A 72089-nucleotide genomic window follows, 5' to 3' on the forward strand; every position below is an offset into this window, starting at 1 on the left:
CCAGCCCTGCCTAAATACAATTCTCTGCCTGCTCCATACTGTACCCACACAGCTGAACAGAGCTGAAGAAAAACACAACCATACTGGCTGTACTGGCTGGTTTCACATTATTATTATTATTATTATTATTATTACTACTACTATGGAGTTTTGCTCTTGTCGCCCAGGATGGAGTGCGATGGCACAATCTCAGCTCACTGCTAACTCCTCTTTCTCGGTTCAAGTGATTGTCCTGCCTCAGACTCTGCCTCTAATCCCAAGTCGCTGGGATTAGAGGCACCCATCACTATGCCTGGCTAATTTTTGTATTTTTAGTAAAGATGAGGTTTTGCCATGTTGGCCAGGCTGGTCTTAAACTCCTGACCTCAAGTGATCCGTGTGCCTCAGCCTCCCAAAGTGCTGGGATTACAGGTGTAAGCCATCATGCCTTCCAGTTTAAATTCATATCTCCTACCCTCTGGTGGCTATAGTGCTGCCTGGTCACCCCACATTCACTCATTCTCTTAGATTAACATTACATGTCACCTCTTCTGCCCTACAAGATCTAATAACTTCTTGTTCCCAGCTAATGAATGTGCTACCTATTTCACTGAATAAAGAAATCAGAAGATATAATTCCCAAAAGTTCACACCGCTATATCTATCCACCCACGTACATCTATGTTGAGAGAGTTTCCCTTCTCTCCTGGGCATGCTCTGTCCATGTTCCTTCCTAAACCTAACTTGGGCATTAAATCTCTTCCACACTGCTTATTCAAGAACATTGCTGCAGAAATTCTTCTTCTCTCTCTCTCTGCTACCTCATCAACTTTTTCTCTTTACTGGGTCATTCTCATAAATGTACAAGACTGCTGTAATTTCTGTTAGCTTGAAAAAGATCTCTTAATACCACATGTGCTTAAACTACTTCCTCATTTCTCCATTTCTTATTGATTAATATAGATACTTTTGGACACTTATTGGTTCCTATTTTCTCTCTTCCTATTCTGCCTTCAATCTATTTAAATCAGGCTTTGCTCCCTATACGCCACCAAAACTGCTTTAGTCAAGGTCACTTGCTTTCAGTTATTGAAGCTAATTAACTACACATTTCAGTTTCTCATCTTAGTTAAACTTTCAGTAGCATTTGACATGGTTAGTTATTCTGTTCATCTTGAAACTTTCTGTACTTACCTTCCAAGAGACCACACCCTTATAGTTTTCTCCCACCTTACTAATGTCTCTTTCTTAAACTTCAAAGGTTCCTCATCTCCCCACCCTCTAAACCCTTCAGTGCCCAAGAGTCCTTACACTACTTCTTCATCTGTATTCATTCTTTTGGGGACCTCATCCAGGCTTATCACTTTAAACAGTATCTCCACATCAACATTTAATTTCTATCTCTAGTCCAGATTCCTTCTTTGACTACAGACTCCTAGAACCAATTTTCTGTTCAGTGTCTCTTCTTGGGTTTCTAAAAAGTATTTCAAACTTGAGATGTTCAGGAGAATTTTATTTTTGATAATAAGAATACCTCGGTACTTGGATCAATTCTTTTGCTGAAAAATAAAATTCCTAGGTTAAATTTTTTCTTAAAAATATCAATAATCAGGTAATAGAGTAACTCCTAGCACTTAAAGGAAGCAGAGATTTTGTAACCTCTTTTCTTCCAATGATCTTATGCTCACCCAACCTCAGATACTCACTCCCATGATTATGTGTTAGCCCTGCCAAAAACTGCAACCACTCCGCATAAATCCAATTGTAAGTTCTCTCTCTCTTATACTACCTCCCATCTTTCTGGAGCATTCCCTTTAGTGCTTCAATGATTAGGAGAATATTGAAGCTTACTTTCACACCCAGGTATATTGAATGATTAGGAGAGTATTGAAGCTTACTTTCACACCCAGGTACATTGCTCCATAGAGTAACTATGAAGTTCAGTTTCCATGGTTTATATGGTACATGGAGAAGTTGGGGGAAAAAACCCAGCCTGCCCAAGATCAGAAATCCAATGGGCAATGCTCTTCTTATAACGCTGGGACACCAAAATGACTACACCACCTATTTATAAGTGATGTAGGAAAAAAAACCCTCCCAGCCACTGGACAACTAGTATTGAATGGAAGAGGAAAAATAATCTCTTAAAAATTTGTATCAACAAATCAGTGATTTTGTGATTTTCAGCCTGAATACATACTATCTGTATGGGCTGAGAATTTAATTTGGGATGACTGTTTACTGGTAGTACCTCTAGGCATCTAGCAGAAACAAATGCAAATCTTCTCTGGAGGAACCCACACTTATCCTAGGCTTTAAAGAATTCTCACAAATAAAATGACAAGGTAAAAGAAAATATTACAGTTAGAAACAAACAAAAAACAGAACAACAAAAACCTCTAAATGCATAAAGAAACAAGTTACCATGAACAGGAATCAGCAGACATAGCAGTCGCTAGAAATTTTATTTCCATTCAGAAAATGGAATTTATTAGACACACTATAAACTGACTGTGTTAGTTACTTTTAAATAACATTTTTAAAAAGATAACCTTGAAAATATATGTCAAGAACAAGAAATTGTGAAGGATATTGAAGGGGTTTTAAAAAAGAGACAGGACTAGAAATAGATATTGAAGTTGAAAACGTAATGGATTTATTTTGAGAAGATTAGACAGAGTGTTTTGAAGAGAATCTAAATAAACTGAAAGATATATTTAAATAAATTATGAAAAATACAACACAAAAGACAAGGAGAAGAAAAATACAAGAGAATATTAATCTATATGAAGAATTGAGTAAATAGTGTAACATTTATTCAAAGTAACAAAAGGATAAAAGAAAGAGAATGAAGACATAGCTGATATTTAAAGAATAATAGCTCTCTTTCAGAACTTATGAAGGATTCCAGTTCAGAGTCCAATAAATTCCAAGCAGGATAAATGAAAATAAGTTCACACTTAATCATATTATATGGTATATACCCAAGACAGATCTTAAAGGCAGAGAGACAAGACAGATTTCCTTAAAAGGAGCAACAGCTGGTTTTACAACCGAGTTCTCAATTGCAGCAATAGAAGTCAGAAGACAAAGAGTGATATCCTCAGTGTCCTGAAATAAACTTACAATATCCTAAGCTGAACTCCTGATCTTGCCCCTTCCACAAACCTGAAGCCAAATCCACATTTATCACCCTGCTTTAAGTCAATAGAGAGGAGGCTGTAATCACCATGATCTCCTAAGTGGTATCCCTGCTTCAGCCCTTGCTTACCCACAGCTATTCTCAACACAGCATTGGAGTGAATCTTTAAAATATGCAAATTATAATATCTTGGTACAAAACCCATCTCTCTCAAAGCAAAGGCTAATGTGCTCCTAATCACCTAAGTGCTATGATCTATGATTTCCTTGTTAGCATCTGGCCTCAAACTCTACTCCTGGCTCACTGGCCTCTTTGTCATTCAGCAAACCATCCAGACATTCCCCCATATGATTCTATGCAGCTACGTCACCTCTCCCTGTAATGTTCGTTCCCCTATATCGACATGGCTCACTCCCTCACCTCTTACAAGCTTCAAATCTCTGCTCAAATATTATCTTCTCACTGGAGACTTCTTTAACTACTATCTAAAATTACACTCTCCTCCCCTTTTAGAACATTCTCTATCCTCCTTACATGCTTATTTTGTAAGTAGCAGAATAGCCATCTCACAGACTTTAATTTTACTTTTACAAATATATATCTGTCTCTACCATTACCACCACTATCCTGCAACCCAAATAAAACCTTTACAAAGTGCAATAATTTTTACCTATTTTGTTCACTACTGTATCCTCAACACTGAGAACAGTAACCAGCACATGGTAAGTGCTTAATAAATATTTTTATTTAGATAAATGAATGGATCACTCCATTTGTCTTTTTATATTTTTTATAGAAGCTTGTATTTGCACACAAATCTCAGGTACCCAGCTTGATGAAGTTTTAGACAAATATATGTCCACATAACCACCACCATGATAAAATATAGAATATTTTCATTGCTTCAGAAAGTTTCCCTATGCTCCTTTGTAGTCAGTACCTTGCCCAGAGGTGTTCTATCACCACAGATAAGTTTTACCTGTTCTTAAACTTCAAATAAATGGCATCTACCTCATGTCTTTCATTCAATGTAAGGTTTTTCTTTTATTAAATGGACATCCAATTTACATACCATAACATTTGCCTTTTTAAAATAAATAATTCAGTGCTTTTTAGTGTGTTCAAAGTTATGCAACCTTTTGTGCCTAATTTCATTAGCTGAGCACAATGTATTCAAGTCTCATACATGTTTTAGCATGTATCAGTACTTTAGTTCTTTTAATAGCTGAATTAGGACACCACATTTGTTTATACATTCATCTGTTGGTGGGCATTTGGATTTTTCTGCTTTTGGCTATTGTAAATAACATTGCTTTAATTTTGTAGAAGTTTTTGTGTGACCATATATTTTTATTTCTCTCAAGTATAAACATAAAAGGGAAATTACTGGTGTTTAGAGTAATTCTATGTTAAACATTTTTGGAAATTACCAAACTGTTTTCCAAAGTGGCTATATCATTTTACATTCCCAGTAGCCATGTCTGAAGATTCTAATTTCTCCATATCTTTTCCAAGGTTTATTATGTCTGTCTTTTTGATTGTCCTCCTAGTGAGTATAAAGTGGCATCTCATTGTTGTTTGTTTTGCATTTCCCTAATGACTAATGATTTTAAATGAAAATAACATCATTATTGATGTTCATGTGTTTCATGTGCTTATTGACCATTTTAATATCTTCTTTGGAGACATGTCTTTTCAAATCCTTCACCTGTTTTAAAAATTGGATCATTTTCTTATTATTGTTAAGTTATATAAGAATTCTTTATATATTATGGATAGTAGTTCCTTATCAGATATATGATTTGCTAATATTTTCTTCCATTCTGTAGATGTCTTTTCATTTTCTTGATAGCATCTTTTGAAGCACAAGTATTTTTAGTTTTAATGAAGTCACATTTCTCTATTTTTCTTTCTTTGCTTGTGCCTTTGCTGTTATGTTTTTAAAATGGGCCAAGCACCATGACTTATGCCTAGAATCCCAGTCCTTTGGGAGGACTGCTTGAGACTAGGAGTTCAAGACCAGCTTGGGCAACACAGCAAGACCACATTTCTATAAAACATTTTTTAAAAATTAGCTGAGTGTGATGGCACATGCCTGTCATCCCAATTACTCAGCAGGCCAAGGCAAGAGGATGTCTTGAGCCCAGCAGCTCAAGATTACAGTGAGCTGTAATTATGCCACTGCCCTCCACCCTGGGCAAGAGAGTGAGACTTTATCTCTTAGAAAAAATAAAAAATAAACACATTAACATTTAAAAATTAGAAACCATTGTCTCATTCACAGTCATGAAGATTTACAAGTATGTTTTCTTTTAAGTTTTGTAGTTTTGGCACTTACAGTTAGGTACTTTATATGTTTGGAATTAATTTTTGCACATAGTATAAGGTTGTATATAATAAAGTTTCACGACTTTATTATTGTGAATAAAGCTGCTGTAAAAGTTCTTAAACAGGTCTTTTCTAGATATATATACTAATTTCTTTTCCTATATATCTAGCCGTGAAATTGCTGGGTTATGAATAGGTATATGTTTAACCTTAGTAGAAACTGCCAGACACTTTTCCCTAATGATTAATGATATTGAGTGCATTTTTACATATTTAAAGGGCATTTTGATAACTTCTTTTATCAAGTGACAAAAGTCATTGCCCATTTTTATTCAGTCTTTTGATTTTTGATTTGTAGTAGTTCTTTATTCTGAATACAAGATCTTTGTCAGATAAATTCATTGTGAACATTTTATCTCAGTCTGTGGCAAGTTTTTTATGTTTTTAATGTTATGTTTTTTGAGCTGAAGTTTTTTTTAATTTGATAAAGTCCAATGTTTCTTTATTGTTAATGCTCTTTGTGTTCTAAGAAATATTTTCCTAATATTAGACCATGAAAATATTATTTTCCATGTCATTCTAAATGCTTTATGCACTTTGCTTTCATATTTAGATTCATGATCCATTTCTAATTAATTTTTGTGTGTGGTACTTCATAAGATGTACTTTTTTCCCATAGAAATGTCCAGTAATCTCAACACCATTTACTGAAGTGGTTCTATTTTCCTATTGAAATACATTACAGTTTTTGTCAAAAAATTTATTGGTTGTCTAAGTTTCTATTTCTAGACTTTCTTCAGTTCTGTTGCCCTCTTTGTCTAGCTTTACACCAATACTACAGTGCCTTTGTTACTGTAATTTTATTATAAGTCTTGATTCTGGAAGCATAAGTAGTCTAACTTTTGTTCTTGGCTATCTTAGGTTCTTTCATTTCCATATAAATTTTAGGATCAGCTTGTGAATTTCTACAAAAACAAACAAACAAAACAACCTGCTGGGTTTTAATTGAGAATCAATGGAATCTAAAGATCGATTTGAGGATAGCTGATATTTTAACAATATAATCCATAATGATCTGTGTTGATTTACGACAGCTTTAATTTCTGTCAGCTATATGGTGGTTTTCAAGTTTTTACTGTGGAAGTTTTACACTTCCTTTGGTGAAAGTATTCTTATATATTTGATGCTTTCAAAAACTAATGTAAATGATAATTTTTAGGCTAATTTTTAATGCATTTATTGCCCTAAGATAAAAATGTAATGGATTTTTTATGTTAATCTTCTATCTAGTAACTTTGCTAAATGTAGTAGTTATAGTAATTTGTTTGAACATTCCTTTAGATTCTCGGATTACATTTTCTTTTAACTTTGCTAGTAGTAGTCCTACTGATTTGACATTATGTCTATGAGTCAATCTTTGTTTCTTACTTTTAATTTGCTGGAAGGAATTGGAATAACATGAGAAAGTAATCTAAATTAAGACACACAGGACCCAAAGATAAAAATAGACAAAAGATTATTCTTGTTGAGGTTTCTTTTTCTCATCTTATCTTTCTTGTTTTTCGTTGTGAATATACTTCCAGGCTGGAAAATCTCTGGCATTTTCTAGAGGAAAGCAAGAATTTCCCAATGATATCTCTGGAAATTATTCTAAAATTCTCTTTTACCCATCTGTTCCTTGATTGTCTATTATGCCTGAATTCTGAGGACTAGCAGACTATACCATAATTTCAAACTTTTCTGTCCTTACCAAAATTAGGAATTACCACCAATAGAGATATAATAAAGGCTAAATCTATAAAATGATGTTAAGGTCTTATTGAAAGATAACATAAAGAAGTTCAAAGAGTTCAGGTTTGGCAAGAACTTAGATTCAAATCTCCTCACATCCACTTGCTAGATGAATAACTTTGAATATATTACTTTTGTAAATTTCATTTTCTGCAACTCTGTAATGGAGATATTAGTTGTCTTCACTCAGGGACGCTGTGAGGGCTCGATAAGATGACACTCAAAAAGCACCTGGCCCTGAGTCAGGTGTGCCACAGACAATCAGTACTAGTTCCTCCAGCCCTGTTTAGAGACATATCACATAAACCTTTCCTACAAAACTTGGAATGTGAGTCACTGGCAAATAATCTGGTATTTTATTTTATTTCTATTTTTAAACTGCAACCGCATCTCCAAATATTTTATTTTATTTCAGAAGAATTTAAAATGCGAATTTTGCTATCATCTTATATAATAGTGGTGATGGGGGCCACTACAAATTCACAACATTCAAGTTTTGTTAGACCCTGATGGTTTGCTCCTTTCCTAAATACCCCTTTTTAATTTCTTTTAGCAGCTTTCAAATATTCTCCATTCTTTTCAAGACCTCAAGGAATTCTCAGTTCCATAACTATCAACAAGAGATTTTTTAAAAATAAAAACTATGAACTATAAACCTAGAGCTCCCCCTCCCCCACCTCTTTATCTCTTTAGCTCTTCACTTCTTATTGATTTGCCTTTTCATTTCAAAGGTATTTTCCACATTCTTTCTATGGAAAATCCCTTTGGTTGTATGCTTTACTTCATAGTCTTCGATTTCCCCACAACCTCACTCAATTATGCATTCCGTCTGTATTTCTTCACATCCTTGATTCCTCAGTCCAGACAACCCCTGCTCCCTGGTTTCAAATAGGCTGAGAATTTGGGTCTAGCCTCTCTGCCCGTCTTATGCTAGGTTTTTGAAATTCTCTTGTACCCCATCCACTCTTCTTTGCTAGTAACTCTCAAATTCTCAGCTCTGGCTCTGACTTCATGCTTGAGTTCAAGACCAATGTCTCCTACGGCTGCCTGCTTGACATTCTCACTGGGATGTTCCATAATTCAAAGTTAGTGAGGTCAGAATGGAATGTTATACTCTTCTATGTACCCATCCTCCTTTAGGCTTCACCCTTAGGAATGCCAGGCCCTCTGTGCTAGGCTAGCAGGGAAAGGGAGGAATTGGAACTAGCAGTCTAGAGCTACAGAAAAAAAAAAACTCAATGATCAAGACTATTCAAATTAATAAGGCAAATTGGCACAGGAATGACATATGCAAGAGAAACTAACATACTGGAAGCAGAGATCAGGAGGCTAGCACAATGTGGAAGTGAGGCAGATGAGAATGTATGAGTCATCCCCTGGTTAGGAATATGGTTCCATTCAATGGTTGAGGATCCAAAAGGAGAGTTTCCAGGAATACAGACAGAGCTGACAAATGTTTGTCACAGTTTGAGGGCCCAGCTCAGTGAAAGGGGTGGAACAAAATGTAGCTTTCCTTGCCTCAATGATGGAATTTAGTACATATTGATAGAATTTAATACAAGGCTAAGTCACAATAGGGCAAATACAGAAAGTATGAGATGACGCTTCCTTGGATACCAGCTTTATGAAGATCAGATTAATTGGGCCAAATATATTCTGTCAATAGATCTTTACTGGGCACTTACTGTGTGCAGAATGATGCTAAGCTGGGAACTGGGAATACAATTGGGAATTTTAAAAAATTCAGACAGGCACGGGGCTCACTCCTATAATCCCAGCACTTTGGGAGGCCGAGGCAGGCAGATTACCTGAAGTCAGGAGTTTGAGACCAGCCTAACCAACATGGTAAAACCCTGCTTCTACTAAACATACAAAATTAGTTGGGTGTGGTGGTGCATGTCTATAATCCCAGCTACTCAGGAGGTTGAGTCAGGAGAATCACTTGAACCTGGGAGATGGAGGTTGATGATCTGAGATCACACCACTGCACTCCAGCATGGACAACAAGAGCAAAACTCCATCTTATAAAAATAAAATCACACTACACTGTTCTTTTCCTTATAAGCAATATGGGGAAACCTATAAAACAGTAAGCAGACAATTACAGTATGGGGAGTGGGGTATGACACCCAGATGGGGAAACACAGTGGGTCAAGGGAGCAGCTAACTCAAAGTTATAATAAAATATTTTATATAGGAAAAGATTTTAGGAATCTAGGAAAAGGTGGTGAGCATTTGTTGTGTTATATGGTGGTCCAGCATGTTTGAGCCTTATTTGAATCCAGGGGAAATGTCAAGCCTGATACATTCTACCTCCCCAGTTTAGAACCCAGAAAACTTGCCACCTCAGCCTCCTTTACAGCTGAGGCACAGGTGTATTCCCTAAATTACACCATTTAGATTCACCTATGAGAGGCTTTGATTTAGAATTAAGAGAGTCAAATACAAAGGCCCTGCATGGAACAGTTTGGCCTTCAAGGTACCCAGCTTATAGGTCTATGCTAGTGAGAAAGCCAAGTTCTCGGCTTAGGCTTCCCATCGATGCTGATGGCAGTGGAAATTCCAGTCAAGTCAGGATCTTGGCTATGGCCCACATCTATGATCCAAGGCTAGGTGATATTAGTGGTGACAGTTTCCTCATTAGGTAAGTCTTGCAGTATGGCTTGGGGCGCTATCCATGTAAGTGAGGCTTGAGCTTGATTAGCCAGCATGCTCCAAAATTTGATGAGCCATGTAAGATCCTTTTCTGCTTACTAAGCTAGGTTTTGTTTCTACCAGCTGAAACTAAAAAAATCTCAACAGACACAAAAGGCTTCCCACAGGATTTGATGTCTAAACTGAGATGCAAAAGAGGAGTAGAGTTTAGCTAGGGAAAGGGGAAAGGGAAAGTGTTCGGAGCAGAAAAAATAATAGGAGTCAAATAATAATAATGGGGTAAGAAGAAGAGCATTGTGTATTTAAGGGACCAAATCTCACAGATCGCTTTAAGAAGCCCTTCAACAAAACTGAATCAGCAAATGAGCAGGATTGAGGTTGTGGGTAGAGATCTCAGTGCCAAAACTAAGAGACTGGGACAGGCTTAGATCAACTTCATCATTATCCTAGTCCTGTTTGCTGCCTCCAGGAATGTTTTCCCAAAACCCTTTAGCCACAGCTGAATCTTATCACCTTCACCTCCAATGAGTCATGGGCCAAGAGAACATGGAGAGCAAGTTGTCAGTCAGGGAATACTTTCCAACATGGACCAGAAAATGACCTATGGGAGGTTTATGCAACAGAAGTGTTCAGTGGATGGACCTTCGACACAGCACAAATGTGTAAGAAAAACCTTTGACCATGTCATTGGCTCAATTTCTCTCTCTTCATGCTTTTGCCCAGCTGTCCTATTTCATATTCCATCCATTCCAACCACCAACTTGAAGACCCACTGTTCATTCCAGACATAGTGAGCACCAGCCACCCAAGTGTCAACTTGTGAGACAGATATAAAAGATTTTATTATAAATTCAGCAACACTGGTCTCAATGGACCGATGACTATTTGGTACCTGAAGACCTTAGAGACCATGCTCCCAGGATATTAATACATATTGTTATAAAAGTGGTTCTAAAATAAAATAAAATTGAGAAATGCTTATTAAAGCATAGCTTATGTGTTGAGGGACTTCTTTGAATTTTTAATGTTCACTGAAACCTCCTAGATGAGGAGAAAGTATGCAGCATGTTTCAAATGTGTTTAACGACTATCTTGCAGGGCGAGTGTCTGGGCAGGTGACCCACAGAACCCATCTCAAGTCATTATTTTTCCTTGACATGACCCCGAGTCATGTTAAACTGGGTCTCAGGTCAGTATGTACCAGACAAAGAAAGTAGCTAACCAACGGAAACATAACTCAGAACATGTCACTAGTCCAATGACTTTCTCTTTCACTGAGATGTTGCTTTCCTCTTTATGAGAAAAACCTAGTTCCACCTATCTAATATTTTCCTGTTTCACTAGGGCCTTTTACTTCCTTTGTTTTTATTACTAACTTCTTCCCTGTGGTGTTGGTTTTCCTCTGTCTTATGGAGAAAGTTTTTCATTAAGTTTACCAGGGAAGTCTATACTTCCCCGGATCTCATCAGATGTTCACATTCTAACTGTAGGTCTGACACATTTTTCAATAAAGATACATACACTCTAATATAAATAAAACCAGTACTTTGAGGGGGGTAGGATACGTTTCTTAATGAGATCATCTGTTCTTAAAAAGGCGGAGGAATACACATCAAAAATAAAAGCTCAGGAACCAAAGATCAGTTATAAATCAACATGGAGTAGGCAGTAGAGAGAGAAATCCCAGCCCCTCAAAATGCTATGAATCTGCAGCGTGGATGGAGAATTTACTTCCTGATTTGCTGTCTCAACATAGCAAAATGAATCAGATTTGCCTTGTCATCTGAGACTAGCACATACCAAAACAACAGAGCCTTCCATATTTGCCTGTAACAGCTGTGTTCCAACTTTTACCAGCATCGTAATCACCGCAAAAGCTTGGTAAAACTGATTGCTGGGTCTTGCCCCAAGAATTTCAGATTCCATAATGAAGACATTTCTATCAAGTGCCCAGGTGATGATAATGGTGTTATGCTGGGAACCACACTTGGAGAATCAGGTCTATACAGTAGCAAACTAGACCCTGGGGCCAATCTCATAGTGACAGGCATATTTTATTTCTTTTTATTCTTCCTTTTAAGAACATGTGAAAGGCGTTACAGCAAAATACTAGGCAGCAGACATTTGTGTGGTCAGAGAGATACTGGGCTCAATACAAAATGTTCCATGGTCTGAGGTCCTAAAACAATTTACTTATCCTATCTAAACTTCAAGCATCCTATCTGCAAAATTAGGTAAGAATATGATCTGTTGTAAGGATTAAGTAGGGAAAAACCTATGAAGCTCTCAACAGAGATAGATCTTGGCACTCAATAAATGATGATCAAGGTGAGTGTTGTTTTGTCAATTTTCAAAAAACCCTAGTGATATCCTGCCCCCAAACTTCAAGTTCTGAGCAAAGAGAGCCTGGGTGTTTTGAATATCATTTATCAAAAATCCATTAAGCAAAATGTATTAAATCTTCAGCCTTCCAGGAAACATACAAGAATTATATAGAATTCATCTCTAAATCACTGAAATTTTTTTTAAAGTTTCCACTTTAATTGAAGAATATTTTCTCCAATAGCTTTTGCCTTTAGACAGTTCCCATCAGCAGCAGCAGGAGTTAAAATATGGGGCCAGCAGAAAAAAAAAAAAAAAAAAAAAAAAAAAAATGCAGAAGGGCTTCTTTACTAATTATTAATTGAGCTTACTTAATCTGAAAATCTGAAATCTGAAATGCACCAACAAGCATTTCCTTTGAGTGTTGGGTCAGTGCTCTAAAATCTTCAGATTTTTGAGCATTTCAGATTTGGGGTGTTCAGATTAGGGATACTCGAACTATATTAATGTTAAAATACATGTCAAATAAGTAGGTCTCTGGCTGAGGAGAGTCCTGTATTTCTTGGACATCCTTGGGTCTCAGTGTAAATAAAATTCTTCGGGATCTTGCCCCCGATCTGGCCTTCTCTCTCTCATTAGGCTACATGCATGCATGGTACTTCCTAACATTTTGCACAGTTGTAATCATTTCACAAATTATTTGTAAAAATTTGTTTAATGTCTGTTTTATTTTATTTTGGCCACAAATGGAACTCCAAGTATATAATTTGTGGTGAAGTGGAGAGGTAATTTAAAATAAGAAAAGTAAAGCAAAGGCCCAGAAATACATTTAAATTTATATCCATGTTGGAGGGTTACTCTGCTTTTCCTAACAGGACCATGTCTACTAAGCTTTCCACTGTACCTGTTGGAATGAAACCCAGAATGTAGATAGCACATAGTAAATATTTGATCGATGTTAGACCAAATGCCCAAATTCCCAGGAATTTTACAGAATGAGAAAAGCAATTTATTTTTCTTGTGCATATTTCAAGAATACATGTATTCAGCAAGAAAAAAATAAGATATAACTCCTCCAACATGTTTTTGACTATTGGATTTTGGAATTTTCCACCAACTTCAGGACTTTGTTAATCCAATTTAAGAGCCAAAACAAGAACTCCTAATACAGAAGTTTTTACTTAATAAGAAGGAACGAGCCTTTTGGAAATGTTTTATACACATTGGAAAGTCAAACAGTGGTAAAACATCCACAGATTATTTGGCAAGATTCATTCAACTCAGTTGTATTATTTTCTCTTGAAAACACTGACCTTTTTTCTTATTACTTTGTTTATGCCCTCCAATATAGATATAAATGTAAATGTATTTCTGGGCCTTTGCTTTTCTTTTCTTAGTTTAAATTGCCTCTCCACTCCACCACAAATTGTATACTTGGAGTTTCATTTGTGGCCAAAATGCAATTGTTTAATTGTGCAATATGCAATTTGTAATATAATTATGCTGGTCAAATTATTTCCTGGGCTGCTCAATTACTGTGATTACATTTGTTAAGTTTACAAGCCACATGCTATTATTCTCCTTTCCCTCTGGCTGGTAAATCATTTTATTTTTCTTTTAGTTCTAGGGTTCAGGGCTTTGAGTGGGTGTCTTAAGGGGGAGTAAAATTTGATATCTTGTTTCTACCATTACAGCCCCACTTGTGTTAATGAAGATGGGAGCTGAAGCTGAAAAACCACAAATGACTTTTACTGTTATGCATCCACTCAACACTTAGGAAGAGAGATTGATGATAGCACATTTCAAATTCATTTTCCAGAACATTCCATCTCAGATAGAGAAAATGACTAACGTTTATTGTATGCTTCCTATGTGTTAGGCACTACACTAAGCAAGCACTTTATACGCATTTAAATATTTATCTTCAGAACAAACCTGTAAGGTCAATACTGTGTTTGTCATGCTGTCTTGGTGTAAGTTCCCCAAAAAGCAGACAAAATGATTGCATGCAGGTCATTTATTTTAGGGAACAATCAAAAGGGAAAAGAGTGGGGACTGGGAATAGTGAAACAGGGAAGAATGGAAAGCCAGGCCAAGGGTATGCTGAATGGCTGATTCACCCTGTGGACAACCGGAGTTCTAACTCATGAGGGTAGCTCTGAGCAATGGTACAGAGAGTGCTCCAGAATTATATGTCTGAGCCTCTGAGGAGGAGAGTACTTTTCCCTTGTATCCTGCCATTCTTGGTCAAGATTTTTCCCGTAGACTGTTAAGGTCATAACATTTACACAGTTGCAGTGAGTGAGAGGAAGGAGTCCTGCAGGTACCTTATGAGGCTGCAGCAGAGAAGTCACAGGAAAGAAAGTCAGGTGTGCAAGGGGCAGCTGTGAGGAACTGCCATCAGCTATACCCTAGAGTAAAATGGTGGGCCAAGGTGACATGAAGTGGGGCACAAGAGATGTCCTGTGAGTACTGTTTTTCTTTTTCTGACATTAATATTTCTTTTTTTACCAACATTTTTTACAGCTATACTGATGTATAATTGATTTTAAAAATGCACATATTTAATACATATAATTTGATGAGTTTGGACATATGCACACACCCAGGACATCATCACAACAATCAAGGTAATAAGCATATCCATCACCTCCACAAGTTATATACATGGAGTTCCATTTGTGGCCAAAATGCAATTGTTTAGTTGTGTAATAAGCAATTTGTAATATAATCACTCTGGTCATAATTATAAAAAGTTTATACTTATAAAAAGTTTATAATTTATAAAAAGTTTATAATTATGACCAGCATGATTATATTACAAATTGCATATTGTCATAATTAAAAAGTTTCCTTATGTTCCTTAGCTTGTGGCGGGGGGCGTGATAGGAACACTTAACAAATTTTTTAATGCATAATGACATTTTATTGTTAACTATAGGCACTATGTTGCACAGCAGATCTCCAGAACATATTCGTCTTGTTGCTATATCTTTGTACCCATTGAAAAACTCCTAACTTCCCCTTGTCCCCTTCCCCTGGCAAGCACCATTCTATTTTTTGCATCTATAAGTTTGACTATCTTAGATACCTCATATAAGTGGAACCATGCCATGTCCTTCTGTGACTGACTTACCTCACTTAGCATAATGTCCTCAAGGATTATTCATGTTGTCACAAATGGTAGGATTTCCTTATCTTTTAAGGCTAAGTCATATTCCAGTGTAGTACATGCTGCTTTCTTTATCCACTTGTGTGTAAATAGACATTTAGGTGGTTTTCATATCTTGGCTATTGTGAATAAAGCTGTAATGAACATGAAAGTGTAGCTATCTCTTTGAAATCTTGATTTCAATTATTGTGGCTCTACACCCAGCATAGAATTGGTGGATCTTACGTCAGTTCTATTTTGACTTTTTTTTTTTTCTTTTTGAGGCAGAGTCTTGCTCTGTCACCCAGGCTGGAGTGCAGTGTTGCAATCTCAGTTCACTGCAACCTCCATCTCCTGGGTTCAAGTGATTCTCCTGCCTCAGCCTCCTAAGTAGCTGGGACTACAGGCATGCGCCACCATGCCTGGTTAATTTTTTTGTATTTTTAGTAGAGACAAGGTTTCACCATGCTGGCCAGACTGGTCTCGAATTTCTGACCTTGTGAACCACCCGTCTTGGCCTCCCAAAGTGCTGGGATTATAAGCCTGAGTCACCACACCCAGCCCTATTTTGACTTTTTTAAGGGTCCTCTTACTGTTTTCTATAGTGGTTGCACAATTTTACATTCCAACCAACAATGTACAAGAATTTCAGTATCTCCAAGTTCTTACCAATACTTACTACCTTTTTTTTTTCTTTTTTCACAATAGGCATTCTCACTGGTATGAGGTAATATCTCATTGTGGTTTTGAGCTGTGTTTCCCTGATGTACCTTTTCATATTTGTAAAGCACTTTTTCATGTATTTGTTGGCCATTTCTATGTCTTCTTTGTATACAAATGTCTGTTCAGGTTCTTTTTCCATTTTTTAATTGGGTTATTTGTTTTCTTCTCATTGTGTTGTTTGAGTTCCTTATATATCTAGATATTAATTCCTTAACAAGTATGTGGTTTGCAACTATTTTCTTCCATTCCATGGTTTGTCTTTTCACTCTGTCGAGTGTTTCCTTTGCCATGCAGAAGGCTTTTGGTTGATGTGGTCCTACTTGTTCATTTTTTCCTTTTGTTCCTAGTGCTTTTGATGTCATATGTATGAAATCATTGCACAAGAACAATGCCATGAAACTTTTCCCTAAAGTTTTCTTATACGAGTTTTACATTTTCAGATCTTACATGTAAGTACCGAACCCATTTTGAATTGCTTTTTGGTATGGTTTAAGATAAGGGTCAAACTTCCTCATGCATGTGGATATCCAGTTTCTTTTACATGGGCTACAGCTATTCCCCATTGTGTATTCTTTGCACCCTTGTCAAATGTATTAAAAAGTATAAAATACTTATAAAATGTGGTCTATATACACCATGGAATACTACTCAGCCATAAAACAGAATAATGGCCTTTGCAGCAAGTTGGATGGACCTGGTGGCCATTATTCTAAGTAAGTTAATTCAGAAATGGAAAACCAAACATTGTATGTTCTCACTTATATACCACATTTTCTTTATCCACTCATTGGTTGATGGACATTTAGATTGGTTCCATATGTTTACAATTGTTAATTGTGCTGCTATAAACATGCATGTGTATATGTCTTTTTCACATAATGATTTATTTTTGGGTAGTTACCCAGTAGTGTTATTGCTGGATTGAATGGTCATTCTACTTTTACTTTTCTAAGGAATCTTCATACTGTTTTTCCTAGTGGTTGTGCTAGTTTACTTCCCACCAGGAGGGTAAAAGTGTTTCCTTTTTACCACATCCACACCAACATCTATCATTTTTTGACTTTTTAATTATGGCCTTTCTTGCAGGAATAGGGTGGTATCTCATTATCTCTCACAGTTCTTGAGGATAGACATCTGAAATCCATGTGCCAACAGGGCCATGTTCCCACTGAAGGCTCTAGAGATTCTTCTAGAGAATAATCTTCCTCTAGCTTCTGGTGTTTTCTGAAAATGCTTGGCATTGTCTTGTGGCAACACCACTCTGATCTCTGCCTTCATCTCTACATGATCATCTTCCTATTATGTCTGTGTGACTGTTTTCAAATTTCTCTTTTCTTACAAAGAGTCATATACTGAACTTAGGAACCACCTTCATCTGGTATGGTCTGATCATAACTTGATTGTGTCTGCAAAGACTAGGGTCCAAATAAGATTCCAAATAAAGTTCCAAATAAGATTATATTCTCAGGTTCTGGGTAGACATGACTTATGGAGGGACACTATTCAAGCCAGTCAAAGTTCTTCTTTGAAAATAGGTGAAAAGTATGTTGTAATATTTTTATGCATATGTTTTGTTCCTTAATTGAACACTAGGAATGTTTAAATACACATTCCCTAGAGGAGTTAGGGTTTTATTATTCTCATTTAAAGAAAGCTTTGTGTTCTATATGCCTTTATCTTTCTCAGACATCTCTCTAAGAAGACAATTTGACCAGCTGATTAGGAACCATTGCAGCACCCCCATTTTGTGTTAATTCAGTCCCAGCCAGAGTTCACCTTGAACATATAGTCATTGCAAGGGTGACAGAGGCAACTACCTAGAACAGATAGGCAGACACTGGAGAAGCGCCCAGACCTTTACACTGGATTCATCAATTTGAGAAAATTCTTTTTTGTCAGGTTTTGGTAAAATTGGCTGCTTTAAGATATTGACAGGAGTTCTGCCAGCATCATTAAGCATGTCAGATTTGATCATGTTTAGTTTGCCCAAGTTTCTGTCATGGTTGAGTGAAATAGATTAAGTGTTAAAGGTATTTTATCCAGTTATGATTAGACATTGTTCCCTAACTTCTGTATATGTTATATCTAATCTTCACAACATCCCTGTTAGGATAGTTAGCACCACTCCAATTATTTAAGAAAATTAAACTTCCAAAAGATAATAAATTTACACAAGGTCAGAGCCAATTAACAGTAAAGCTAGGGATTGACACAAGATTTATATGACTCTAGAACCTGGGATACTCCTTAATATCAAGCTGCTTTTCACCTGATCCACAGACATCAAATGCCTTCAATAATGCCATTTAATGCTCAATGCTCATTTTTCTTGCCTTCAAAAAGTTTACATAAAGATACATAGAAAATTATGAACCAATGTAATAGTAGCTATCAACCATCAATAAGTCTCCTTCCATGTACCAAGCACCTTATACAAATAAAGCTGAAAATATTTTTCCTGGCATAACAGAAGCAAAACTCAGAGAGTTTAAGTTACTTTCTCAAGTAGATCACAAAGGTGACAAATGCTAGACAAAGATTCAGCCCAAGTCTTGCTTACTCTTAAGCCTGCCCTCTCAACTACTTTCATATATTGCTTCTCAACATCAAAGCCTTAAACAAACAACACAGGAATGCAAAGCAAACCTTCGTTTTGAATAGGGGAATTGGAGACTTTATGCAGAGGTGACATTTGAGGAAAGTATTAAAGCATGAGAAAGATTATGATCACTAATGAATGATAAGAAGAGTCCAAATATTCACTCATTCATCCATTCATTCAATACGTATTTTATAGATCATGTACTTTGTACCAGGCCCTGTGCTAGCAGCTGAAGGCACATGCTAGCCGTAGTCTCTGCCTTGTGGAACTGAGGGTCCACTTGGAGAGTAGAAAATAGCCAAACTTACCAACCACTGAACTCATGACAAATGCTGTGAGTAGGAAAAAAAATAAGTTGCGGAAAGAGAACCTTCCTTAGTGAGGGTCAGGTAAGGCCTCTCTGAAAAAGTTGCATAGAAACTGAGCCCTACCTACATTTGAGAAGTAACCAATCCTTCAAGAGCAGAGGGAAGATTGTTCCAACCAAAGGAATCTGTGCAAAGCTCTGAGGCAAAGCAAGAAACTTGGTTCTGAGAAGCCTGGTGAATGAGGGAGAGGGACCAACAGGATGAGCCGGGAGGCAGTCAGGCTAGCACAGGGCCTCAGAGGCATGATCAGGCATTTCAATTTTGTTCAAAGGATGGTGGGAAGCTGTTAAAATGTTTCATTAGAGAAGTGAAATGTTCTAAATATGTTTCTATTATTATTATTATTAATATATTTTAGAGACAAGGTCTTGGTCTGTTGTCCAGCCTGGAGTATGTTGGCACAATCAGCTCTTGTTACCTCAAAATCCTGACTCAAGTGATCCTCCTACCTTAGCCTCCTGAGTAGCTAGGACTACAGGCACACATCACCATGCCTGGCTAATTTTTAATTTTTTTTTTTATAGAGCTGGGGTTTTACTATATTGTCCAGGCTGGTCTCAAACACCTAGCCTCAAGCAATCCTCCTGCGTCAGCCTCCCAAAATGCTGAGATTACAGGTGTGTGCCACCACACCCAGTCCCAACCATGTTTCTAAACGATCAGTCTGGTCATCCAGTTGAGAGCAGACATGGAAGGACAGTTAAGAGGCTATAGCTGTAACCCATGTAAAAGATACTGGTGGGTGGCCAAGGAATGGTTGTGGATAGGGTGAGAAGGAGAGATAATCTGAGGATAGTGTTGATTATTTATGCTGATTAAGGATGATACCAGATTTCTGGCTTGAAATTAAGCAGAGGGGGGTTCCATTGACTAAGACGGCAATAGATATGGGCAGATGGGATAACTGAGGCAATGCATGTTGAGGGGTGAGGGGAATGAAGGGGTCTCTTACTTACAATGAGTAATTTGTTTGGATATACAATGATATGCCACCTCTAAGTCACAAACCAAATTAAGACAATCACTGAGTCACTTTGGGCACCAACTTCCCATTCGTTTTCTAAGTCAAGCTTGCTCAGCTGACACCTCCATTTAGCCTGCTTTCTTTGAGTTTCCACTGAGGACAGTGCAGGAATAAATTCTGCAGATGAAAAATAAAGAAAATGATAACAATGCAACTAGCTCAAATTCTGCATGGTAAATGAGCATGATTGACAGTAGCAAGGGAAAACCAGAAAAGGCAGGAATATTTCCTGAAAGGAGAGGAGGACGATGGAAGAAAGCTTTCTACAGGTGGTGAACTGTGTGCTGGATTTGTAAATGTCGAATTGCCACAGGGAGAAGATAAGACATAGCATTCTAAGCAAAGTAAATAGTATGGACAAAAGATGAAGGCAGAGTTGTACATGACATTCTTAGGGGGACAGCTAGTTGTTCTACAAGAAGGATTTGGGATTAAAGGGATGATACACTTGGGGTCTATTCATAATATCTGTAACCAATGAAATGCTCTACCACACTTATATATTCCATTGTTCTCTCTTTCTCTCTCTCTCCTTAAGCAATTAGCTTCCTCTGTCTGTTTCTCTCTCTTTCTCTCTTTCACACACACACACACCACACCACACACACACTCACTCTCACACACATTCTGTCTCACACACACACACTGTCTCTCTCTCACTCTCTCTCTCTCACACTCACATACGCAAACACACAATCCTGTAATGTGGTTTCTCATCTTAATGTTGCAAATTCCTCCTCATATGTGCCTGGAGGGAAGAGAAGTAAGGGAGAAAAAGGTTATGTAGATAAATTATTCCCAAATGCAGCTAAAGATAGCTCTGAACAGGTGGATCTTAGTGACAACAGCTTTTGCAATGCAGAGCATAATTTCTTTCCCGTTTCCATGAAGACCACCCAGCTGCCACTCTTTACCCCTTCAAATCATCCTAACATCAAGCCAGATTCACCTTCTGGGGAAAACATATCACAACTGTGTAAATCACATCACTCCCCTCTTAAAAATCTTTCCTTAGTTTTCCAATCAAGGAGCTCCCACTGTTCTCAGTAACCAAGAAGCCCACCAGAGGGTACACTGCATAATATGGGGGTTTTACTCCCTCTAAAAAATTTTAAACTAAATAAAATTATACAAGGAAGGGCACTGAGTAAATATATTTACCTGAGTATGACTCAACTAGCATTCATAGATAACAGCAACATATTTGATAGTTTCTGCCCTAATGATTTGGGATGTTGGCATGGGAGAGAACTATCTGTTAATACCACCATTTATCATGTTTGTTGTTTTGGAAGACGGTATGTGGGAGGAAACCTGAGACAGGTGCTTGCACTATATTTACATCTAGCTGTTGCTGTTACTTCATAATCAAAAGTGACTACCAGCGATAACTGCTATCTTCTGGTGCAGGTGTGAGTGAAAAGACCGATTTGAGCCAATGGTCTCCAAGCGTGCTGCTTGCCCATAAAGATGGAACCTTTTTGTGGATTTGACAGCAATTACTGTCTAGAGTAGCACAATCCAAAGGAACTTTCTGCCTTGATGGGAATGTTCTGTATCTGCACTGTCCCATGTGGTAACTGTGAACCACATGGTGGCTGTGACCACTAGTATTGTGGCTAGCGCAACCAAGGAACTGAATTTTTAATTTTATTTAACCATAACTAGTTTAAATTGGTATATCTATGTGTGGTGGCTAATACTGCCATGTTCTAGACCTACTAAGATTCCCTCTCCTAGTCCTGGGTCTCGTGTGTGGGGGGGAGGATTGGGGGGGTTTGAACTAGTTTAAAGTGAGGCTGCTGTATCAAATTACCATAAACTGGGTTGCACACAACAGAAGTGCATCCTCTAATATTTGCAGAGGCCAGAGGCCCAAAATCAAATCATCAGGGTTGGTTCCTTCTGGATATTCTGAAGGACAAGCTATTCGTGCCTGGCTCCTAGCTTCTGATGATTCCGGTAAATCTTAGCATTCTTTGACTTGTAGATACTTCACTGCAATCTCTGCCTCTGTCTTCACATCACTTACTTCTCTGTGGCTCTGTGTTTTTATGTCTCAAATATCCCTCTCCTTTCTATTAGGATACCAGTCTTGGATTTAGGGTCCACCTACATTCACAATTATCTTATCTAGAGATCCTTAATTATGTCTGCAAAGTCCATATTTCCAAATAAGGATGCCCTCGCAGGTACCAGTGGTTAGCACTTGAACATGTCTTGCGGGGTACACAATTTAATCTACTCCAGTAGTTTTCCATCCCCTTCTTCCACCTGCACAAGGACTCAAATCGCCTTTCCAAGCAGAGATTCACTTGCTTATCTCCATGATATCCAAACTACACATGCCTCTTTTACCCAGCCCAATTGCTTCTTCCTATTAATAGACTTCAGGAACCATTTTGACTCCTTTGTATTCAGTTAGTCACCAACATTTTCAGGTGCATTCTAATATTAGGCATGAGTCCTTCCTTGGGGCCAGATCCAATTTTCATTTTTTAAAAGGAAGCAATGAGACAGAAATCTTGAAATACTGTGAGAGCATTCAGGGAGTTTCTCTACTCTCTTTCTTAACGATTTAATTGGTAAAATACTAATTTGCAGATAGTGCCTGACTTGGTATTAGCCATGTGACTATGAGGTTTCTTCTTTTCTCAGATATGTGAGGACCTACGGATGCTTCCTGCCACCTTTCGTGGAGAGGGGCAGCTACAGACACTGGGAGACTGTGGCTCAAGGAAGAAAGATGCCCTAACTCCACTCCTAACTCACTTGGGGTAGAGGCAGTTGATGGGGTCAGATCCAGCATAGCATAACTCCATTATCTCACTTGAGGTGGGTGTAATGGGCGGGCTGGCTCTGTTCTTTGTAGCAACTCTATATTTAGCAAGCTGGCACAATTTTTAGACAGATTTCTCACAATAACTTGGCAAACATTCCATGTTTCCTTTACTGCAATATGCAGAATATATATTTCTGACAAAATTGCTCACACATCTTCGTGTAGCTTGCTCAGTAGTCACACTTTGTCAATTTTATTTTTTTTTCCCAAGCAAAAGGAGAAATGATTAATGATATGAAGTTAAAGGCTGGGAAGGGGAATTTGACCCTAGGTCTCTCAGAATATCAAAGCCTGTCAAGTTTTCCTTTAAGGGGTCTGTCACACCCACACCTTCCCAGCAGGTCTCCCACCCATCTTTGAATCATTGCCACATTACCTCCCAGTAATGCTAGAATTAAAATACCCCAACCGGCCTCCCTGTTCTGGGATTCTACATTTCAGTTCCTCCTGCACCACTCTACCAAGTTATCTTCTAAAACATAAAGGTGGCTGAATATTAGCATGGGAAGGGGGAATGCTTCTCAGTGGCAGCTATGTTATTTTTTCTATACTCTGCTTTATACTTGAAATATTTCTAAACTAAATAATTATAAATGAAGTTAATAAATATCATAGTGTGTCTGAAACATAATTTTAGAAGGCTAATGCCACTCTCATACATAATTAGAAAATTAAACTGACAAACAAGAACCTATTAATTTGAAATTTAAAAAAAAAAACAACTTATAGTTTCCCCACATTTTAAATTCCTTTGCTCAGTATTTAAGGCTCTATAGCTTCACTTCCTCCTTTCATTATGATTTCATTTCTTACCTCTTCCTATACACACCATATTATTCTTGGGTTATCAAAATAACAGCTACTTGGGGTAACCGAGGCTCAGAAATATAAACCAGCTTTTTGCTCAAAATCACTCAACTGAGTAATAAGCCTGTTTACTTTTCTGAGCCTCAGTTTCCTCATCTGTTAAATGGGAAAAATATCAACCATCTCATAGAATAGTCTTGAAGATTAAATAAGATACAGTATATAATTGAGTGCTATTGGCACTTAACAAATATCAGGACAGAAATTTGAACCCACGTTTGCTTGACATCAGTCCACATTCTTAACCAAAGCGCAGTGCCTAGCACAATGGTAGTGTTCAAACACTGGTCATTTTTAATTACACATTATCATACATAATCACAATCTGTTCTGTTATGTCTTACTTCCCTGCTTTGGAAGAGCCTCTCCTGAGAAGTTTAATGATTTTTTTTTTTTTTTTTTTTTTTTTTTTTTTTTTTTTTTTGCTCTGTCACCCAGGCGGGAGTGCAGTGGCACAATCTTGGCTCACTGAAACCTCCACTTCCCAGGCTGAAGCGATTGTCATGCCTCAGCCTCCTGAGTAGTGAGGATTACAGACGTTCACCACCATGCCTGACTAATTTTTGTATTTTTAATAGATACAGGATTTTGCCACATTGGGCAGGCTGCTCTTGAACTCCTGGCCTCATGTGATCTGCCTACCTCGGCCTCCCAAAGTGGTGGGATTACAGGCATGAGCCACTGTGTTTGGCCCAGTGACAATGGTTCTGATGGCTGTCACTGCATGACAAATTATCTCAAGACTTAATAACTTAAAACAACCATCTTATTACATTCACAAATTCTGTGCCAGAATTTCAGACAGAGCACAGTAGGTAAGGTTTTTCTCTGCTCCATGATATTTAAGGCCTCAGCTGAAAAGACTTAAAAGCTGTGGGTGACTCAATGACTGGGGGATAGAATCATCTGAAAGTGCAATTAAATGTCCAGAATGGTTTCCTAGCCAGGCTGTCCACTGATGATGCTCTCTGTCAACTGGGTTTTAGCTGGGACTGTGAACTGTAGCACCCACTCATAGCCTTCTCAATATGGCTGTCTGAGAGTAACTGGGTTTCTTGCATGGAGAGTAGCCTCCCCTAAAATGAACACCCCAAAGAGAAACCGGCAGAAACTGCATTGTTTTTCTAACCTAGCCTCAAATGTCATAGAGCATCACTCCACTGCATTTTATTGATTTATAGGGAGTCACTCAGGCCAGTCCAGTGCAAAGATGGAGATATAAATCTGTCTTCTTGATTGGTGAGGTGTCCAAGAATTTGCTGACACGTTTTAAATTACTGTATTAGTATTGCACATAATGAAAGGACTATTTCAGTGAGAGGCTGAACACTTACTGCTGGAACCCAAATATTGGGAAGATCATCTATATTGATGCCAAAGTCACCCATGGTAATGGCAGTATTTGGAGGGAAAAAAAAAGGAAGCCTGCAAACCAGGTGCTAGAGATGTGAAGGAGAAAAAAGATGTGAAGCAGTTACTCAGGAGGGTGGGGAACGTGGCAACAACATTCAGGGTAGAGGATGTCTTAGCCAGATGGTAGTTATTATTAGGCATAATCAGGTATAATCACAATCTGTTTCCTCCTGCCTTCTCAAAGGAGGAGGGATTTTTTTTCTCATAATAGTAGAGAATTAATGATCTACCCAGGCATTAGGCATCTAGGATAACGACATCTTTACCTCTGATACCTGTGACATTTGGAGAGTAGAGAACGACATGATTTTCTGAAAGGACTACAAAAGAATCAGTGCCCTCTGAGTAAAGCCAGGGTGTAGGTTGGGCAAAGAGATGAGAGGGTTTTTTTTGTATGTGTGTGTGATGGCATCAGAATTTTTTACAATGGAATCCAGATTCCAGAAGTTCCATTAAAGTGAATTAGAAGGGAAGACAGCAATAGAAGGAAGAGTTATAGAAGATGAAAGTAAGCAATGTTTCTGGTTGCCAATAAAAGAAAACAGACATAGCATTAAACGTAAAGAACATTTATCATTATCTAGCAAAAAATCTAGACAGAGGTTTGTCCTGGATTCCTGATTCTGCCAAGCTGTCATTTATCATGGTCAGCAATATCTCCCCTCATAACACAAATATGTCTGTCCCAGATCCAAGTTTCACATCCTCAGACATCAGCATGTACCTTTGAAATGAAGTGAAAAAAACCAATAAGGCTTTCTCATTTACCTATTTTTTAAAATCAGGAATGAAAACTTTCCCAGAAGCCTTAAGCTGACTTCCTTAGATCTCATTGTCTGAGATACTATCTCACACCAGTTAGAATGGCTATTACTAAAAAGTCAAAAAATATCAGATGCTGAGAAGGTTATGGAGAAAAGGGAACACTTATACACCACTGGTGGGAATGTAAATTAGTTCAGCCATTGTGGAAAGCAGTTTGGTGATTTCTCAAAGAACTTAAAACAGAATTACCATTTGACCCAGCAATCCCACTGACATATACCCAAAGGAATAGAAATCATTCTACCATAAACAGATGCACTCATATGTTTTTTACAGCACTAGTCACAACAGCAAAGTCATGGACTCAACCTAAATGTCCATCAATAGTAGACTGGATAAAGAAAACGTGATATGCATAAACAATGGAATACTATGCAGCCATAAAAAGAATGACATCATGTCCTTCACAGCAACATGAATGGAGCTGGAGGCCTTTATCCTAAGTGAACTAATGCAGAAACAGAAAACCAAATACTGCATGTTCTCCCTTATAAGTGGCAGCTAAACTGTAAGTGCACAGCGACACAAAGAAGGGAACAACAGACAATGGGACCTACTTGAGAGTAAGATGGTGAGAGGAGGGTGAGGATGAAAAACCTATTTATCAGGTACTATGCTCAATACCTGGATGATGAAATAATCTGTAGAGCAAACCCCAGTGACATGCAATTTCCCCATGTAGCAAGCTTCTGCATGTACCTCTGAGCCTAAAACAAAAGTTAAAAAAAAAAAAGAAAACCTCATTTCACACTCTCATCTCTATATCAATCATTGACAAAGAGAAATGGGATCATCATGGCTTAAACCAATCATGATTCATCCCTTGGGCTGGGTACATTGCTACACAAACAAAATCATGTCAGCAAGCAGAAACCAATGGCTGCTGGGAAGGCCAGCAACAATGTCAGTCATGCTGAGGGATGGAACATCAAGTAATGGGGAGATGGAAGTACTCAAGAGGGCAGCAGACTTGAAGAGGCCTCAGTTTACCTAACTATAAAAAGAAGAGTATTTTGGGAGGCCAAGGTGGGCAGATCACCTGGGGTCAGGTGTTTGAGACCAGCCTGGCCAACATGGCAAAACCCTGTCTCTACTAGCAATTAAAAAAAAAAAAAATAGCCAGGCATGGTGGTGGACACCTGTAATCCCAGCTACTCGGGAGGCTGAGGCAGGAGATTTGCTTGAACCCAGGAGACAGAGGTTACCATGAGCTGAGATCATGCCACTGCACTCCAGCCTGGGCAATTAAAGCGAAACTCCATCTCAAAAAAAAAAGAAAAAAAAAAAAAACCCAAAGAGTATGACCTCACTGATCTTTAATGTCCCTCTAATGTTGAGGTCCTAATCTTCTACCAACAACATTTATCACACTCACACTTTTTTAAAATTATGGCTATTAGTCCATATTTTATCTACCTAACTAGATTACTGACATGCTAATGGCAGAGATCTTGTGTGGGTTGTCTTTATAATCCACATGGTCAGTAAATATTTGAAGATGAAAGCAATGCCCAGCACTCTTAAAACCTGTGTGATCTTTGTGAAACCAATCTGGTTCTCTCTCAGTCGCTCCCCAAAGTGAGAGATGAAAAGAAGAGGCAATCACTGTTCCTCTATTCATTGAGCACCCACCTTGTTTTGCCTGCTATTGTGGAATCTGAGAAAAATGTAAGAGCCATTGGCATAAACAACTCTTAAAAAGAACAAGCGAGCACATGAAGCCCCATGTAGCATCTTTAGCCAGGAGAAGCTGTGTTTCCTCTGCTATATTCCAGAGAGATATACCCAGACAATGGCCTGGACACATTGAACAAAGATTTATTTTTCTCTGTGTGGATTGAGTTGCAAAGAGCTAGTGAATGACTGGGAGAGGGTGACTGACAGAGCAGCAAAGGAAGTGGAGGGAAGCTGGGGAGTTTCTTGTTTATGGTACAAAACAAACCATAAATGTAATTATCATTTAGACTTAGCCATACTGTCATTATTCAAGGGATTTTTTAGTTATGGGTTTCATGTTATTTAAAACCTGCTGGAGTTTCTTTCCAGTTGGCTAGCTTCCTATGAGACTCAAATAGACAGAAATGATCAGAGAGTCAATGCTTGTTACATAAGAGATTATATGTACTTTTAAATTTAACTCAGAGTGTTTGAAACTTAATATTACAGTTTCTAAAAAGTATAAGCACAGTTGGACAAAGAGATTACCGAACACTATGATCTTAAAGTTGGAAAGGACCTTAAAGATCATTGACTCAACCTTCCTCCTAGTGTTTGGATCTCATCTGTAAACAACCTTAACGCATCATCCAGAGAGACTTGAACATCTCCAATGATGCAGAGTTCACCACCTTTCAAGGCAGCCTATTCTATCTGTGGGGACCCAGGATAACTAAAGAAGTCTTCCTTCTATTAAATATAGGATGCTCTGAAGTTCCTACCTACTTTATCTGTGAGACTACTGAGCAAGGTTAATCTTTCTACCCCATGACAGTCCTTCAGCTTGGGAAAATAGTAACGTAACTTTTCTGAATCCCTTTATGGTCCTGTTGATGAAAATGAATCTTTCTATATTCCTCTTAATGTACAATGCCCACAAATTGTTAAAATTCTTATATGATGAAATAAGAGCACATTTTCTCTTTTTCCTCAGAAATACTGCATACTTGTCATTGGTATATTGTTGCAATACAATTTGTGGCACAATTAAAATGCAACACTATTTTGTCTCCTATATTCCCTTTAAAATGTGGTCACAGAGGGTAAACTTTCTCTATATATAATAAAAAAAAAAACCATGATACTTTTCTTGCTCTTAGATAATAGATATTCCTAAGATCAATTTTAGTCATAAACATAGTTTGATTCAGCAATTAAAATATTTCATCCAAGTTATTAATTAAAACTGTCAGTTTGATATAACATTGTATCTTCTCTACTTCCTCAGCTCGAAGCTGAAGGCTGCAGTAGGAAAAGGATAGTGGTTGCACGTGTGTGGAAGGTGGTGGTGGTGGCAGCAGTCGTGGCGGTGGCGGTGGTCGTGGCGGTGGCAGTGGCGGTGGTGGTGGTTGGCTACTTATCCATTTCTTTGCTTGCCAACCAATTTCTGACCTTTCCAGAGTTGCAGTGAGTAAGAGGAAAGAAAAAGTCTCTTTATTCCTCTGTGTTTGGTAGATGTTTAATGCTCTTTTTTTTTCTTATGTGGGTACATTTGTGTGCTTTAGTTGAAAATTTCATCCCTAGAGACTTCTTTTCTGAAAATCTTTTGACTCTCCCACCTCTCTACTTCAGTTTGTTGTCTTGACTATTGTTGCTTGAGACCCTTTGACAGCCCTTAGAATTCAGCATTCTCCATGTTCCTGAGCTAAGGCCCTTTCTGTCTTCTGGGTAAACAGATTAAAGGTAACCTCACATCAACTCTCTCTCCTCTGTATATCTCACCACTGTCTTAACAAATTTTGGGTGTATCAAATGGTCTTATGCAGCCACCTCTAGCCCCACGTAATAGTCAGACATCCACTTTTCTGACTCACAGTTGTAATGAACACACACTGAAGCTCTCCAAATGGCTTCATGGAAGCTCTGCTCAGTAGGCTGAAAATGAAGGTTATAGATTTTGCCAAAGGAAATTTTCTGCCCAAATATTCCCACTGTCTGCATTCTGATCTAGTTTGTAGTTATCTCTTTTGCAGTACTACATATAGTGATTTGTGTAATCCTTACTTTGGTCTATAACATCTATTATGTTGGAGTCTAACATGAAATGGAGGAAGAGTTCATTCTTTTCTACTGCTTTCGACTCTTAAACATGTAGCATTAGATATTATTAGCCATCATATTATTTCAAGCCAAATTAAATGTTTTCCTCACTTATACCCCTGTGTCAGACTGCCAGAGTCCTCCAAAATCTGTTCTTCCTTCATTTCTAGTAAAAGAATTTTAGTTTGTACCATCACCTTCAGCTGGAAGATGCATTTTCCAGCCTCTCTTGCTGTTAGGTGTGACCCTGTTAATAAGTTCTCACTAGTAGAAGTGAGTCGAATTGAAGAGTGTCACTCCATGCATTTAAGAGGAAATCATGAGGTTTGATTCTAGTTTAGATGGAGTAAGCACACCCCACACCTCATATTCCCCCACTTATTATAAATAAAAATCATGGACAAAATGCATAAAACAACTATCAGAGGACTCTGAACAGTGCATAAGCACAGAAGGACTGGATATGAAGCTCAGGACATAAACACAATCCAGCAGTATTGCTGTTGTTGCCGACTTGTTGGTGCCTCTGTTTTGTGTTGGCTGGGTTCTAAGGCAGCTCTAAAATGGAACTGCAAAGAGAAAGCTCCAAGAGAAGCTTGTGGTCTCTGGCCAGATAACCAAGAGTTGTCCTAACTAAAATTTATGCATGTGTTGAAAGCTCATAGTACTGTACACTACAAAAAAATGAGTTTTACTATATAGTAAAATTAAAAATAATTTTTAAAAAGAAAAAAGAATGTCCCTTTTTCTAGACATTCTTATTCCTACACCCTGGGACACTGACATAAAATTGAGTCATTTTTCCATGCAAGCAAAGATAATATCCTAGTGGGTAGCCAAGCCATGACACGTGGAATATATCCATCCCAGTGGTCTGATCTGCCATCTGTGGGGTCTACTTTTTGTAGCAACTTTACCTCCACCTTTTCTAATGAAACATCTAATGTTTTTCACATGGGCTTCTACTAAGCTATGTCTTTGCCATGTAACATGGGTGTAGGCAGCTGTTGAAACTTGGCAGGATCCTGCATACTCAGTCTTGTTAAAGGCAACTTGTCTTCCAAACCAATCTAGATTGTATTGGATTCAGATTATGTCATCCAATATTCTTGCTATTCTTTCCAGCCAAATGTCCTCTGAAAATTTACTATTGAGAAACTCATTGGTAAATAATTTGTTGATTAGGACCAAAGCAGGGTCCACAGAGTACCACTGATTCCTACTTTGAAAATGAAAAAATGGAGAATGCTCATCAAAACATGAAGAATTCATTAAAACTTTTTGAGGGGAATTTTTACCTAGGACGGTAGGAGTCATTTTAATTGTTCAATAAGTTATTAATCCATTTAATTATGTCAAGTCTAGCTTATTTTTACCCCATTTTTATCCATGAGAAAATAATGGGAGCTTTTTCATCAGTGACTTACTAAAAGGCAAATATATTTTGCCTCTCACATTTCTCTGGCATTCTAGTTTTCAATAAGGCAAATAAGAAATTAATTTAGTTCAACACAACTTATACCTAGTATATTTATATTTGATATTGTTAATAAACTTTCTCTAGTAGACAGAGACAGACTGTAACGATCAATTCTAAAATTGTGTTAGGGAGCAAGTGTACCAATCTGAGGTTTTCTGAATCTATACCCTGTTTTGAAAATCAGAATTACTTTTTTAAATGTCTATACTTTTCTGGAACATCTTTTCTTCTCCTTGACTCCTCAGTAATACTCAATAAGAGTTCAGTGATCTGGCTTACAAATTCTCAACAACGAGAAATAATCTGCATTCACGTACAAAAAAAGTCATTTACGATACCTCAGTTGTCTGCCTTTCAAACTCCTATCCACTATCTAGCTGAGGTTTCATTTCCATTATACCAGGGTTTATTTATTTCTTACCTCATTCATTCATTCAATACATATGTACTGAGAGCCTCCTTTGTGCCAAGCATTGATGGAAATGTTGAAGATTCATCAGCAAACAGGAAAAAAACCTTCAAGGAGTTTACATTTAATTAAATAAAAATGTAGCATTATAGAGTGCCAGAGAGTGATAAGTTGTATGGAGGTAAATATTTTAGGAAAGAAGGAAAAGGAGGCTGGTGTGAGTATAGAATTTTTTTTTTTTTTTTTTTTTTAAAAAAGGTCATGAAGGAATTTGCTGATTCATTTAAACAAGGATTGAAAGAGGTGAAGGAGCAAACCATGCAGTTATTTAAGGTAAGAAGATTTCAGGCAAAGGGAACAATAAGTACTAAAGCCCCAAGATAGGAATGCGCCTGACACGTTGAATAAACAATAAGAAGGACAGTGTTCCCTGAGTGGAATGAATGAGGGGAAGGGGAATAGGAGATGAGGGCAGAAGGTGGTGGGCAGAAGACAACATGGAAGAGGGTTTGTTGGAAGTTCTATATGTACTTTACCCTCACTGGGAGTTTCTGAGCAAATTTAAGATATTATTGACAAAAAGTATTACTTTGTCTCCCTTCTTGAGGGGCCTATTTTTAAATTTATTGATTTAGCAACTATTTATTGATGACCTACAATGTGCTAGATGCCATTATAAGCACTATATTAAAACTCCCAGGAATCTTACAGTCTATTGGGAAATAAAGCCTTTAGTGTTCATTGTGGGGACTTTCATTTTTACTCTGAGAGAGAAGGCAAGCACTAGTTTGAGCAGAGGGGTGACTTTAGCTAACTAGAGTTTTAAAAGGATCACACTGGGTACCATGCTAAAAATAAATTATAATAGGACGGGAAGGAAAAATGGAAAACAATTAGAAGGATATTGAAGTAATCCAGTCAAAAGATCAGCCAAGATAATAGTGAAGAGACATTTTTAGATTTTGGGTGTATTTTAAAAGTAGAGCTCACAGGATGGATGTGGGAGTTGAAAGAAAGAAGAGTGCAGGATGGATCCCAGATTCCAAGTTTTGCCCTCCACGCCACCCTGGAGGGATCATACAGGCACTATTTTTTTTAGCTGAAGGCAGCAATAGAGGAGAAGATTTGAAATTTAAAAAAGAAAAAGTTCTGTTTCAAATATTTTAATTTTGAGAGGTTTATTATGTATCCGAGTACAGATGATGAATAGGCAAGATTTGAGAAATGTCCAGACTGGAGATAAAAAAATCTGGGCATTGCAAACACATAGATAGAAGCTAAACCCATGAAGCTCTGTGAGGTCACTTTCATCACCCAGCAGGTTCTTCTTGCCCACTGCAAAGACAAAACCAATTCACTGAGACAGAGGTATTGAAGTAGAGAAAGAGTTTAATGATCAAAGGGCTAACCAGGCAGAATAATAATAGTTTATTATAGAAATCAGCCTCACTGAGAACTCAGAGGCTAGGGTTTACGGATAGTTTTGCAAGCAGGGGTTAGGGAATGGATGATGTTGATTGGTTAGGAATGAAATCAAAGGGCTGCGGAAAATGGTGGTTGTGTGCTAAGTCAGCCTCTGGGTTGGGGGTCCGGGTGAGGGGGGTGCCACATGACTGATTAAATTATGAGTCATGTGTCTAGGTGGAGTCAATCATTTGTCAGAATGCAAAAGTCTGAAAAACATTTCAAAAGACTAATTTTAAGTTCCACAATGGTGATATTATCTTTAGGAGCAACTGGTGAAGTCACAAATCTTGTGACCTCTGGCCACATAACTCTCCAGCAGCAAGGAATTATAGAAAAGCAAGCTAGAGAACAATGGTTGGTTATCATTTAACAATGCCTATATCTTCGAAGAATTCAGGCCCCTTCCATAATCCTTAGTCTCATGGCCTGTCATTAGCTTAACAAAGGCAGTTTCAGTCCCTGAGAAAGAAGCCGGTTAGTTTTAGGGAGGGACTCTTGCCACCTCGCTTCAAAGTTTAACTACAAACTAAGTTCCTTCTATGGATAGTTTGGCCTACTCCCAGGAAGGAGTAAGGACAAGCCAGGCTGTGAGGCTAGAAGCAAAATGAAGTCAGCCATGCTAGACTTCTCTCACTATCATAATCTTTGCAAAGGTGCTTTCATTACCAAGGAAGTGAATGAAGATCGGAAAGAAAAGAGACCCAAACTCTGAGTCCTGGGCATTTGAACATTTAGAGTTTAAGCGATAGGGGAAACCAGCAAAGAGGGCTGAGAAAAAGTTGTCAGGGAGGTAACAAACTCAAGTAACCAGGAGAATAAAGGGTATTAGGAGCCAAGTAATAAGGCATATGAAGTAGAACAAATAGTTACCAAGAGTAACTCATAGGAAAAGTCAGTCACATGTGGCCCTCAACAGTAGTTATGGTGATTTGATGGTTGTGAAATTCTGATTGAAAGGAATTCCAAAAAGAATTAAAAGAGACGGATTAGAGCTGCAAGTATAGATATCCCTTTTTGTAAACTTTGTTCTAAAGGAAGCAGAGAAATATAGGGAGAAATGGGGCAAGTTGGGCTATTTGTTTCTTTGTTTTTGAGTTTTTAAAAAGAGAAAAATCATAACTTCCCATGGTGATGAAAATGATCTCCAGTAGAACATGAAAAATGTGTGATTTTGGAGAGAAAACAAAACTTCCAGAATGGTGTCCTTGAATCAGTGAAGCAATGGAATCTCATGGGCAACTGAAGGACTTCACTTTAGGTATCAACACAGTGAAGCTGTGTGTGGTTTCCAGCCCTTATTTTTTCTAAATAAATCAGTAAGCTCCTCCTCCTATGTTTTTATTATTCTTTCAAGTCATACATGCTGCTGCTCTCTGTAGACAAGACTCATGTTTTTATTCCTTGCTCCCTGCCTCCCCATATATTATGTGATCAGGTCACCTGACTTTCGGATAAGTGTGTAATAATTTGTATTTACTGGGCCTCTTTATCATTCCAACACTGTCCTAGGCAAAAAAAAAAAAAAAAAACCTGTACTCATAGAGCTTATACTAACAGTAGATGATCGGCAATGTGCCAGGAGATGTGCAAAGATGATTTCAGATAGTGATGAAGGAGTGACAGAACTGCCTTGGGGCAAGAGAAGTTAAGGGATCATTTGGAGTAAGGTGAGGGGTCAGGGAGAGCCTTAATCACTTGAACTGCAATCTGAATTTTGAGAAGGGACTCACTGTGAGTGGGAAACAGGGGTAGGGGATGGAGGAAAGGCAATGCAGGAGGAAAAAAATGTAAAAAACAAAGAGAAATCAGGTTGCTTGGAATGTAGTAAACAAGGAATGGGGTGAGGGTAGAGGAGGTCGGATTGTAAAAGGATTGAACTTTGTACTCCATGGAAGGAGATTAGATTTTATGCTAAATGTCCTGGTATGGCATTCTTGAACCATAAGCCTGACCCTTATTCACATTTTAAAGTGACAGCTCCGATCACTGTGTGGAGAATGAATCATAATGAAGAATGGAAGCAAAAGACACAAGGAAAAGTTGGGAGGCTGAGGCAGGTAGATTCCCTGAGGTCAGGAGTTCGAGGCCAGCCTGGCCAACATGGTGGCCATCTCTAATAAAAATACAAAAAAAAAAACTTGGGGTGTGGTGGCACATGCCTATAATCCCAGCTACTCTGGAGGCTAAGGGAGGAGAATTTCTTGAACTCAGGTGGGAAAGGTTGCAGTGAGCTGAGATCATGCCATTGCACTCCACTGCAGCCTGGGCAACAGAGCAAGACTCTGAGAAAGAAAAAAAGGCAACAGAGCAAGAGTCTGTGAGAAAGAGAGAAAGAGAGAGAGGGAGGGAGAGAGGGAAGGAAGGAAGGAAGGAAGGAAAGAAGGAAAGAAGGAAAGAAGGAAGGAAGGAAGGAAGGAAGGAAGGAAGGAAGGAAGGAAGGAAGGAAGGAAGGTAGGTGGGTGGAGGGAGAGAAGGGGGAGGGGGAGGGGGAGAGAACAGGGTGGGAGGGAGGAAAGGCCACAGCAGTCCTCCAGACAAGAAATGGTAGGGGCTTGTTCAAGAACAGGGGCAGTGAAGATGGAGAGAGGTGGATGGATTTGTTTTCTATTTTAGAGGTTTCACCAGAGTGACTTCTTGATGCATTGGGTATGAAGAATAAGAGAAAAAGGGGAATCAACAATGATTCCTAAGCTTTTGGCCTGAGTCACTAGGTCAAGTTGCTGTTACAAAGATGGAAAAACAACACAGGGAGATTGGCTTGAGGGAACAGCAAAACCTTCAATTCCATTTTGGAGTTAATTTGGAAATACCTATCAAACATTTAGGGGAAATTGTTACTGGAAATTGGTCATACTAAGGGTAACTGATTTTTGTGACATTAACAATGAATTAGGTATGGTTCTAAACACTTTACAAACATCTCAGCATAGAATACACTTAAATGAGTGGGACTAGGTGGGCTCGCTTATGGAGAAGAGACAGATAGAGAAGGAAGCTTATGAATAAGGCTTGAACACACCAGCATTTAAAGGTCAGTTAGATGCCCTTCTTCTCCAAATTCCTAGGTAAAAGTCTCTGGTTCCAGGATTTTACATGATAGGTCAGAATTCTAAATTTTATTTGTTGACAATATCTGCACAGACAGCTGCTTACCTCCTATCTCTTAGTTTGTCTTCCAAAGTTCCAGGCGTCAATGGGAGGAATTCATGTAAATATCAGCTGTATACATAAGCCTTTCTGTTTTCTGTCTAAAAAATGATTGTCTCTAAGGATGCCTTCCCCTTAGAAGCAAACTTAGTCTTAAGTTACTATTTATCTCTATATAAACCTCCATCAAAACTCTGTTTTCTATAAAGCAACCTGCTCAACTGAATCCTAGTACTGATATATATGTATAATTCATGTTTCCTCTACTTGGGAAGTACAGGGAGGAGGCTGTGAATTCCCCTTAGAGGAAAAGTCTATAACCAGCACCGTCAGTCCCAAAGTATACTGAGTTAGGGAGGGTTAGTGACCAGCTCTGGGCATGCAATCACTATTCTGGGGAAAACAACTACAGAGTTTCCTTATTGCTTATGGATCAGCAGTTGCATCTAAATAGAAAAACATCCTCTACAAATGTCAGTGAATTGCATTCTTAGGACTCATTTAATAGCACTTACTTGAACCATTCTTAATGATGTGGTCCAAGTGCTTAAATGGTAGGGTGCATTATCTTTTTTTTCACTATTTGATTATTTGGAGAGATCAGGCTTGGATTCTATTTATGAGCAGCTCCTTCTTTAAGCTCCAAGAAACTTAAAAAGGGTTTTGATTCCAAAGTATATACATAAATCATGTTGTTGTGTTTTTTGGAGATGATGAAAAGCCAATATTTTTCTTTTAAGTTTCAACATTTTATGAAAGTCCTTCTGAAATGTCTTAAATAGCGGTTCTTATTAATTACAAGTGAAGGCTTAAAGAAGCTTTAAATAAGAGGAACTAAAATAATTGTGTTGGTGGCAATACTCGATGTCTTATTTCTTATGTTGTATCTCTTGCAGTGCATGTGAACTCTCTCTCTTTCTCTCCCTCTCATTGTTTCCAATTTACAGTCCTTGTCTTATGACATTTCTCTCTCTGATAGCATCATTTCGAACCTCTTCCCTGGGGTTGTCCTGCCAGCTTCTTACCATGGCATCCAGGATGTATCCAACAGGGAAATCAGACTGAAAATGAATCTGCAAGTGAGCCTTTGGTTCATCAAGGAGATAATATGAGCCACAAAACATCTCGTCTAATTCTCTGGGTCCTGCCTTATAATCTGCCTTAAAATACTGAACCCCTGATTTTAAATCAGAACCTGAAATGAATACAAGATGTAGATATTTAAATGGAAATCTTTAGGGATTTTTCTCCTCCATATACAATTAATATCTTGATTTTCTGCCAGTTTGTATATAGATTTCAGATATGCTGATTAATTGGCTTTTTAAAAAAGGACTACAGGAATAAACTACTGTGGTATGTTTTAACGAAACAGCTTCTAATTAGAAACCTGCTTTATTATTATATATAACATGTTATAAATTAGGTTTGTAAAATGGTCTCTTACCCTAAATATTTTGCAAGCCTTCCTCTGTAATTTTAGGTAGAAATATACAGCTTTGCTACAATTTGTTGTAGCAAAGCTACAACATTTTATGGAAAAGCAACTCCTGATCCTCCTGGGTCAAGTATTTTAACATCTTAAGTAAATGTAAATTTTTAAAACAGATGTAGGAGGATATGCTGGTATAGGTGTATGTTGGTAATTATTAAATCCCTCAAAAATATAAACCCTCTGTCCTGAAGGAACTATCCAGAATTTATGAACAACTGTAGACAAAAGTCTAATGGAAGAACATGGAGGGTCTTTTCACCAATCTTCAAACTTAGCAGGACAGGACAAATACAGGACATACTGGATGTAATTTCATATAAATGGGGGGAGAGTTTTGGTGCTGATGAAGAAGGAAATACCTATAGAGAAAACTACTGGGAAACTTTATAATATTCTCATTTTCAACTTAGTTCATTAATTTCATTTTGTTAATAGTCTGTCACATGATTTCTAAAACCCATGTGCTGGTTTTCTAAATAGGAAACTTAACATAAAAATAGCTCTGATAGCCTGTTTTGAATCTTCTAAGAAAAATACTGGCATCCCCTCTTTGCAGGCTTACCAGGAAGGGGAAGAGAATTATTCTGACCCCAAAGGCCTTCCTGGTCCCTCATACTACCTACAAGGATAGAGCTTTCCTAGCTCCCTAGACCTCTCCTTTAATGTACTTGCAATGGATTTGTCGTTTACCACTTTTTGTTTAATGAACATCTTCTCCACTAAACTATTCCAGGAATTCAGGAACCACGTCTGTCTCTTCACTTCTCTTATGTGAGACTACTGTATGGCATCTAGTCAGTTTTCAAGAAATTCTTGCTGAATGAGAAAAAGGACCTTGCCTTGAATAGACACGGACACCAAAAAGTGGAAAGTTGAGAATGGAGCCAGGTGAGAATGAAGCCACGTCATGAACAACATCAATAATACCAGAGATCTTTATTAAATGCTCACTATGAGCACTGTTGCATAACAATGAGGACCACAGGCCCTGCAGTTCATCCATCTGAGTTTGAAACTGATTACTACCTGGCCATGTGATCTTGGGCATATTCTTTAAACTCTGTGTGTATGTGAGTGTGTCTGTTTTCCTATCAATAAAATGAGGATTCTAAATGTAATTGTACTGCTTAGGGCCATTGTAAGAGTTAACTGAAGGAATCCCAAGGAAAAGTTTATCACAGCATTGGGCCTTCAGTGGGCAATGCCTGTTAAACATTGGGCTGGAGCTCAGAGAGCTCCTTACAAAAATGCTGTAGAGCAGATGGTTTTATCCTCATGTTGCAGCAAACAGAGTTGAAGCTCAGCAGGCCCAGTCTCTTGCCCTAGATCACCCAGTGGTAGATCATGGAGCTGGGATTACACTAAAGCATGTCTGTCACTCAAGGCTGAATCTTTGCATCATGCTTCACTGGCTCAGAGGCAGGTACTCACCACCTCCTAACTACCACCATAGTTTAGCCCCAGTAAAAACCAGACCAGATCCTTCAGCAGGTGAGAGTGAGGCATGACCACACAGCAGGAATGGATCCAGTGTTGAAAAGTAAAATCTGTCATGAGGCTCTGTCTCACCAGCACACAGGGGATAAGACAATAGAAGCCCTTCTTTGCTGCTAAGGTGGTCAGTAGGAGCTTCTCATCCAGCTAGGGAGGGCTCTGCCAAAAAATTTTGCCCCCATGTTTCCAGCCTCTAGAACTGGCTAGGGACCAAAAAGGTGCCAGTTAACTAACAAGTGACTTAAAAATCAACAAGCTTTAGTTGGAGTAATTAAAATAGGTACAGAAAAGTCTGAAAGGCCGTTATCTCCCACTTAATTAGGGGAAAGACTAGAGTAAATTAGTGAAAATTTTTAGAAATATAGAATATATATATATATATATATATATATATATATATATATATTTACATACAGTTGAAACATTTGGCAGGATGGCTCATGGTTCAAAGGTGTAAGAAAAATAAGGGAACTAGCAAAAGATGATAAAACACTTAGGGACATGCAACAGCAAGAAGCCAAGACCATGCTGGCTAAAAGGGGCGAGAAGGGGGAAGTGGGAAACAGTGGCATAATAAAAACCAAGAGACATAAAAGAGGGGATATCCAACAGGAGCCTGCTGCAGAGTAGCAAAACCACTGCCACCTGCACAGCAATACCAGATAGAAGCAAGGGGGAAATAGCCAGACCTCTCCAACCTCCTCCCTTCAACATCCCACCAATGCTTCCCATTGGCCCAATCCAATCAGAAACCAAAGGGCAAGACAGCCTGGGTGATGCAATCTACAGAGGTCAACTTCTATAAATCTAGAGAAAGGTTAAGAACATTCAGAGGTGGAGAGGGACTCTGAAAGTAATCAGCCTAAGATGTTGTAAAGATACATGTTAAAGGAAAACAAAACAGGATAATGGAAGGGAGGGCTGAAGCTGGGGGAGGAAGAATAGCTTTTATTTTACAGAGATGATAAGAAAGGGCCTCAAGGCAGGAGGCTAGCTTGAGCCCAGGAGCTCGAGACTAGCATGAGCAACACAGTGAGACTCCATCTCTACAATAAAAGGGGGGTCTTCACCATTGTGGAAGACAGTGTGGCGATTCCTCAAGGACCTAGAAATAGAAATTTCATTTGACCCAGCAATCCCATTACTGGGTTTATATCCAGAGGACTGTAAATCATTTTACTATAAGGACACATGCACACGAATGTTCACTGCAGCACTGTTTACAATAGCAAAGACTTGGAACCAACCCAAATACCCATCGAAGATAGACTGGACAGGGAAAATGTGGCACATATACACCATGGAATACTATGCAGCCATAAAAAATGATGAGTTCGTGTCCTTTGCAGGGACATGGATGAACCTGGAAACCATCATTCTCAGCAAACTGACACAAGAAAGGAAAATCAAGCACCGCATGTTCTCACTCATAGGTAGGTATTGAACAATGAAAACACATGGACATGGAGGGATGGAGCATCACACACTGAGGTCTGTTGGGGGGGAGCTAAGGAGGGACAGTGTGGGTTGGGGAGGTTGGGGAGGGATATCATAGGGAGAAATGCCAGATATAGGTGATGGGGAGGAAGGCAGCAAACCACATTGCCATGTATGTATCTGTGCAACAATCCTGCATGTTCTTCACATGTACCCCAAAACCTAAAACGCAATTTTATATATATATATATATATATATATATATACATATATACATACACACACACACACACACACACACATATACACACACATATATATATATATGGGTCTTCAATGATAATATGGCATTTGAGCAGACACCTCATGAAAAGGAGCAAGCCAGACTGGACGATTCCTGGGGCAAAAGTGAGACACCCTGCTTCTCAATTACCAGCTTTCCTGCTGTGTCTACCAAACAATTTGGCTCTTGATAGAGAAGGGTACACAAAGGAGAAAATAGGAGGAGATGAAATTAGTCGGGGAGTAGAGGGCCAGAGCATCAAGGAATTATAGGATGTTACACTTTTCCTTTGAGAACTTTTCCTCTAACTTAGTTGGGAAGCCTTGCGAGAGTTTTGAATATAAGGGGTACAAAATCTTGTTTTCATTAAAAAAAAAAAAATCCCTGTGGCTGCTGTCTTAAGGTTAGACTATACGGGAGAGAGGGCAGAAGCAAAGAAATCAGGCAGGATGATAGTGCAATAAGCCAGGTGAGAAATGGTGTTGGCACTAAAAAGGTGAACAGTGATGAAACTGAAAGGTCTAGAACATAGGATGTATTTAAAGCTAAGTTGACAAGATTTAGATGAAGTGGATGTAGAGTGATATAGAGAAGATTTTAAAAAGAATTTGATATTCTTAAAGGAGTACTGGAAAAATGGCAATACTATACTGGGGGGCTGTGATCATGAAGCAGAAGTTTGGTTTTGGACACGTTAAGGTTGAGGTAACTCTGGGACGATCAATGTTAATAAGCAGTTAGACATAGGGAGTCTGTAATACTCCCTATATGGGAAAGCCTGGCTAGTAATATAAATTTGGGAGTGAACAGTAAACAATGGTGGAATGGATTGCAAAATGTGGCCACAAGTTCTCTGCATTTTCTCCCATTAATAGATGAGGTCAATTTCCATATACTTTGAACTAGTGACTTGCTCTGACAAATAGAATGCAATAGAATGGAACAGAAGTTTCATACAAGTTCCAAGACCAAGCTTCAAGAATCTTGTTTCTATTCCTGTGATGGAAATTCTTGCAACACCATGAAAACAGATCTGGGTTAGTCTGCTGGAGAATGAGAAATCAAAAGGAAAGGAGTCCAGTGATCCTAGCTGATGCTCAAGACATGTGAGTGAGCAAGCCCAGCTGATAAGAGCTGAGCTTGAACAGATCAGAAAAACCACCCAGCTGAACTCAGCCTAAATGTCAACCCACAGAACTGTGAACTAAATAAAATGATAGTTATTTTACGCTACTAAGTCTGAGGATGGTTTGTTACCAGCAACAGATCACCAATACAATTGATATTTACTGTCTCAAGACTGGATGAAATACACCCAAGAAGTGGTACTCAACCTTGTATGCTATATTGGCTTCTTATTGCACAGTAATAACTACCAAAAATTTGGTGGCTTAAAACAACATATATTTATTAACTCACAGTTTCTGTGTGTTGGAAGTTCAGGCATAGCTTAGCTGTGTTCTCTGCCCAGAACCTCATAAAACTACAATCAAGGTATCAGCTGAGCCATGTTCTCATCTAGAGGCGTTAGTGGGAAATAATCTATTTTCAAGCTCAATTAGGGTATTGGCAGAATCTGTTTTCTCATGACTGCCGTAAGCCCTGACATTTTGCTGCCTGTCAGCTGGAAGCTGCTCAGGTCTTCAAGGTTGTTTAGTTTCTAGAAACCATCCACAGTTTCTAGAGAACACCCCACCTCATTGGACTCCCTAATGTGACTACTTACTTCAACAAGCCAACAAGGAGAGTCTCTTGCTTTAGTTTGCTAAGATAATGTCACACATAACATAATGCAGTCACAAGAGTGAAAGAGTAACATCCTGTTACCCTTACCATATAATGCAATCTAATCATTGGAATAGTATCTCACTATATTTGCCATATCCTATTAAATATAAGCAAGTCACATGTGCCTTCTGCAATCTGGGAGAGGGTGTAATATAAGGATATGGAGACCTTGAGGGTGTCCCCAGAGTCCATTTGTCACAGTCTCGCATTGAAGTCCCCTGAGGAGTTATTAAACATACTAGTACTGGATTTTGATTTAATTCATTGTTTTAGATAAAGCCTTGATATAATGATTTTTCAAAGCTCCCTATGGGATAGGTCAGTTAAGGTACATGTGAATCACCCAGTGATCTTACCAAAAGTCATGCTCAGGTTCAGTAGGTTTAGGATAGGGCCTGAGATTCTATATTGACAACAAGCTCCCATTTGATGCTGAGACTGCAGGTTCCATAGACTGCACTTTCAGTAGCAGAAGTAAAAGATATGGAATAGACATCCAAGGACTGAGCTGTAGAGCACTCCAGTGTTTATGAGGCTGGTGAAATAAGAGAGACTTAGCAAAGGAGACTGAAAAGAGATAATTAGTAAGACAGGAGGAGAATCAGGAGAGTGGCATTCTGAAACCTACGTGAAGAATATGTTTCTTTATGTTTGTCAAATGATTCTGATGGTCAAGTAAGATGAGAACTGAGAAATAACCATTATACTGGGAACTATTGTGGTCATTAGTGATTCTGAAAAGAGTAGTTATAGTGGAGTGGTAAAAGCAAAGTCTGGTAGAATTAGGTTCAGAAGGGAATCAAAAGATGGAAACTGAATAAGTGAATGTAATTCATTTTTTCAAGAAATTGTTGTGTAAAAGGGAACAGAGAAATCGTAATAGCTGGATAGCAAACAGGCTCAAGGGAAGATTTTGTTTTATTTTTCCTTGTTTTTTTTTTTTTAAGAAGTAAAATATATAATTTGTATGCTAATGGAAATTATCTAGTAGAAATGAGGAAATAGTGATGCTGAGAGGAAGCAGATTATGACTGGAGCAATGAGGTTTGGTGAACAAAAAAGAACATGATTTTGTGCATGGGAAGAGAGTTGGACTTAGATGGGAGCATTGACTATTCATCCATGATATCCAAAAGGAAGTCAGAGTGTCTGGATGTAGATGTGATTGAGTGGGAAGCTTAGATGGTGGAAGCATATGCAAGGTATCTTCTGAATGCATCTGTTTTCTCAGTGCCATAGCAAGCAATCCTCAGGAAAGAGTGAAGGAGGGGCAAGGGTGTTGTAAGTATAAGGGATGAGATGGGGTGAAAAGAGCTTCTCAAACTGTAATGGGCTTATAAATCGCCGGGGATCTGGTTAAAATGCAGATTCTGATTCAGAAAGTCTAGGGTGGAGCCTAAGATTCTGCATTTCAATAAGAGCCCAGGTAATGCAGATGTTATTGGCCCAAAGACCACACTTTGAGTAGCAAAGCTCTAGAACAGGGTTTCTCAATCTTGACACCCTTGATATTTTGAACTGGATGAGTATTTACTGTGCCCTGCACATTGTAGGCTGTTTTGCAGCATTCATGGTCTCCACCCACTAGATGCCAGTAGTATCCTTTTTCAGTTGTGACAATCCAAAATATTCCATTCCTTATCAAATATCCTCTGAGAAAGCAAAATTAGCCTTGGGAGAAGCACGCTTTAGGAAGATAGGAAAGTAAATTGATTAGGGAAACGTATTCAGGGCAATGAGCAGCATGACAGGCCTACTCAAAGCTTATGAATTTACATCATTGTGGTGCATTTTTTCCAGTGGTGTTCATCTATGCAGGTACAGACATGGAGCAGGCTGACAGCAAAATTTGACCAGAAGTGGATGTACTCCATCCAGTTGAGCATGGCAGAGGGAACTGTAATCTAGGAGCTGAAAGTGTAACCACTGGAGAATTTCAGGAAGGATTACAGTGAATGACTATGGTGAGGAGGAAAGGTGGAATATGAGGATATGAGGATTACTGAAAATATAATGAGACCAACTTCGTATAGATCGTAGTTGACTTAAAGAATTGTTGGAGCTGGGATACTAACAGCAGAGAGCTAGAACAATGGCAGGCAGCAGTCAAGAATAAATGACAGAAATAAAGACTAAGGTGTAGATGCCATGATTGGGAATGAAAAAACTGGGCCATGGCCATGATGACTGACATATGTAAGAAGACAAGACCACTAGGGAAAAAGTGAAAGAGATAAAAGGCCAAAATTTGGGGATTATCTTCTGTTTAAATATTGAAAGTCCCAAAAATGTTGTCAGAAGAAGTATTATTCCACAAAATGGAATGATGAGTTAAAACCTTCAAGGAATGAGAGTGTCTGGGGAGTTTATTGATCCCAACAATAAGGGGGAAGAAGCAGGTGATACAGTGTGATGATATGCATTGGATCAAAGTTGGGTGTTTCTAGGGAGTAGGAAAGGCCAGTGATGGTCTGGAAGCAGCAATATAAAGCAAAAAAAATACTACCAGCACCACCCCCAGGCTCAGACGAGAAGCGATTCTTCAGAGAAGAGTCAGATCTCACTTAGGAGAGAGCATTCAGGTAAACATTTTGGAATTCAGGGATATTACGAGCTTCAAATAGCACAAAGAATAGATTTTGGATACTGAGAAAGAATGGGAGATGCAATCAGACACAGAGACATGTGAGGGTGAAAATTTAAGGGACAGGGGCTGGGTAGCCTGGGAGTCTTGAGTTTTATAATGCCTGATGCAAACCATACAAATCGTCATCCAAGCTGGGGCATTTTGAGATGAAAGAGAATGCCAATATTAGGCAAACCTGGATCCATCATTTCCTTTTGGATAAAAATCATAATAGGGCTGATTCTGACAATCTCTTTGGCAGATTGTGACGGCGAGAATGTGAGCATTGGGAGAAAATGTTGCCAAAAAGATGAGGGCATTTCAGGAACACAAAATTCTCTGCAACCCTAACTTTACTTTCACCAACTGCAGAGGGAGGCCGGGAGAGAGCTGTATATTGCTGAAGACACCAGAGTTCTGAGCTGCCCACTTCACCTATAAATTAGGAAAGACTGTAGACGAGATTCTTATTTTTTTATTGTTAACTATTTTCAGCGTAAAACTACTCAGTGATAATAAAAATATTTTTAAAACCGTTTCAGCAAAATATTCAAAGTGCTCACACAGGTCGCACAACCCAAAAGCAGCAGGGACAGGCTCAAGTTTGTGGTTCCTATTTCAAGGGGGGAAGAAACAGAATGAGGCCCTCTAGTGGCCATAATGTTTCCAGGTAGCCGGCTACAGCATCACAGCATCACAGCATCACCGTACTGGAAAGAGATGTGAGCCATCATCTCATAGAAATGCTTGTTTCTGGTTAAGTAAATGCATGCAGAAGAGTCAGGACTATATACCCCATGGGTGCACAATAAAAGCTGCACTTAACTCTAAGTCTGGGAGTTGACTCTTACCCAAGAGATACTCTTGCTTTGGACACTGCCACTAGAGACTATCCCTCCCCTCAACCACCCAACAACCTCTCTCAAACCCGTGGGCAAAGTTTGGAGAGGAATATCTGGGGCCAGGCCATTTAAAACTTTGTAGGTTACATTAAAGATCTTGGTCTTTAAGAGCAATGGCAAGCTATTGAATTATTTCAAGCTGAGAGACGGGGAAAGGGAGGTTTACTGTTATGTTCATATATGCAGTTAAGAAAGATTGCTGTGCCTGCAAGGTAGAGGAGTCTTTAGGGGCCAGGGAGGATTCATAAGTAGCTGTTAGGAGGTTATAGTAGCAGTAAAGGTGAGAGGGAAGAGTGGAATGAACTAGGGTAATGGAGGTGGCAAGAGTAGCAAGAAGTAAACAGATTCAATGATATTAAAGAGTAAATTCAACAGGAGATGGCAGTGTATGAAGGGGGAAGGAGTTGGAATGTCAAGAATGACACTAGGTTTGCAACGTGCAATGTTCACAGAAATGAACACTCCTACAAGACGACACAAGCTAGGGTGGGATGGAGGTAGAGCATGAGTTTGACTGTGTATATATTTTGTTGGCACTGCTTTGATTAATACTGTTAGAGATACTGAGTAGGAAAACACTAAGAGCACAGAAAAGAGGCCTAGACTGGAGGTTGAATATAGTGAGTCATTTGTAAGTGACTGTGTTTTTAATTTCTCCTTGGGGAAAACAGATGCTCCTCAACCTACAATGAAGTTATATCCCCCAAAAACCATCATAAGTTGAAAATATAATACACCTAACCTACTGAACATCATAGCTTACCCTGCCTACCTTAAATGTGATCAGAACACTTACATTAGCCTATAGTTGGGCAAAATCATCTAAAACAAAGCATATATTATAATACAGTGATGAATATCACATGTAATTTACTGAATACTGAAGCTGAAAAACAGAATTGTTGCACAAGTACTCAAAGCACAGTTTCTACTGAATGAATTTCACTTTCACACCACTGTAAAGTCAAAAAATCATAAGTTGAACCATTGTAAGTAAGGGATCATCTGTATTTATTTTTTCTTTATTTACTCACTCACTGATTTTTTTTTTTGGCTCTTAATACACTCAATTCCCTTCCTAATTACACCCCTGATCCCTTTTTGAGAACCTTGTTGAACTTTCTGCTATGGAAACCAAAGGGATCAACCAGTTTCTCTCAGCTCAACACTGCCATGGAAGCTTCTATGAGAACGGCCATGGGATTGACCATTAGTTAAGCTTAGCCAGTGGGACACTTTGTGTCAGAGCTCGCCCGTGACTCAAGATTATAGGTAAGGCCAGGTGGCAGTCACTTATTAGCCGAGCAGCAGCCCAGGTGGCCTTGAGCCCAGCCTGTTCCTACTTCACAGCCTTTGCTGCAGTTCCTGATACCCAGTCCCTGGTTCCTGCCCATTATCCAAGCCTCCCACTGAGTCTGCCAGCATCCCATGTCTTCACATAATTAGGGCTTAAATTGAACAGTGTCAGTTGCTTGAAATTAAGAACTCTAACTGATAACTTTTCTACTTTTTATTTATTTCTCTCTCTTTCTCCAATTTCCCTCACATCCCCCTTTTTCTCTCCTGAGTCCTTCTTTCTCACAAGTTGTCACCTTGCCACTGCCCTCTTTTCTATGTTCTGTCTTTCTCTTTGCTTTTTCTCTCCATACGTCTCTGCTTCCCCAGTTGGTCATAATATCAAACTATTAACTCAGGGTGAAGAAGTAAAATAAACTCACCAGCTTCATAAAATAAACAGTGTAAATTTCTGACAAGTTGGAAGGAGAAGCTGAAGCTGGTGGGATGAAATTTAATTTAGATAAATGTAAATTTCTGAGCTTAGGTTCTAAGATGCAGATTAGAAGATGAATGAGAAATGGTTTAACAGAAAATTCTAGTTAAAAAATAAAAAAAGAAAACCTTAAGTAGGATCCATGCTGACAAAATACATGGAGCATACTTAGGCTAAGTATCATTGTTTATTTGGAATTTAAATTTAACTAGGTATCCTTTTTTTTTTTTCCGTGAATCTGGAAGCCCCCAAGGGAAGGCCTTTGAGGTTCTTTTGAGTTTGTTGAAAGCTCAGTGTAGGCCTGGAGACGTGGTTGACCTGAAAGCAAATCAATTGTGTAAAATCTAAAGGGAAGGATGGTAACTAGGGGAAAGAAAAAGATCCCAGGATCCACTGACCTCAGCAGGGGATGTGTGATCGCTTTATCCCTGGGAGAGATGCTGGTACACTTGAACCTTCTCCAAAGTTGAAACTGAAAATGGAAACCACATCTTAGGAGGAATAGCTGAAAGAACCTGAGATGGGAAGGCCTGAGTGGATCATGTAGCCAGAGCCCCAGAACAACCCTGATTCCTGTGGTTTCTTCTGAGTCTTTGTTCTCCAGTCTTCTCTTCAATTCTGTGAGAAAGCTAATATCTCACCAAGAAACTCCTTCTCTTCTTAGGGTGACCAGACCCCATTTCTATTGCTTGTATCCAAAGATCTTGAATGATCTGATGGTTTTTTGCCAAAATAGTATTGCCAGACAAAATACAGGAGACATACTTAGGCTAAGTATCAGTGCTTATTTGGAATTTAAATGGGGGATCTTTTGGAGAAGAGGATTCAGTCATATTTAGACAGCAAAGCTAAGATAGGATAAAAATCAGATTTTTGGCCAGGCACAATGGCTCACTCCTGTAATCCCAGCACTGTGGGAGGCCAAGACAGGCAGATCACCTGAGGTCAGGAATTCAAGACCAGCTGATCAACATGGAGAAACCCCGTCTCTACCAAAAAAAAAAAAAAAAAAAAAAATTGTATTTTTAATTTTTTAAAAATACAAAATTAGCTGGGTGTAGTGGCACATGCCTGCAATTCCAGCTACTCAGGAGGCTGAGGCAAGAGAATCTCTTGGGCCCACGAAGCAGAGGTTGCAGTGAACCAACATTGTGGCATTGCACTCCAGCCTGGGCAACAAGAGTGAAACTCCATCTAAAAAAAAAAAAGAAAGAAAATCAGATTTTTGTTAACATAGAAAAGCACTTTCTAATAACCTGAATAATCCTGGCTTGAAAAAGGACTATGGATTGGTGGGAGCCCAGTATTTGAAGAGGTTGAAGAAGAGGCAGGATGACCAATAAATTAGAACAAGATTCCTGACCTAGCTGGGAAAAACAGACTGAATCAGATGCTTTATAAAGGGTGTTGGTGGTGTTGTTGTTTTACCTTAGAGAACTTTGTTCAAATAAAATCTTGAATAGAAATTAAAAACAAAATATCCAAAAGCTGAGCAACTATGGTGGATACAGAGGGAGACCAAGTTTCTCCTGTTAACTCTTTCCCTAAGCTTACAGTTGTTCCAGAATGGAAGCTAGGATTGTTGAAGAATAGTTTTAAAATCAGTGGACAAAAATAGCTAATATTTGTTGAGCATTTTCAAAGTCTCAGACACTGCTAAGCACCTCTTATGTATTATCTTATTGAGTCCTCCCAAAACTCTAAGAAGTACCATCATTAACCCCATTTTACAGACAAGGCAATGGAGGCACACAGAGAGCAACTGACTTATTCAAGGTCACACAGCTAGTAGTTGTTAGATCTAAGATTCAAATATAGGGGTCTGATTACGCAGCCTGCCCACTAACCACCATGCAATTTTGCCTGTAAGACCTTATGACTAAACGAAGTTTGATTTCCAGTGTTTATCATTCCTATTGGCATCCATGTTCCTCATCATTTATTTATCATCAGGCTAATTTAAGTTTTTCTAGGCTTTTCTAAAATAGCACCAACTTGAATGAATTTAATTTGTTTTTCATGACCCTCAGTTCACAGTTTCCTCATTTAACTGGTTTTCCTCAATTAGGATTCTTCTTTTAAAAAATAAACAAAAACCCATAGATTCACATTTCCCTGTAAACCAGTTACTTCAAGGTTTCAGCTCTTACGATTGGCTGTAAAGACGGTGTTATCTGCCGAAGTCAATCTTCATTCCATCAGTTTGTTTCTCATTGTATTTATTCTATCCTTTCACAGCAAAACAAAGGGTAGAAAGAGGGCTTGGTTTGTTTGCCAGGCTTCATTCTACCAAATGAAGACGGAGGTTTCTCTGGCAATAACAGCCTAGGGAGGAAGGCAGGCAGTGGAACAAAGCATCGGCATCCATAATTGCCTTGGTGTTTGCTGTGACCTTTCTTCCTTTCTGTCACCAAGCGTCAGACAGGTAGGTTGCAGCCAGCAGGAGCAGTCTGACCTAATCAAGTGCTGTACCAGGCATCCTTAGGAACATTGCCAGCTGTGGCTCACAGGGGTCAGTGGCCAGTGTGAGCAGTGTTACTGTGACTCACTCTCCTTGGCTCAGTGTGATCCTTGACTCTTTCATTTTGTTAACTCTAACTCACTGTCCTCCATCTCCATAGACAGGGTTCTAGAGGTATGAGCCAATAGGACCAGGCTCTGAGTTGGGAGCCTGGGTTCAGGATGGAGAAGTATGCAAGGTAGCCTCCTCACCCCCACACTCGTCTGTAGCTCCCCTGTGGCCCTGAAAATCCCTGCTATCCACCCAAGACTCACCTTTTCACCAGCTCATCATCGTCTCAGCTCTCTCTCTGTGAGGTGCCCACAAATACTGTTTGTCTAATGTCACCTGTGAACTCCTGAGGTACAAGCCTTTATTTCATATTTTGTAAAAAGCTGTGTAAGTTCAGCACTCCATAAACATAAAATGGTGAATAGCAAATTTCCCCCATATCGAAGCCATTTCATTTTCTTCAACAAAACAGCTCCTTTTGCTTCCATACAGAAAGCCCAAAGAGGGAAATTTCTTCATTGCTCAGACAGCTACAAAATGTGATCACATTATTTCCCCACAGCTAATGTGCTCTTATGGATAAAATTTAAATTTGAAAGTCTCAGCAGATGGCCTATAAAGCTCTTGTTTTCCCTCTGAATTTAATTTCTTCCTGCTTATAGTGGGATTTTTTAAAGAAAATCATTTGGAAAGAAACAATAAAATGTTTCTATAAATTGTAATAATCATTATCTTGGTAATTGTTCTCTCCTAAAGTTACCCCAGAAGAAAGATTAGAATCTTGACACTGGCCCTGGAATCTTAACTGTCGTGTTGCATGAGTCTGTTCTCACACTGCTATGAAGAAATACCCAAGACTGAGTAATTCAGAGAGAAAAGAGGTTTAATTGACTCACAGTTCTGCATGACTGGAAGGCCTCAGGAAATTTACAATCATGTTGGAAGGCACCTCTTCACAGGATGACAAGAGAGAGAATGAGTGCCAAGTGAAGGAAGAAGCCCCTTATAAATCCACCAGATCATGTGAAAATTCACTCACTATAATGAGAACAGTATGGAGAAAACCTGGTCCCATGATTCAGTTATCTCCACCTGGTCCCACCCTTGACACATGATTATTACAATTCAAGGTGAGATTTGAGTGGGGGCACAGACCAAATCATATCAGTTAGGGTACAGGCATTGGGTAAATACAGCCATTCCAAATGGAAGAAATTGGTCAAAACAAAGGCGCTACAAGCCCCATGTAAGTCCAAAATTCAATAGGGCAGTTATTAAAACTTAAAGTTTCAAAATGATCTCCTTTGACTTTATGTCTCACATCAAGGTCACACTGATGCAAGAGGTGAGCTCTCACAGCTTTAGGCAGCTCTGCCCCTGTGGTTTTGCAGGGTATAACTCCCCTCCTAGCTGCTTTCATGGTTGGCATTGAGTGTCAGCAGCTTTTCCAGGTGCATGGTACAAGCTGTTGGTGGATCTACCATTCTGGGGTCTGGAGTATGGTGGCCTTCTTCTCACAGCTTCACTTGGTGGTGCCCCAGTGGAGACTCTGTGTGGAAGCCCTGACCCCATATTTCCCTTCCACACCACCCTAGCAGAGGTTGTCCATGATGGCTCCACTCCTGCAGCAAACATCTGCCTGGACATCCAGGTATTTCCGTACATCCTTTGAAATCTAGGCAGAGGTCCCCAAACCTCAGTTCTTGATTTTTGTACACCTACAGGCTCAACACCATGTGGAAGCCACCAAGGCTTGGGTCTTGCATCCTCTGATGCAATGGCCCGAGCTGTGCATTGGCCTCTTTTAGCCATGGATGGAGCTGAACCAGCTGGGACACAGGGCACCATGTCCCAAGGCTGCACAGAGCAGTGGGGCCCTGGGCTCACCCAGGAAACCATTTTCTCCTTCTAGGCCTCTGGGCCTGTGATGGGAGGGGCCACCATGAAGGTCTCTGACATGCCTTGGAGACATTTTCCCTTTTGTCTTGGTGATTAACACTCAGCTCCCTGTTACTTATGCAAATTTTTGCAGTCAGTTTGAAACTCCCCAGAAAATGGGTTTTTCTTTTCTATCACATGGTCAGCCTGCAAATTTTCCAAACTTCTATGCTCTGCTTCCTCTTGAATGCTTTGCCACTTAGAAATTTCTTCTGCCAGATACTCTAAATCATCTCTCTCAAGATCGAAGTTCCACTGATCTCTAAGGCAGGGGAAAAATGTCACTAATCTCTTTGCTAAAGCATAGCAAGAATCACCTTTGCTCCAGTTCCCAACAAGTTCCTCATCTCCATCTGAGACCACATCAGCCAGAACTTCATTATCCATATCACTATCAGCATTCTGATCAAAGCCATTCAACAAGTCTCTAGAAAGTTCCAAGCTTTCCCACATCTTCCTGTCTTCTGAGTCTTTTAAGTCTCTAGGAAGTTCCAAACTTTCCCAAATTTTTCTTTCTTTTTCTGAGCCCTCCAAACTGCCCCAACCTCTGCCTGTTACTCAGTTCCAAGTCACTTCCACATTTTTGAGTATCTTTATAGCAGTGCCCCACTCTCTATGGTACTAATTCATTTTATTTGTCTGTTCTTAAGCTGCTATGAAGAAATACCCAAGACTGGGTAATTTATAAATTAAAGAGATTTAACTCACTCACAGTTCTGCATAGTGGGGAAGGCCTCAGGAAACTTACAATCATGGTGGAAGACACCTCTTCACAGAGTGGCAGGAGAAAGAATGACAGCTCAGTGAAGAGTGAAGCCACTTATGAAACCATCAGATCTTATGAGAACTCACTATCATGAGAACAGCATGGGGGAAACATGCCCCCATGATTCATTCTCCACCTGGTCCCACCCTTGACACATGGGGACTATTATAATTCAAGGTGAGATTTGGGTGGAGACAGAGCCAAACCATATCACCTGTCGTGTTCACAAGCAATAATTAATACCACCAAAACTTGCCAACTGGGCCCTGCTCTTTTTGGAATCCATGATCATTCTTACCTAAACTATGCTGAGGTTTACCTTCTGTTAAAAATAAAGGTCAGGGGGATGAAATGACTTAAGCAAATTAGCTGTATACAAGAATATAGATGAAATTAGGCTCTTTTAGAAAATATTATTTCCAAGGACTCTAAGAGCCATTTCAATTCATCTCATTCAGATTCATTAATGAGCTAATTATCTTTTTACTAAAGGAGACCCATAGGACTTCAACTTAGAAATATTTAGTTGATCATCAGTTTGGGTGATTACATGTAACATAATTATGCTATTTTCCAAACTACTGTATAATTTGGATTCTTTCCTAACTTAGCTAACACTTCCTAATATTGAAGGAATCAGAACTGACTCAACATAGTTTCTGATTTATATGAGGAAAATATCCCTGCTATGATATATATATAGTGTTTTTCCCCCTTTTTTCAGTCAGTTACTCTATTCAAAGGTACATATCTATAAGAAGACTAAATAAGTTCATAAAATATAGATTGGTATCACATTTTAACCACAATACTATTTCACAAGTTGAATTCATTGACATCAGCCTGCTCTTAAAATTTGCAGGGCTTAGGGGTGAGACTATAAATGGAAGACCACCAACTGTATGTTCATATATTTAAAAGTTATGTTTACTTTGAAAAACATACCGTGTCATATAGTCTTACCTTGGTCTGGAAAACTGAAGGTCAGGTTCAAATTTAAAGCCCTTGGCTCATTAGAGTGCTGTCCCTGAACATGGCTGTACAGAGTGCATCAGCACCCAGCCTGTTACACACCCACTTTCCCTTCCCACCCCCAGCTCCATCCCACACTGCAAGGGACATCAGACACTCATGGTGCATGTCCCTCTTGGCTTACATTCCCAAGATTTATTGCCACCTATCCCTGCCATCTCTGCAAACAGCTGCCTCTTGGCCACCCTCCAGGTCTAAGGAAGAAAATGCTTTCCCCAGAGCCTTTCCTTGGATGAACAAGGAAGAAGCCTGTTCTTGAAAGACACTCATTCTTCAAAAAGACCTCTGGAAGTGAGCTCATTGTCATCAAAACGGGAAAATCTAGGGTCACAGATATGAGGTATATGATCTAGAAAAGTACCAAACAGGGAGAGGTTTAGGTAGAATCTTACCTATGTGTTATGTCATGTTCATAGTCTTCTGTTGAGTTAACAAAGCTTTGAACTCTTTCCCCAAAAAGCAGTGATATAGCCACAAGTGGGCCAGGGAAGGCATCCCTCTAGGGGCAGAATTAGCTGTTATCCTAACATTATAAACCAGGCCAGCAGTAGTTGCTCTACATACATTTACTAGGCACACTGATAAGTAGCATCAGCTATACGCCATACTAAGTGCCACAGGAAGATAAACATCTATGAGATGTATTCCCTGTGCTCACAGAGCTTAACAGTCTATTTGGGAAGACACAAACACAAAAATAACTGTGCTATAAAGTCCTAAGGACAAAAAAGAGGTACAAGTCAAGTCAATCATTTATTATTCCCCAGAAGTAGTTAGGGATTAAGAAATACTAAATGAAGAAGTTTTCTTTAACCACTTAGATGAAATATTGTGCTACCTTTCTAAATCAACTTCATGACACTCCTTGGAGGAAGATTAGTATTATCCTAAGGAACACTCTGGAAATGAGCAGGTTAAGATGTTGGCTTCCATCCCCAAGCAAATCTGATGCAGGCAGGATTAGAAGTAGAAAGGTTTCGCTCCCAGATCAGCACATTGTGTGCCAACCCATCTGCCCACATCAATGTCTATTTAAAAGTGAAGCCAATCAGACTAGCTCCATCTTCACCTGTCTTACTGATCACCCATAGCAAGGGAGGGATGGAAAGCCCCCAAGTAAGTCTGGAAAATTGAGCCTCTGTGCAATTTTTAGTCGTGTGTCTGCTTGGAGGCACGCAGCCAACAAAGCCATCAATCTGGCAGTTTCTTAACATTGACCCAGTATATTTACTGGGCTATTTGAGCCATCTGCCATGTAAATGTCCTTTAAGGAAATAGCATAAAGTTGTGGGAATACTGGGGTTAAAATGCCATTTAGCAGGAAAGCACCACTTTCAGCAGCAATTGTCCACAGAAGAACAAAGAGCTGGGAGAGCCAAGGGCAATAAAAAGAGAATAGAGGAGTAGGAGACCAAGGCTCCTAACCTTTGCCTTCACTCCAGGCTTGTTTCTTTATGGCACCTTCAGAGGCACAGTCTTACTGACAAAGACACTCTGTAGGGTTTCATTGAGTTAAAAGATGCATATATACATGTGTGCATGCACTTAAATATGTACACATGTGCATGCGTGTATATACGTGTGTGTACATGTAGCTAAAAATATATATTATATATGTGGGCAAAGAAGCTACATTAGGGAGATAAAACTATGGGTACTGTTTTCACTCTTGGAAATATATACACATATATATAGTTATACTACATATAAATTATATATAACATTTGCTACATGTAATGTCGTTATGTGTTACATACAAAAATAAAAAATTTTAAGGCGAAAAAGGGGACTCAGTTCCATCCCCCTAACAGAGCTCCCCAACCCTCCTAAATATTATCTTCTGGTGTTGGTGTACATGTGAGCAATATTTGTAACTATCTAGTGAGCTCTTACTATAGTATGTTGGGTACTATATTACTAATTGCATATTTCTCTAATGTTTACATCAACACTAAAAGATTGATATTTCCTTCTAATTTTACAAATGCAACAAATAAGGCTCAAATAAATATTATTTTGATGGATTCAAGGACATCCATCCAGCTCATAAATGAAAGACCCAGACTTAAATTAGTTTATCTGTGTCTAATATCTATTTCTATTGCATCGCAGCCACTCCCCCTGTGTGTATGCACCCTCATTTATTCATGGTTAACAAAAAAAAATAAAAACTATTTTGTGCTTAGCTTTGCTTAGTTAACAGAACGTCATAAATGTTTTTTATGTTTTTATACTGCCTTCATGCTTATCCCTTTTATTAGCTGGACAATAATCCATCTAATGATTTATATTGATTTATTAAATACTGTATTTTTATTTTTTTAACTTTTAAGTTTAGAAGTACATGTGCAGATTTGTTACACAGGTAAACTTGTATCATGGGGGTTTGTTTTACAGATTATTTAATCACCCAGGTATTAAATTACCCTAGTACCCATTAGTTACTTTTTTTTATCCTCTCCCTCCTATGACCTCCATCCTCCAATAGGTCTCAGTGTGTGTTGTACCCCTCTACGTGTCCATGTTAAACACTGTATTTAAATTTTCTCAATCTCCCTCTCTTTCTCTCTCATTCTCGTCTTTGTTATTTCTCTCTCATGGTTAAAACTACAATGAACATGTTGGCATGCACAGTTTTTTGGTTCTGTTGTACTGTTTCTGTAAGATAAATTTCCAGGAATGGATTACTGGATCAAGAGGTATGACCACGTTTACGGTACTTGTTACATATTTTCATATTAATTTTCAAAAGTATTCCATCTGAAGCATATGAGTATTTGAACTAGGACAACCATATCAGCACTGGATGTTTCATAAAGTTTCTTGTGGCTAATTTATTAAACTATTAATGGCACCTCAGGCTTCCTTTGATTTGTGATTTTTACTCCAAAGTGGTGATGGCCATTTTCTCATCTGTTCCCTGCTCTGATGTTGTCTCATGCAGCTGTTCTCTTTCCCTTTGTATAAATACGTATGTACTCTTTGTGCAGAGGAAATATTAACCCTTTTCTTTATTTTCCTTATTCTTGAGAAAATGCCAGGAAAAAAAGAATATAACTTGACATATAAAATTTTTGTGACAAATCCTTCCACAGAACGAAGGCTAAAACTGAAATAATCAAGAGACTGAAGATGAGCAAGTTATTTGGAAATATATAGGTAAATATCAAGAGAAACAGCTGAAAGATTTTAAAGTAGTAGCTTCTGGGGGGCATGCATGGTGGGGGACAGGGCAGAGAGCTGCTCTTTTTCATAAGTCTGACATAACTATTTGACTTTCTATGTGGCAATTACAACTGATGAGAAAGATCAAATTAAATTTATAAATTTTTCTCAACAAATGAATTGGTGGCTAACATAATGCTCTGTGCCTCTGCTTGAGAAAATATCCCAATTAAGCTTTCTTTCTCAAAAATTAATTTCTGTTTTTCACCTCCATCCCATTGCTCACAGCCATAGGATGCTTAAAGGAAGGGACAGAATCTGCCACATTGTGTTCAAGGTTACTATCAGAGCCATGTCTTTCTGAATTCCAGATTCTCATTATTTTCCTGTTTTAATGCATTTTGCATATATTTAATTAGAGCTCCTACAATGCAGTGGGGATGCATAATAGGAGGGGGCTCTCTCTCGAGAGGAAAACTGATGCTCATTAACGAAGAAGAAATGGATCTCAAAATTAATTTTATTTATGAAACCCAAGATTCAAATACACAAGAGCAGTGGACTGTCACTCTACTCTCCTAAAAGAGCAAATAAAAATGACTGAGACGAATCGTGTCCCCTAAAATCAAGCTTATTTATAATCTAAGACCACCGACATTGGACCTCCACTCTTAGGTGCCTGACTTTGCCTAAGTTAACTTTGGTCTCCATTTTCTTATCTATAAAATGGGAATAATAACGTTTGTCTCTTGTAGCTTTTGTAAAAGTATCACATCAAATACATTTAAAAGGCTTAGAACAATGCCTGTCATAAAATAAGAACTAAATAAATATTTCTGATAAATATTATCTTTGTTGTTATCCTGATTTTGGCAGTTTTAGTGTGTAGGAAACATTGTCCTTGGTCACGTGGCATGGCGTAATCATGATGAAGGATTTTTATGGAATTAGAAGTCAGACATATTTCAATACTAACATTGGCTGTGCTGCTTATTAGCTAAACAACTATGGGTAAGACACCAATTTCCTTGTTTGTACATTGGATACTGATATCTGGTTCTTAAGGTTGACTATGAAGATCAAAGATGACAATGTGTCTGAAATCTGCTCTTCCATTTTTGGCAAATATATATTTCAAAGAGGTGAATGATGGAGGGCCATGGGAAGAATTAGAACAGTTACCTGAGATGGTTGGAGCTGAACCATCCTCTCGTCTTAATGACGCCAATTGCAGGTGACTAGGAGAAGAGCAGTGGAGCAGAGAGGCTATTGAACACATGTTCATTACTTAACCCACAGTCATTGTTGAGCTGTGCTGTGCTAGGAGACAAATCAGGTCACTTCCCTCAATCATTTTAATGTGGAACAAGAAACAAAAATAAACATAATTAGACTACCGTGTTCTAAGTACTAGAATAGAGCTATGCAGATGGCTTCTCAGAGGAGAGGTATCTAGGATGTGGAGAAGCTGCTTGGAAGGGAGGTATATATCTATTGCTGTATTACAAATTGCTCCAAAACTTATTAACTTAAAACAGCACACATACATTATCACATTGTTTCTATGTGTCAGAAATCTAAGCACAGGTTAGCTCAGTTCTCTGTTTCACAGTTTCTTGTAAGGCTGCAACCAAGATGTGAGCACAAGTATGCAGTCTCATCTGAAAGCTCCACTGGGGATGTATCTACTTTCAAGCTCTTGAGGTTACTGACAGAATACATTTTTGGGGGTGCTACCAGACTAAGAGTTTTAATTCCTCCCTGTTGGCTGAGGGCTGCCCTCTGTTCCTTGCCATGTGAACCTCTCCAGCATGGCAGCTTGCTTCATCAAAGCATGCAAATCTAGAAGGCAGAAAAGGGAATCTTCTCATGAAATGAACACTATTGTTTGCAACCTTACATGGAAGTGACATCCTATCACTTTGCCAGTGCTTGAAAAATCACTACGTTTAGCACACTCTCAAGGGGAAGGGATTACCAAAGGGCATGAATACTACGAGCAGGGACCCTTAGGGGCCATCTTAGAAGTCAGCGGACTCCAAAAGGACTCGTGAGCTGATATTTAAAGCAGTTCATGTCAGTCTACAGGGATGGAAAGTAGGAGGTCATGGAGGAGACAGGGCAAGCAAACAAGAAATGCAAGAAAAGATAAATAAGTTATCTCAAATCTTGAGATATGTTATCTCTTATGGGGGGAAAATGGAAAAATGATGGGCTTCAAATAATCAAATGAAAAGGAGACAACTGATATAGATAAGGCAAGAATGGGGTGAATTTTGAAGGGAAAAACAAAGACCATTATAGTCTTACCTGTGGAGTGGTCTGAAAGCCACACTGTTGATGAGGGTTATTTTCTTAAATTTATTTTGAATTGGTGAGTGGAAGAAAAGGTCAGTGTGACAGAAGTGGCACTGCTCATATGAGGATGGCTGATAGCAACATAGCTGTCACAGTCTGCTCCCCTCGCTTTTTAACTTATTTATTTAATAAATAGACTCCGTTTTTTAAACTATGTGGCCATTTAATTAATTAATTAACCACAATGCCAGTTATTATACTTTCCTGTGTCTTTTTAGTTTTTACCATGCCCCACATTCTCACTTTGTTATTTCCCTGTTATGATTTTGGAGAAAAAGATTGCAAAGATCACTGCCATTATATTGAATATTTCAGCCTAGAACTTGACATTCTCACTGGTACCCATTATGTCAGCCAAAGAAGGAAACAATAAAAACATATTTGAAGTTATCATAATGAGGAAAAATGATTGATAACTATTCTCCATTGAATTTTTAGATTCAATTTGGTCACTCTCCTTTGCCTCGATGTCTGTAGCTATAAAAGGAGAGTAACAGAACCTACCATCTCTACCTGTTAAAAGAGATAATATAGTACTGGTGGTTTGAAAATTACAAGTTTTATATATAATATACAAAAAAGTTATTAATTCCAAAAATGGACATGAGTGCACTGCACTAGTGTCTAATAGAACTGAGTATGTCTGCTTGAGTGGCTCGAGGGTAGTGGGAATGGAAGGACATTTCAACATCTCCTCCATTCTCAAGTATGATAATGAAGATTTATACAAGGGTGATTAAGGCTATTTCTAATTTTTTATCACATATATTTTCAATAGCTGTCCTATCATAGTAAAGTCACACAACAGCATTTTAAAGCATTAGTGAGTACCTAGTTTTGTTTCATGTGGTGTAGTGAAGTGGTTAAGCACATGAACTCTGGAAAGAGCCTGCCTGATTTCAAATTCTGGTCTGATACTAACTGTGTGAGCTTGGGAAAGTTATTTAACCTTGCTGTACCTCCGTTTCCTCCTTTGTAAAATATAGATAATAATAGTTCCTATCTCAGAAGTGTTGTGAGAATGAAACAAGTTAATACAAGTAAAGTTCTTAGAAAAGTACTTGGCATATAGTAAGCAAAAGTACAAATGTTTACTTTTATAATATGGTCAAAGCACTGCATTCAACCCAAAGGATGAAGCAATGAACAAGAATACAAGATCCTTTATGGTCTGTTTCTTGCAGACCTCAACTTGCTTACAGGCAGTATATATAATGGTTAAGGATAGACTCAACAGCCAGACAATTTGAATCCAGCTCTGCCATTGATAAGCCCTAACTTTTGTCAAGTTACCTAACTTTTCTGGGCTCTTTTTCCTCATCTATTAATGGGGATAATATCTACCTCATGAGGTGTTTGTAAGAATTAAATGATTAGACATATATGAAGTACTCTGGCATGCAGTGAGCATTATATGAATGTTAGCAACAATTATTATCTGCCTAGTCTTGAATTCTTTTTCTGTAATTCCACCATCCATTGCAGGTATATAGAACCACTGTTCATTCCCTACGTGCTCTCCTATTTATCTGTTCCTCTCATTCCTTGTATCATCCTGTGTAGTGGACAGACCTAGGGGGACCTTCAGTCAGTCCTTTATCCTGGTGTTCACACCTTTGTGTAGTTCTCTCCCCTTGGGTACAGGTGAGATCTGTGATTGCTTCTAACCAATAGAATGTGTTAAAGGTAATGAGATGTCACTTGCATGATTTTGTTACATTGTATAAGGCTGTCTTGGCAGGCTAGAGATTCTCCTTGCTGGCTTGATGAAGTAAGAGGCCATGTTGGAAAAGACCACATGGTAAGAATCCAGGCAGCCTCTGGGAACTGTGGCTGGCCTCTAGGACCTGAGAATTGACTCCATCTAATCGCCAGAAAAAATCTGAGGGCCTCAGTCATACAATCACAAGGAAACAAAAGCTACCAACAACTGAAACTAGCTTATAAATAGGTTCTTCCTCAGTCAAACTTCCAGATGAGAATGCAGCCCACTTGACATGTTAAGTGTACCCTTGTGTGACCTTGAGCAGAGAATCCAGGAACCCATGCCCAGACTCTTGACCCACAGAAACTATAAAATATAGGTACTTGTTGCTTAGCCTTCTACATTTGTGGTAATTTGTTACATAGAGATATAAAATGAAACCACCCCCAGCCCTCTTCACTTGGTAAACTCCTCCTCAACCTTCTGTTTGTGTTACCTCCTCTGTGAAGCCTACCCTAACGCTCCCATGCACAGATGGGCTCTCCCTCTTGACACGCCAATTGCACTTCTTACACCTTTCCAAAACAGAACTAGCTGTGCTACATAAGTTTTAAGTCCATAAGAATAGAGCTGTATTTTCTGCATCTTTGAATTTTCAGGTTCTAAAACGTAGAAACAATTTTTGTGGAGAAAAGAATTTTTTTAAAAAAAAGGATATCAGGACAACTAAAGCTGCTCGATAAATGTTTGTTGATAAGTGAATGAATGAACAGTATTTTTATTATTTTCTTCTCTGGTCTATTGAATCTTACAGAAATGCTTTCATTTCACTCTGATAGGCATCTCAAATATTGAGGCTATCATCATAATAGAAGATAGAATTATCACTAACTTGGATTGCCAGCAAAAAATGAAAATAGCATTGAGAAAAGAACTACTACACTAATAAAAATATTTTTATTTACTTTTATTGCTAAAAGAAAGCCTTGGTAGAATAAGGTCTATCTATTAGATTAAGAAGTAATGGGGGGCAATTTTTCAGTATGCCAAGTACTGGAAATTCGTGTTTAGAAAGATCAATTGATAGGAAGTGTGGTAAAACTCAACCAACTTTGAAAACATGTCATTTAACTTTATTCAATAGAAATAAATGATAGAAGAACTGGCTGTTTCCTGATTTCTCAAAGATTTTATGAAAAAATAGCTGTTTAATATTGAATCTCCTTGAAGAAAAAGTAAAACAGTTAACTTGCCAGTTTTTTTTTCTAGGGTACTTGTCACTTTGGAGTACATGGGTTAATTCATGAGAGGTCTTAAGTTGATTATCTATTCTTATTATATGAAATTATTGTTTATTCTGTGTGTTTGTGTGTGTGTGTGTGTGTGTGTGTGTGTGTGTGTGTGTGTATGTATGTGTATGTGTGTTATACTGCATCCAAGAAGAAATAAAAACAGAAGAGGTCCACTGTAAGGAAAAAAAAGGATTAAACCTGGCCAACGCATAATTTAACCACAGGTAAAGTCCGAATTTTTCCTACTGTCTGCTTTCTGCAGGTCAGGGCCACTGCAGGCAGGCAGATGATGAACAATCCAGCTGCTGAGATTGGAATGATGGATGAGTATATGGACGGACACATGCTGATAACTTTCAGTGACAGCAGCTACCCTACAGTGTTAGGTTAGTTGCTGAGAGGAATAAAGTAAGTATTAACTTCTAACAATAACAGCTATTTCACATTGCATGCGTGTCCCGCAACTTCTCAGTTAATCCACTGTTGCTTGAGGAGATGTCTCAAATGTCAAACATGTAATGCCCAGTGCCCAGAACATGGTAAGGAGACATTAATATTACTCGAACCTAAATCTGAACTGCTGCTCTAAAACTGTTCCCTGTCTTTGGGAACTGAATGCTTGCCATTGGAACTGGCATTACCTACACTTATATTCATTTGGATGGCATGATGGCCTGCTAGGCTAAACACTGAAAGTTTAATGATGAGAGCTGATAGGGAATCTGTTTTAAAACTTATACCTGCACAATTCCAATGAGAAAAAGTACAAACATTGGATTTTATCATGGTCTTTTTGATTCAAGAAAAAAAAAAAGACAGTCAGTTGGTAGGAGAAAGGTGAAGTAACTAACAATTAGTTTTAGCAGAGTAGCCAATGCGCTATATTGCTTCAAGCTTTGGCTAGCCTCAGGTCTCTTCCATCTTGGGCTATCTGGGTCTGCTGCATAAGAATAGAGATTGCATTACTTTTCTACTGCTGCTGTCACAAATAACCACAAATTTAGTGGCTTAAAATAAAACACAGGAAGGGCAAAGGTGGCTGATTAGAGGCATCTGGTTCTCACCTCTTCCACAAAAAAGAATCAAAATAGCAAGTAGATAGTCACACTTCTAATAGATCATCTAAGAGAGATCACTGGAATTCAGCAGAGAAGTGACAGGAAACACCTAAGGCAAGAAATGAGAGGGAAGGAGGCAGCCTATTCTCCCAGGATCAGCTGAGAGCCTGAGGAGGCTCCCAGGGTGGGGAAAGGGAAAGTGAGAAACCCGTAGCAGCAGTCCATATTCCCACAGTGGACTCCTGCAATTCTAGCCACAAGAAAGCTCCTTGACCCTCATGGAGCCTGAGACTAACATAAGTAACTGCCTAGAGACCATGCAACAGCACTGCTCCAAAGAGGGAGATCACACTGGGTCCCACACACCTCCTGAGTCCTAAGCAGCTATAACATGGCATCGCTTTGAGAGCACAGCCCCTACCAGATTGTATCCTGACCTGGGGTCCAATAGCTCCTTCATCTCCACATCCTTGGTGCCCCATGGGTATCTGCCACCTGCAGCCACTGCTGCTCCTGGTTGCTGGGACCAGGGCCAATGTGCAAACCATTGGCAATAACTCTGCTGTCCCCAGCAATGGCGCTGGCATGCATTTACAAGTTCCCTGAGGACAGGCTATGCCACCTGCAGCTGATACATGGAACCAAAGAATACACACTCCCCAGCCACCTGCCTACAGCTGCTGCCGCTCAAAGCAATCCACCCCCCGCTAGCATCAGGGTCAGGGTGCAGCTGCTTCAGAGCCCCCAGTCTGAGCATTTCCCTAGGGCCTGGGGATCACTGTGCCCCTAACTACCATGGTCAGCACCTGCACACACCACCTGAAGGCCTGAGAATGTGCCCACCTGGCCCAGCTTCACCCATCCCACTGCCCAAGCATACCACTCAGGAACTCTGGATGTTCCTGCCCTGTCCACCACTGTTGGCACCTGAGCACTCATTCTTTGGGCCTGAGAATGGGCCCGCCCAATCTGCCACTACCACTATAACTGGAACATATATACATATGCTACCTGTGGGCCTGGGAACTGGCCTGCCCAGCTTATTACAGCCACTCGTAACACCAATGCAGACTGCTTAGAAGCCAGACAATTGTCCTGAGACTGCTACTGCCATTATGCATGTCATGCCCCTGTCCAGGAGCATGAGAACCCATTCACCTGCCCTGTCTACCACTGCCACTGTCAACACACATGTGAGCCACCTAGAGGCCCAGGAATCAGCCTGCCTGGACCTGCCAACACTGATGCCAGTGTATGACACTGAACAGCTATAAAATACACATTTTTCTCATCAGTAAATGAAACATTCTCTAGGATATACTCTATGTCAAAACACAAAACAAGCCTCAACAAATTTTTAAAAATTGAAATCATATCAAGTATCTTCTTAAGCCACAATGAAATAAAACTAGAAAACTAAAAAATAATAAAATAAATAAATTAATTAAAAACCTAGAATAAAACCAGAAAATAAAAGTAAAACTTGGGAAACTACAAATACTTGGAAATTAAACAACAAGCTTCTTAGTGACCATTGGGTCAAGAAGGAAATTAAAGAGAGAATCAAAAAATTTATTGACAAATGAAATTTGAAACACAACATACCAAAACCTAAGGGATACAGCAAAAGCAGTACTAAGAGTGAAGTTAATAGCAATAAACATCTACATCAAAAAAATAGAAAGACTTCAAATAGACAATCTAACATTGAACTAGAAAAGCAAGGAAAAAAAACTCATGAGGAAAGAAATAATAATGATCAGAGCAAAACTGAATGAAATAGACACTAAATATAAAAATGCAAAGCAACAATGAAATGAAAAGTTGATTTTATGAAACAATAAGCAAAATCTATAAATCACTGGCTAGACTAACCAAAAAGAAAAAGCACCCAGATAATCCAAATCAGAAATGAAAAAGGAGTCATTACAACTGATACCAGAGAAATACAAAGATAATCAGAGACTATTACAAGTAACCATTAACACACTAAAAAACCTAGAGGAATTTGATAAGTTCCTGTACACATATAACATACCATGATCAAGTCAGGAAGAAATAGAAAACCTGAGCAGACCAATAACTACAATAACTAGTAATGAAATTCAATCAGTAATTAAAAAGTCTCCCAACAAAGAAAAATACAGGATCTTATGGTATCACTGCCACTGCCAAATTTCACCAATTAAAGAACTAACACTAATTTTCCTCTAGCTATTCAAAACAATTGAAAAGGAGAGGATTCTTCCTAACTCATTCCACAAGGCCAGCATACCCAGCATACCAAAACCAGACAAGAATGCAACAACAAAAAATAAAGGTATAGGTCAATATCCCTGATGAACATATATACTAGCAAAATACTAGCAAACAGAATACTTTAACACAATACTAGCAAACAGAATTCAACAGCACATGAAAAAGATAAACACCATGATCAAGTGGGATTTTTTTCCAGGGATGCAAGAATGGTTCAATATACTCAAGTCAACTATGTGATACATCACATCCAAAGAATAAAAGACAAAAACCATATGGTCAGCTCAATAGATGCAGAAAAGCATTTGATAAAATTCTACATAACTTCGTGATAAAAGCTCTCAACAACCTAGGCATAAAATGAATATACCTCAACATAGTAAAGGCCATCTATGACAAACCCACAGCAAACATCATACTGAATGAGGAAATGTTGAAAGTCTTTCATCTAAGAACTGGAACGAGACAAGAATGTCCACTTTCACCACTCCTATTCAACATAGTACTGGAAGTTCTAATCAAAGCAATCAAACAGGAGAAGAAAATAAAAGCCATTCACCTTGGGGAAGAGGAAGTCAAATAATTCCTCTTTGAAGATGACATAATTTACATCTGAAAACTCTCCAGCAAAAAACTCTTAGATCTAATAAATAAATTCAGTAAAGTTGCAGAAGGCAAAATCAACAAACACAAATCAGTAGCATTTCTGTACTGTAATAATGAACTAACTAAGAAAGAAACCAAGAAGGCAATCCCATTTATAATAGCTGCCAAAAAACACCTAGGAATACATTTAAATTTTATTTAAGTAGATGAAAGACCTCTACAGAAAAAAAAAGACCAAACACTGGTGATAAAAGAAATTGAAGAGAACACACACACAAAAAAATGATATCCCATGCTCATGAATCAGAAGAATCAATATTGTTAAAATGACCATACTACCCAAAGCAATCTACAAATTGAATGCAATCCTTATCAAAATATCACTGTCATTTTTCACATAAATGAAAAAAAAATCCTAAAATTTGTATGGAACCAAAAAAAGAGGCCAAATAGCCAGTAGGATTCTGAGTAAAAAGAATAAATTTGAAAGCATCATACTGCCTGACTTCAAAATATATTATAAGGCTATAGTAACCAAAACAGCATGGTATTGGCAGAAAAACAGACACATTAACCAATGGAACAGAATGTAGAATCCAGAAATAAATCCATATGTTTACAGTCAACTGATATTTGACAAAGGCACCAGGAAAATATATTGAGGAAAGAATAGCTTCTTCAATAAAAGGTGCTGAGAAAATTGGATTTCCTATGTAGAAGAATGAAAATGGGATGTCTATCTCTCACCATATACAGAAACCAACTCAAGATGAACTAAAGACTTAAATATAAGACCTACTACCATAAAACTATTAGAAGAAACCATAAGAGAAACATTTCAGGACAATGGTCATAGCAAAGATTTTATGACTAAGACATCAAAAGCACAGGCAATAAAATAAGAAGTAGGCAAGTAGGACATTTTATAAACTATAAAATGTTTCTGCACAGCAAAGATAACAATTAACAGAGTAAAGAGACAGCCTGTTGAATGGGAGAAAACATTTCCAGATTATCCATCAGGCAAGTGACTAACATCCAGAATACACAAAGAACTCAAGCAACACAACAGTTTAAAAAAATCCCATTAAAAAGTAAGCAAAGGACATGAATAGACAATTCTCAAAAGAAGACATACAAATGGCCAACAGGCATATGAAAAAATGTTCAACATCACTAATCTTCAGGGAAATGCAAATCAAAACCCCAATGAGATATCATCTTACTCCAGTTAGAATGGATCTTACTATAAAGACAAGAAATCACAAACGCTGGCAAGGCTGCAGAGGAAAGAGAACTCATTCACTATTGGTAGTAATAAAAATCAATACTGCCAATATGGAAAGCACTATGGAGATTTCTCAAAAAACTAAAAATAGAACTACCATATGATTCAACAATTCCACTACTGGGGATATATACAAAGGAGAGAATGTCAGTATATCAAAAAAAATACCTGCTCCTTTATGTTTATTGTGGTCCTATTTACAATAGCAAAGATATGGAATCAACCTAGTGTCCATCAACAGACAAATGGATAAAGAAAATGTGCATATACACAATGAAATACTTTTATTACTAGTGCAGTAATAAAAAAGGAAATCATGCCATTTGCAGCAACATGATGGGACTTGAGGACATTATGTTAAGTGAAATAAGCCAGAACACAGAAAGACAAATATTGTATGTTCTCATTCACATGCGGGAGGTAAGAGTCGATTTCATGGAGGTATAAAGCAAAACTACACTTCCTAGAGGCTGGGAAGAGTTGCAGTGGGGAATGAAGAGAAGTTGCTTAATAGATACAAACATACAGTTAGAAGGAATAAGTTTTAATTTTCCATAGCAAAGTAGAGTGACTATAGTTAACAAAAATATGTCATATATTTTTAAATAGCTAGAAGACAGGATTTGAAATGTTCCCAGCACATAAATGTAAAATGATAAATACTCAAGGTTATGGATACCTTAAATACTCTAACTTGATTATTACAAATTCTATGAATATAACAAAATATCACATGTACCCCATTGCTATGTACAAGTATAAATAAAGAAACAAACACATTTATTCTCTTACAATTCTAGAGGAATTTTAAGAACTTCAAAATTAGTCTCACTAGACTAAAGTTAAGGTGTCGACAGGGATAGCTCCCTCTGGAAGCTCTGAGAGGAAAACCTTTTCTCTGCATTTTTTCAGCTTGTAGTGGACACTTGCATTCTTTGACTTTTGACCCTTTCTTCTACCTTCAAGACACATTAACCAATCTCTGCTTCCCTCATCACATTGTCTTCTGCTCTGACAAGGACCCTCACAACTGCATCAGGCCCACACAGATAATCCAGGACAATCTGCTCCTCAGCATTCTTAAAATGCAAAGCCTTTTTTTTCTGTGTAACATCCCTAGGATCTGGGGGTTGGCACTTGGACATCTTGAGTGACCACTGTCCAAGCTTTCACTAGGGTTTAGCCACAAGTCTGGTTGACAGAATATTCAGCGTTAAATAAAATGATGCAAATGTAGGATGAAGACCAAATGTTGAACTAACAAAATACCCTTTCAAGTGTAAATACAGCACATTGCTTTGATGCTTTCAGCCAGTAGTTTCTTACTTATCTTCCATCCACAGGGCAAGGCAGTATGCCAGAACTTACTACAATAAAGATTGCTTACTAGCTATCCTCACAGAATGTCATGGCTGAGACCACTACTTAAGGCCTCTTAGGGGCCCACACAGAGTTTCCTAGCATCAGTAATTTACTAACTTTTGCCATGTGGATTCGTTTCAGGTACTGTAGCGATCTAAGCACATGAACGTATTTCTGACTGTGCTTGACAAACTCAGAGGGAACTTACATTTATCAGCATAAAAATATCCCCACATCATGCTTTCTCCTGACTAGCTTCATTTCCTTTCTCAAGCGCAGCCAACACAAAATATAATCCGCTCCTGGGCTTTATATTCTGTGATTGTGCACACCAGACCTTATTGTTTCCAGTAGGTGAGTGAAAATTGGGAGCCAGGGGATACTGCATTGCAATGAATATGATTCATTTACCCCTGTTTTATTTGGCTTCTGATGTCATCAAAGACCAGTGTTCTGTTATACTTCCTATATTAGACAGGGACAGAGTTACCAGCTGGAAGCAGCTTGCCCTCCACCCCTGTGATAAAGCCAAGTAAAGTTTGACCTGCCAATCTTGTGCCCTATCAGGACATCCATGGGCAGAGAGTTTCTCGACTTAATTAGAATCTGTCTTAGTGGGCTTGCCAGGCCCTGGGAGCCCAAAGATGCTCCTACGCAGCAGTTTTCCTTCACTCCCTCTTCTTCCAGTTTGGCACAGCCTTGTCAACAGGTGTGATCAACAGTAAGGAAGCATGCAGTGCCAGTGCTCCCATTCTGGTCCAGGATGAGAACCCATGACTGAAAAGACGGTACTCACAGCTTCAGGCAAGCTGCCATGAGATCGTCATTCCTTGGCACTGGTGCCTGTGGCGAGCATCTAGGCAACTTTTGATTGGGCACCATGCCCTCCAAACAGATGGGCATGAATGTAGGCAGGCAAGAGACCATTTATTTATATCAACTGTATTTGCTGAGGGCAGGGTTCCCAGCTGGGAACATCAAAACAGCTCTTTGTCCTGGACGTCTGCAGCTCTGATGGAGGTGATGCTGCCTTGTAAATTCAGCTGGATTAATTTTGAAAAATAAGAACAATGTTTCTATGAACACCAGGGGACATTCTTGGCTCCCATCAATGGTTCAGAGCACAGAGCAGGCTTGGCCCAAGTCATTTTAATAAAATTTCCTGTCCCTGTTTGGATTGGGTGGGAAAGAGCCAAGAAAGCTTTCCAAATCGGGCCAAATTTAGGTGAACAGAGTTAGCCCCACATGGAAGCTGTTTTTGTGAGTTCTTTTATACACAATGACAAGCAGCTTCCAAAGAAAATTAAGCTGAAGTCACCCGACTCGGGAGCTAGGAAAGGCATTCTGATTGAGCTCGCCACTGCCCTGTTTTTCTAGGCATCCATTAACCTTCGTCTTGTCCCTCCTGTAAATGATGAATGGGATCAAGTGTGAGCTGAAAGTGCAAGAGTAAACATTAGGGCTGGCTTCAATGAGAGTTTCATTGGCTTTAAGGGTAAATAGATAAATAAAAAGAATTATTACCTGCATTTAGACATCTGAGCAATTGTAGGAGTCTCTAAGAGTACAACTTTATTATTAATATCAGTATTAACTGCTAAAATATATTGCTTGCTTATAACGTGTCTGGCATTGCCTTAAACACTTTACATGCAATCTTTCTGTTAACGTTTGCAATAGCTCTATGGAAGTGGGTGCTATTATTAGTATCATTACACAGATGAGCAAACTGAAGCTTAGAGTGACTTATTCAAAGTCACACAGCTAGTACCTGGGATAACCAGGTACAAACTCAGGACTGCTTGACAACAAAGCCTGCCACTACATTCCACTTCCTCTAGAAACACAGGAAGCTGCCAATCTGTTTGGTAATTGGCTTGCCTAACTTGAGGGTATTTCGTATAATAGTTTAGGCCGATGCTTGTCAGACTTTCATGTGCCTACAAATTATCCGGCGGTGGGGGTGGGGGTGGGGGCGGTAAGTGCTAAGGTACAGATTCTGATTCAGTAGACTTGGGAGGATGTCTCAGATTTCTGCATTTCTAACAAGACCATGATGCTGGCTACACTGAGGGTAGCAAGGTTTCGGTTTAGAATGAACATTGGATCTCAACCTGAGCAGCATGTTGAAATGTTCTGGGGAGTTTTAAGAATGTTGATGCCCAAATAGTACTTTCAGAGATTCTAATTTAATCGCTCAACAACTGTTGGGTTAGCAATTCTCTTACCTACCAGTGTTTTGTCATTTGTTTGAAATGGGAATGCTGAATTTTAGAAGATACCCTTGGTTACATTCTGTGCAGACGGAAAATAAGACAATGAATGAAGATGTGTTGTCGTAGGACCCTCCCAGTTCCTAGTCAGTCATTTTCCTGATGCTGATTATTTATAACAATAAATAATCCTGATGCTGGAGGCAGGGGATGGGATAGACCCTGTTACCCACACAGTCATCCTTAACGTGAACAGTTGGGAGTAAGAGCAGACTGAGATCAGCAGCACTGTTGCAATTGTTTAAGAGCCAAGTGTTGACAAACTGTATGTTGATGAAGAGGATGAGAAATTACAATCAGAGACATCATCTTTCTATAATGTGTTTTTTTAAATAGTTATTTTTGGTTGAAAGGATCTAAATAGGAAAACCTAAGACATTCAAATCTC

This window comes from Cebus imitator, unplaced genomic scaffold (genome assembly GCF_001604975.1).
Source record: "Cebus imitator isolate Cc_AM_T3 unplaced genomic scaffold, Cebus_imitator-1.0 Scaffold18, whole genome shotgun sequence".
Taxonomy (NCBI): domain Eukaryota; kingdom Metazoa; phylum Chordata; class Mammalia; order Primates; family Cebidae; genus Cebus; species Cebus imitator.